The sequence below is a fragment of the Taurulus bubalis genome (genome assembly GCF_910589615.1).
Source record: "Taurulus bubalis genome assembly, chromosome: 1".
Classification (NCBI taxonomy): Eukaryota; Metazoa; Chordata; class Actinopteri; order Perciformes; family Cottidae; genus Taurulus; species Taurulus bubalis.
The window spans coordinates 21,793,357-21,865,445 of NC_136589.1; the positions used below are offsets into that span (position 1 = coordinate 21,793,357).

Below are 72,089 nucleotides of genomic sequence, written 5' to 3' on the forward strand. Positions count from 1 at the left end.
TCTCAGTTTAAACACCTGACATTAGTACCAGAGACTGGAATTTGACCAACAAAATGATCAAAATACAAACATATTTTGATCATTTTGTTGCTGCGTTACAAAACAATATTATTACTCCCAACATTGTATAGCTATGTAGGGTTCTTTCCACAGTGTTGTCAGACACTTATGATAACAATGGGAGGCTGTCCTTGGCAAAAACAACCACTTTTCGTGTCTGTACATTGATGGTGAGAAGTTGCTCGATATGATGACATTGCAGCCCGTGTAGAGGATCGCTGGCTGCAGCGGTCTTTCTCTACACGGGACCAGTTTCAAAGACATGTTCTCCATATTAGGTGCTTCGACACAATCACACGGGTCGGTAAGGCCCAGGTTGTGAAATACCGAAGTAGGCCTTGAACATTTTCTCTGGCACCATCATCAGGTCAAACTCTCAGGTTGTTTGGTTTATGATCAAACAACCTGAAAAACTAATGACAAGTTTGTGTTTAGCTGTAACAACATGCATATTAAAGCTGCTGAACGTTCGCATGTCACTGATATTATTGTGAGCACATCGACATGCTGATGTGAGACATTACATTTAGGCCGTGTCCACACTGCTAACTTTCTTTTTAAAACGCATATATTTTGCTATGTTCAAACTGAGCGTCCTCACTACGCCGGAGTTTTAGAGCACCGGAAACAGAGGAGTTTGGAACGATGACGTAGACGGATACGCTTGAAGACCCTGGGTTACGTCCTAGCATAGACAGGCGTAAACGGAGAAGTTTGGAAATGATGACGTAGAAGCCCGCGTCCGTTACTTGATTGGTCTTAGCAGTCTCTATGTGTCCTTCCCTGAGTCGTCACGCCCCGATCGCATGACTCTGAGCGACAGTTTGATAGCTTTGAGATCGTTTTTGTTTTAAAACGAAAGCGTATTAATGTGGATGTAGCCTTAGATAATACAATCTTTTATAAATGTGTGTGACTCACTGTAGATGCATAGGTGTGGTCAGTCACTGAGTGTGTGTGTGTGTGTGTGTGTGTGTGTGTGTGTGTGTGTGTGTGTGTGTGTGTGTGTGTTTGTGTGTGTGTGTAGAATGCCATCTCTGTCGGAGCAGCTGCAGGAGGTGCGGAGTCGGGCTGAAGTGTGTCTGTACTCCGGCGGCAGGGTGGTGGAGGTGCGGGTTGGAGTGATGGCTATGGCTAATCTGCCCTTGCCGCCCTGCTCCAAATACTGCCACATCACCGCAGAGACCATGGTGATAGAAAACAGCTTCGGCAGCAACAGGAAGGAGGTGAGAGAGAGAGCAGGTACACAGACAATATCCCAAACCTGGAAATACCGGTACAATGTCCATCCAGACGTAGAGACCAAGGGGATTGGGAGTGTGGGTAGGGATGGAACGATGAGTTGGTCGGACGATTAATGCCATTTTTAGATATAACATTAACAGTAACAGTAAAACATTTTTAGATATAACATTAACAGTAACAGTAAAAGGAGCTGAGAGTCTCAGCAGACCTGCAGCTTTCAGGGACCTTGTTCCAGATCTGTGGAGCAGAAAAGCTGAACGCTGCTTCTCCATGTTTAGTTCTGCCTCTTGGAACAGAAAGTAGACCAGTCCAAGACGACCTGAGGGGCCAGGATGGTTCATAAGGTAGCAGTAGATCACAAACATACTTAGGCCCTAAACCATTCAGTGCTTTATAAACCAGCAGCAGGATTTGAAAGTAAATTATTTGTTTGACAGGAAGCCAGTGCAAAGACCTCATAACTGGAGTGATGTGATCCCCTTTCCTGGTCTTAGTGAGGACTTGAAATAGCTGCAGCTTTCTGATTGACTTTTTACAGAGGCCTGTGAACACACTGTTACAGTAGTCAAGTCTACTGAAGATAAATGCATGGACAAGTTTCTCCAAATCCTGTTGAGATATAAGTCCTCTAACCCTTGATATATTCTTCAGGTGATAGTAGGCTGATTTTGTAATTGTCTTGATATGGCTGTTAAGGTTGAGGTCTGAATCCATAACTACACCTAGATTTCTGGCTTGGTTTGAGGTTTTTTACATCAGTGATTGAAGCTGAGCGCTGACTTTCAATCATTCGTCCTTGGGACCAAAAACAATTACTTCTGTTTTGTTGGCACATCCAGTTATTGATTTCTTCAATGCATGTAGCCAGCCCTTGTATGGGACTGTAGTCCCCTGATGATATAGTTATGTAGATTTGTGTGTCATCTGCATAATTATGATAACAAACTTTTTTTTTTTTTTTTATAATCTGTGCCAGTGGAAGCATGTAGATGTTGAACAGAAGAGGCCCCAGTATTGAGCCTTGGGGAACCCCACATGTCATCCTAGTCAGCTCTGATGTGTAATTAGCTACCGACACAAAGTATTGTCGGTCCTTCAAGTAGGATTCAAACCAGTTAAGTGCTGCGCCAGAGAGTCCTACCCAGACTTTCAGTCTGTCTCGTAGTATGTCATGATCGACCGTGTCAAACTGAGATCCAGTAATACTAGGACTGAAGTTCTGCCACTGTGTGTGTTTAAGTGGATGTCATTGAAAACCTTAACAAAACAGTTTCAGTACTGTAGAGCGTAGCAGTTACTGACACCGGAGGGTTTGTTAGCCTGTCGACGGTAGCAAATAAGGTATTGTTATTGTTTTTGGTTATGATGTCAGAGAATAAGGACTGTCTTGCATTTCTAAGTTCCAAATTATAGTTGTGAAGTCTCTCTTGATAGATACCACAGTGAACCTGGAGATTAGTTTTTCGCCACCTGCGCTCTGCTTTCCGACACTCTCTTTTCTCTATTCTGACCAGCGTGGCATTTCTCCAAGGGGATCGTTTCTTACCCGAGATAACCTTCACCTTAGTGGGTGCAATGGCATCAATAACATTTTTAACTTTAGAATTGAAGCCATCCACAAGCTCATTGACTGAGATGCAAGAGAGGCCTGGTGTGGAGGAGAACTTTTGTATAAATAGTTCACTGGTGTTTTCAGTGATGCTTTGACACAACCTCGGTTTGGACATTTGTGTGTAGGGAGATTGCACTCTCAAAGAAAACACAGAAATGATCAGAGAGTGCAACATCGGCCACAGCAGCCTTGGAAATGTCCAGACCTTTGGTGATGATTAGGTCTAGAGTGTGCCCCTTGTTGTGGGTGGGACCTGTTACATGCTGAGTCAGATCATAGTTATCAAGGACACCACATAGCTCTATAGACATAGCTCTGTCCTGGGGATTATCAACATGGATATTAAAATCACCAACAATGACAACACAATCAAAATCAATACAGATTATAGACAGCAGTTCAGTAAACTCATCAAAGAAGGTGGCACAGTATTTAGGTGGTCTGTAAATGTTGAGGAATAAAACTTGAGTGGAATTGAGAGCCACATATTCAAAGGAAGTAAAATGACCAAAAGACATCTGCTTGCATTGAAGAGACTCATTATATAAAATAGCAACTCCACCTCCTTTCTTATGCACTCTTGTTTCACTCATGAAACTGAAGTTGGGAGGTGTTGCTTCAATAAGAACAGCTGCACTGTTATCTTGGTCTAACCAGGTTTCGGTTAAAAACAAAAGATCAAGTTTGTGCCTAATAATGAAATTATTGATTAAAAATGTTTTTCCTGACAGAAAACTGACATTTAATAAAGCTAAGTTGAATGTGTTTAAAACTATATTTGCCCTATTTCTTTGGACAGGCTGACGAGGAATGAATGTTAAATTGGATACATTTTCAGATTTACTAATGTTTCTTCACAGCCTCACCTTTCCTTTTCTAGAAGTCAGGAAAGGAATTAAGAAGGTTAACTTCATACAGGGTCCCGACTGTTCCTGGAGATAATCAGTGGTGTCATTAACCTTGTAGTCCGGACCCAAAAGATATCAATTCATCTTCTTTATCAGGTAGGGGAGATAGAGGATGGTTGTGGAGATGTTGTGGAGGCGGGAGAGGGGCACGGCGCTTTAACTTCGGTGTTTGCGTCAAAGCACTTAGAACCAGTGACGGAGGTCTAGCTGGAGGGGTTTCAGCACGGGAAGTGGGAGTGCGGAGGGGAGTGAATTTGGTTCCAGCAATGACCAGCTCTTTCATGTGGTCAGTGAACTCCAGGTGGGGGGAGGATGGGGAGGAGGGAGAGAATAGAGAGGAGAGGGACCTGGATGAAGTGTGGGGGCTGGAAGTAGGTGCTGGTGAGGGAAGTAAAGACTCGTCCTCTCCGAGAGGGATATCAATCCTTGATGATGAGGGTGGAGACTCCTCCTCTTCGAAGGGGGTATCAATCCTTGATGAGGGTGGAGACTCCTCCTCTTCGAAGGGGGTATCAATCCTTGATGAGGGTGGAGACTCCTCCTCTTGGCTCTCCTTTTGCATCCTTCCCTTGAGGTCTCCACGGCGATGCTGTGTGGTTATCTCTTGTTTAGATTCCTCTTGTCTCCTGTCCTTGGCAGTGGGAACAGACGAGTGAGGCAGGAAGAAAAATAAGTTAGAGGTAAAGAGTTTTACCCCTGACTTGTTCAGGCAAACTCCATCTGCCTTAAAAAGATGTATACGCTCCCAGAAAATGTAAAAATTGTCGATAAAATGTACTGTATGGTCAGTACATGCAGTTGACAGCCATCTGTTCAGTTCAAACAACCTGCTGAATCTTTCATCTCCTCTCCTGGCTGGTGGAAGAGGGCCACTGATAAACACCTCAGCATTGACAGAGCTGACTTGTGTTTAACAAGTCAATAAAGTCTCGCTTCAGAACTTCAGACTCTTGTTTCACAATATCACAGCTTCCCCTATGCACAATGAGGTTTTTCACCGTGGGATGGTCAGCCATGATGTTCAGGATTTTGGCTCTCGTGTTAGACACCATATCTGTCGGAAAGCAGAGTATTTTGGTATTCTTGCTGCACATCGTTCTGACATCTTTTACAGCATAGTCTCCAACAATCAGAGTCTCGGGCCCAGTTAGTAGCTTTTCCTGCGGCCTTTTACGTTCACATTCACTCTCAGTTCTTACCCTGCTTTGAGAAGATAGCTGCTTATCCAGATCATCAGATTTAGGATCCTGCGACAATGGAGCAAATCTGTTTTTAAGTTGTAGGCTTGGTTGTTATGGAGTTTCTTTGCTGGTTTTACTTTTCCCAGCTGTTTTCTGCTGTGTCCAGCTGCGTACCGGTGTTACACCCCAACTGGTTTTCAAACCTACTGGTTTCCCTACGCGTGCGTGCGTTGTCTTCACTTCACAGCTGCAGAGGTTTTCTGTCTGGTCACCAGATTCGTCACACATTCACAAACATATTGCTGGAGATCTTCAAGCCACATTTCATCTCCATTGCAGCGATCGTGATTGTATAAGTGAGCGCTGCATCACAACCACGTATGAAGAAATACGTTAAAGAAAATATATTTATAAAAAGATCGCAACGACCTGGATTCGATCCCTGTCGAGCAAAATGCAAATCTACTGAAAGACGGTGGCTCAACCTACAGAGCCACTTATTATTAAAACAACTCAAGTCATTTCAGGTATCACTCATTTATGTCACATCTCCTCTGTGTCCAGGGAACCTCTTGGTCTAGGTGGGCTGAAACAACTGGTTACCTCGGGCGGATATTAAACCACTGTCGTGGAACTCCACAAACATGTTGTCGCCTCTTCTGCTGTCAGCACTACTTGACTACAAGTTCTTCATTGTTTTGTGGGTAGAACATTACTAGTATTCCACTCTTCCTGTGTCTCAGTGTTCGCAATGTTTTTAGTGTCTTTTCACAATACGATCGTCACAAAAGTAGAATTGTTTTTGTCAAAATGCGTCAGTGGTGTCTGGCCGTAGCCTCGCGAAAAAGCATCGCTAAATATGTTGAGACATGGTTTAATATCCGCCCGAGGTAACCAGTTGTTTCAGCTCACCTAGACCAAGAGGTTCCCTGGACACAGAGGAGATGTGACATAAATGAGTAATACCTGAAATGACCTGAGTATTTCTAATATTAGGTGGCTCTGTAGGTTGAGTCACCGTCTTTCAGTAGATTTGCATTTTGCTCGACAGGGGTCGAATCCAGGTCGTTGTGATCTTTTTATAAATATATTTTCTTTAATGTATTTCTTCATACAAGGTTGTGATGCTGCGCTCACTTATACAATCACGATCGCTGCAATGGAGATGAAATGTGGCTTGAAGATCTCCAGCAATATGGCCGTTTCTCAATACCAAGTACACAAGTCTTGGCCTGTGAACTTCTGGAGTCTGGTCTTGAGAGTCTGGACTTGGGAGTTCAGACTCTCAAGGACAGGAGGACGCAGGATGGTCTTTCTGCAATTGGAACAGCAGCTGACTTGATGACGTCACCACCTCAGCTGTTGTCATGGTTACTCTGATTCTTCACTGTAAAGTATTTTTACATTCAAACAAAATATGACAACCCTGCTCTTTTTGTACTGGTTTCACAGACATACACATATCATTGTGTGTATATATATATATATATATATATATATATATATATATATATATTGTGTGTATATATATATATATTGTGTGTATATATATTATTGTGTTTATAAATATGTATTTTATATAAATACTTATATAGATACACATATAAATGTAGATATAATATGTTTATAAATGTGTTTTATATATACCATCCATCCATCCATCCATTATCAGCCGCTTATCCGGGGTCGGGTCGCGGTGGCAGCAGGTTCAGCAGGCCGACCCAGGCTTCCCTCTCACCCGCAACACTTTCCAGCTCATTCTGGGGGATCCCGAGGCGTTCCAAGGCCAGCCGGGAGATATAATCCCTCCAGCGTGTCCTCGGTTTTCCCCGGGGTCTCCTACCAGTTGGACGTGCCTGGAAAACCTCTAATGGGAGGCGTCCAGGAGGCATCCTGACTAGATGCCCGAACCACCTCAGCTGACTCCTTTCGACACGAAGGAGCAGCGACTCGACTCCAAGCTCCCTCCTGATGTCCGAGCTCCTTACCCTATCTCTAAGGGTGAGCCCGGCCACCCTGCGGAGGAAGCTCATTTCGGCCGCTTGTATTCGAGATCTCGTTCTTTCGGTCACGACCCATAGTTCGTGACCATAGGTGAGGGTTGGAACATAGACCGACCAGTAAATGGAGAGCTTCGCCTTCCGGCTCAGCTCCCTCTTCACCAGGACGGACCGGTACAGCGCCTGTTTTATTGCTGCAGCCGCACCGATCCGTCTGTCGATCTCCCGCTCCACCTTACCCTCACCTTACCCTCGTGAGGGTAAGGTGTTGTGACTCGTTTTATATATACTTATATATTTATATAGATACACATATAATTGTATGTATTATATGTTTATAAATATGTATTTATATATATATATATATATATATATATATATATATATATATATATATATATATATATATATATATATATACATATATATATATATATATATATATATATATATATATACATATATACATATAATTGCAAACAATTCGGTCAAAAGTACTAAGACACCGCTGTAGTTCAAAGTAAAAGTTACATTAAAATCTTAAGTTATAAACCTTAACCTTTCCCTCAGTCAAACTGATTTAATGTGACTGAATAAATAATAATGATTGCTTGTTAAATCCTCGAAACAGAATTATATCTCATGTTTAATCGATACGGAGACATCGGAGCCAGCGGATCATTTCAAAAAGTCCAGCCGAGATCAGGCTGCTCTCGGCGGGCAGCAGAGCGCTGACGGCCCGGTGCTGCGGGGCTCACGGTCCCGCGAGCAGGACCTCAACCCGTCGGCGTATTTTTTTAAGTCGGCCGATTCTTGAGAAAGCGACCACAGATTTGATGCTTAAACAACTAACTTCTCGCCTGAAAACATCATAAAATTACATTTTGTGACTCAACAACGGTAGTATTCAGAGAATGTCAACTTTCAGTTATGAGTTTTCTCATCCGTCATTGTTCCCCGTTTGCTGGTCCGAAATGCATTCTGGGATATTGGCTCTCTCAAGAACGCTCAAGTCTGCTCTGATGCATCCCCGGTAAAATGGGCGGATCAAGTCACATCCGGGCATTTTCACCGTTCTTGGCGAGAAGCGGACTTTTGAATTGGAACAGTACTTGGGCCGCGACTGATGACGTTTCACGAGTCCACGAGAACACAAGTACAGAGAAGAACGCTGATTGAGAAACGGCCTATGTTTGTGAATGTGAGACGAATCTGGTGACCAGACAGAAACCGCTGCAGCTGGGAAGTGGAGACAGCGCACGCACGCGTAGGGAAACCATAGGTTTGAAAACCAGTTGGGGTGTAACACCGGGGTTGAGGAGTGTTGTGTATTGTTATTCAATTGTGTTTGTTCCCTCGGGGGCATCCGTAGTGCCCCACTGTTAACCCGTGTAGAATGCTGGGTATTTTGTCATGTGAACGATACAGTAAAGAAATGCACGTTATTTGAAACCACCGTGTCATGTCATCTTATTATTAGTTATATGAGTATAGAGTGTGCTCTATAACAAAACTGGCGACGAGGAAGAAACGTTCTTACATCGTGTTATTATTTTCGGTGAAAATTCCGAGTTTAATACTTTTTTTTTTTTTCGCGGTAAAAAGACGCGAAGGAAACGAGGAGCTAGCTAGCTTCCAACGGCACGTCGGCGAATGAGGGGAAGTTCGCCGCGGGAGGAAAATAAATCTCCGCGAGTGTTGAGAGAAAAAGGGCAGTGAGTAAAACTGAGACAATGGCGGCACTGGTTGGAAATATAGGACCATTTGATGAATCGGTGGAACAATGGAGTTCTTACGCGGAACGTTTTGAGTACTTTGTGTTAGCTAATGACATCAAAACAGATGTGGTTGTGCCAACCTTTTTGACTGTCATCGGAGGAAAAACGTTCAATCTCCTGCGCAGCCTAGTAACACCTGAAAAGCCTGGTGACAGATGTTATGATGAAATAGTGGCTATTTTAAAAGCACATTATTCTCCAAAACCACTGATCATTGCTGAGAGATTCAGATTCCACAAGAGAAATCAAGAGGAGGGAGAGTCAATCTCACAGTTTGTAGCTGTACTGAAACAGTTATCACAACACTGTGAATTTGGACGTTCTCTAAATGACACTGTACGGGATAGGTTAGTGTGTGGCATGCGCAGTGGGACAATTCAGAAACGCCTGTTGACAGAGAGTGACTTAACATTGCAGAAAGCAATAGAAGTGAGTACTTCAATGGAAATGGCAAACAGAGATGCACAGCAGCTAAGTACAGCAACCCAAGTGCATAAGGTGTCTACAGATCTCAGGTACACAACTGTAGGTGGCAAACCATGCTATCGCTGTGGGAAACCAGGGCACCAAGCAGAGGAGTGTTGGTGCAAAGACTTAGACTGTTGTGGCAAAAAGGGTCACATTGAGCGTGCATGTAAAAGCAAAAAGGGACAGTCAACCAAAAATACTGAACAAAGGAAAAGTGACTTCAGGAAGTACAAAAAGAAAGTGCACAAACTGGAATACACAGAGGAAGACCAAAGTGACACCCCATCTGAAGGGGAAGAGTCTGTGCATTCTGTGCATATTTTGTCTTTTTCAGATGAAAAGCATGGATACTGGGTGACACCGCTACTGGATGGGAAGGCAGTACGGATGCAAGTGGACTAGGGCTGCAACTAACGATTATTTTAATAATCGATGAATCGGTTGATTATTGTTTCGATTAATCGATGAATCGGATAAAAAAATGTTTTTATCAAAAAAGCGTTCATTTCCAACCCTTTATTCAAAAACAGAAGTGACAGTGCAAAACATCTTCAGAAAGTGCACAAACAGGTTGCTCCTTGAACATCACTGAGCTGTTAATTAAAACAACAAAATGGACTAACACTAAAAACATACACATCTATGCTTTACATCTGCCAAATGTGAGCCCTTTTTACTGTAATTGATCCCTCCAGAGGCTGCATTTACATACCCTGCTTTATCAATATGTATGAAATACAGAGGGAAGCTGTACTGCTCCATATAGAGTGTCCTATCCTTAAACTCTTTCATTCTGGGTCTCTTATGACCACGACGTCACGTTGTTGGCTAAGCCCAACGACGTGATTTGCTTCATTCTACTTTGAGTAAAAAAAAACAAAAAAAACCTGCAGCCAGATCCGCCGGTGTGCCGGTTTAACGTTAACGAGTGACAACGTGAACTGAACCAGACCGGGGGGTGACGGCATGTTTCATCACGTTGCGTTTTTTTACAAGCAAGACTGAACTGTAACGGAACATAACGGAACTTTAACGACAATACACAACCCAAACACGTTAGCTAACGCGATAGCAAGCTGACTAGCTTCCATTAACAACAAGTTTGAGGAACATGAAGACGCTGATTGGCCAAGACTCGACTTGTCAAAGATCTTCTATTTTTGAGAACATCACAACCTCAGCTTTTCTCGTGTCTCACTCCAATCTCAGAAACGCTGGCCGGCAAGTTGCTCTGCTCCGCTCTTTTTTTTCTTCTCCGCGACTTATTGCCCGGCATAATAATCGCGCGACACAACGAATCGATAATGAAATTCGTTGCCAACACTTTTGATAATCGATTTTTATCGATTTTATCGATTCGTTGTTGCAGCCCTAAAGTGGACACAGGAGCAGCTGTATCCTTGGTGTCTGAGGTTGTATACAAGGAGAAACTAAGTCACCTCACACCACAGCCAACGAAGATCACGCTGAAAACGTACACTGGTGAGCCTGTACCAGTAAGAGGAATCGTGACTGTAACAGTGAAGCTCAACAAACAGGAGGTAAAGCTACCACTCTACATTGTGAAGGGCAGTCACCCAGCGTTATTAGGACGCACGTGGCTGAAAAAGATCAAATTAAACTGGCAGGAAATCCATATGATGGCAAGAGTTGAGGGCATGAACCTACAAGGAATATTGAAGAAACATGCTGAAGTGTTCAAGGGAGAACTTGGTAGTATGAAGGACATTACCGTTAAATTGACTGTGAAACCAAACAGCAAGCCCAAATGCTTCAAAGCCAGGCCTGTCCCATACGCCATAAAACCAAAAGTTGAAGCTGAACTGGACAAACTAGTCAAGAGTGGAGTACTAGAACCAGTAAGTGTTAGTGAATGGGCTACACCAGTTGTTCCAGTCCTGAAGAAAGACAAATCCATCAGACTTTGTGGAGACTTCAAAGTCACTGTGAACCCGGTCTTGACAGCTGAACAATATCCATTGCCCCTCATTGACGATCTGTTTGCTGGTTTAGCTGAAGGACAGAAATTCAGTAAGATAGACTTATGTCAGGCTTATCTTCAGATGCATGTTGACGAAGACTCACAAGAACTGTTGACCATAGTGACTCACAAAGGACTGTTTAGGTACAAGAGGCTTCCCTTTGGCATCACCTCAGCCCCGGCCTTGTTCCAGAGAGCTATGGACCAGATACTGAGTGGACTCACCGGTGTCCAGTGTTACCTCGATGACCTTCTCATCACAGGTAAAGACGACCAGGAGCACCTGAGAAACCTTGACGCCGCACTACAGAGACTGGAGGAGTACGGACTGCGGGTCCGGACGGACAAATGTGAGTTTTTCCAGTCTTCAGTTGAGTACCTGGGCCACATTATCGACGGTGCTGGGCTGCACAAGGCACCATCTAAGGTGAAAGCGGTTGAGGAAGCTCCATCCCCACAAAACGTGAGTCAGCTGCGATCATTCTTGGGACTACTGACGTACTACGCAAAGTTTGTGCCGAACCTATCAAACATACTAAAACCACTGTATGAACTTTTGAACAAAACCATACAGTGGAGATGGTCAGACAGATGTGAGGAAGCTTTTAAGAAAGCTAAAAGAGCCTTAGTCCATTCAGAAGCCCTCACCCACTTCAACCCCGACTTGCCATTACAGTTAGCGTGTGACGCATCGCGTTATGGTGTTGGTGCTGTGATCTCACACATAATGCCATCAGGTGAAGAAAGGGCAATTGCTTTCGCATCACGAACTTTGAGCAAAGCAGAGAGCAATTATGCACAGATAGAGCGTAAAGCACTCCCTATAATCTTCGGAGTAAAGAAATTCCATCAGTTTCTGTTCGGAAAACGATTCACGCTGCTAACAGACCATAGACCACACACCTCCATCTTTGGTCCCCACACTGGAATTCCATCGCTCGCAGCCAGCTGCATGCAGCAATGGGCATTACTGTTGTCTGCTCACCGGTATGATATCAAGTAAAGAAGAGCTTAGCGGCACGGGAATGCAGACGGCCTCTCAAGGCTTCCCTTACCTGTCACGCACAAGAAGCACTCCGAGGCTAAAATCTTCTACTTCAAGGAAGTGAGCAACGCCCCAGTTACCTCAGCCCATGTGAAGGCGTTGACCCACACTGACCCAGTGATGTCTAAGGTCATGGACATTGTCACTCATGGGAGAGGAAGAGAGCTGTCAGACAGCCTAAAGCCTTACCTGGTGAGGAGGAACGAGCTCACAGTTCAGGCTGGATGCTTGTTATGGGGTTTTCGAGTCATCATTCCGCCGCCACTGAGAAAGCAGGTACTTGAGGATCTCCATTCAGGGCACTGTGGCATGGTGCGAATGAAAGAGATTGCGCGCAGCTACTTTTGGTGGCCAGGCTTAGACGCAGCTATCGAAGACAAGGCCAAGTCATGTTCTGCATGTCAAAAGACGAGAAACATGCCTCCGCTAGCGCCACTGCACCCATGGGACTTTCCAGAAGAGCCTTGGCAGAGAGTCCACATAGACTTTGCAGGTCCACTGTAGGATCGCATGTTCTTAGTCGTAGCTGATGCACACAGCAAATGGCCAGAGGTCGCCATAATGAAAAGCACTTCATCAGAGAGAACCATCGAAGAGCTACGGTCCATCTTCAGTCGCTTTGGATTGCCCACGCAACTCATTAGTGATAACGGGCCGCAACTGGTGTCTGAAGAGTTCCAGTCATTCATGGAAGCAAACGGAATCCAGCACATCAAGTCAGCTCCCTATAATCCCGCTACTAACGACCTAGCGGAAAGATTTGTGCAGACTATGAAGCAAGCTCTAAAATCATCACAAGGAAACGGATCGCTCAACAAGCGCCTAAGCGCCTTCCTGTTGACCTACAGAAACACCCCCCATGCTACAACCAAAGTGGCCCCCGCGTCAGCCATGATGAAAAGACAGTTGCGCACACGACTCGACCTTCTCAGACCACTGAAGACTAAGCAGGTCGTACAGACACAACAAAGAGCACAGGTGGAGAGACGGAGAACGGCAAAAGACAGAAGCTTCAGAACTGGAGAGAGAGTTCTTGCTCGGAACTACTGTAAAGGTCCAAAGTGGATACAAGCAACAGTTGTCGCACAAACAGGACCTGTGTCCTACACAGTTCTGACACCAGAGAACATCGTCTGGAGAAGACACGTGGATCAACTGTTGCCAGGGACCACCCTCTGTGAGGACTCAGGTCGAATGGCAAACCCAGAACAGCTATTGGAGCCATTCCATGGTTTTGAGCCATCATCACTGCAGCAACCTGAGAACATGGAAGGGGTTCCCTACTCACCTGAACCAGTGGGTGTGCCTACTCAAGGTAATGGGGCACCCCAGTCGGGGCATACACCATCACCACTCAGACTCAGAGACAGTGGAACGGTAGACTTGTCAGTAGGTCGTCATTACCCCACAAGAGAACGACGACCCCCTGACAGGTTGAACCTGTAGTCTATAGGCTAACCTCCAACATTGGGGCAGAATACACCCCAGGGTTAAGTCTGGGAATTGAGGCAGTCTACCCTCAAGTGTCCAGGAGCTCCTGCTCAAAGATTCTCACAGAAGAAAAACAAGAATATCAGAAGGTATTAGTAGAAAAATGCAAACAGAGGCGAGAAAAAGCAGAAAAGCCTCTGCACAGTAAGAAAGCAGGAAGCAGGGTCTAAACGGCTATTAGCAAAAGTATGGCTGCTGTGGAACGACAAAGACAGACCACTGAAATAACAAATGTTGTTGTTAGGTGCAAAAACGTTTTCTTTTTTTCAAAGTTTATTTTCTCAGGACATTTAGTTTATATTTTAATTCAAACTCAGAGTGCAGCTCTACTAAAGCAAACAGAGGACTGTGCAGACAACAACGTTCAATTGGGTTTCTCAATTTTTCCATATGTTATGCAATTTTTGTATATCATCAGATGCAAAAGGAAAACATGATGTTGGCATTATACATGGGCCATCGGCTATTTTGCTTCTCTCAATATTGCTATCGGACATTGAACATCCCATATTGCTCAACCTCTAATTGTAGGTTAATTGTAGGTTACAATTACAGTCAGTCTCTGTCAATCATTTGTGCTTTTGTGGACTGGAGGAATCCTAAGCGTAATAGTAATACACTGTACAGTATGTCTTTTAGAAGACACTGGGGTTATTACTATGATCTTACATTTTTCATGTGGCACTTCAGGAGATGAATAAGGGGCCAAAACAACTGTGGGTGCGGCAGGGAGTTTTATCTGCATGTTTCTATTCTATGAACTTGAACTTGAACGATACAACTTTTTAACTTGTGGACAAATGTCCTTTGTTTCTTCCTCAGACCCTCACATCTCTCCAGCGCTTGTCTACAGCATTGAACATCCTAGAAAAGTATGGCTGTAATTTGACAAATCCCAACAGGCCAAAGTACTGGAGGACCGTGAAACACAACAACCCAGTGTTCAGGGCCACAGTTGACGCCATTCAGGTAACAATATAAAGTATAGTAGAGTAAGTGCTCCGTTGAAACGCATTTGCTTCACCCTTTCTGAGTTGGGCAGAGGAAGAAGAAACAAAATGCTTCCATAGCTTTGAAGCCTGGGGGGGGCGGTCAGACTGTAGCCATATTCGGCTGCTGAAGCTCAGCCGCCCTCACCAAAACTACTCTCGTATTTAGCCTAGCGTAGAAAGTAAACAAGATGTACGTGTACTACGTCTGCTGCGTTCAGGGGCAGCGGTAAAGAGCGGACAGCCCGGTGTCACAGAATTGTTACAGACGATCATTACGTTGAGAATTGAGTTTAAAATGTCAGATTATTGAGTTTCCTGCATGGAGTCATAATCGTTCAAGAGAGAATCGCGATGCATCTGAGACTCAATTTGTTTTCCCCACCACTACTGACTGACAGCACTTCTACATAAAGAACCTGGGGGTCTACCTTCATGCTCAACTGTTAGGGAAAGTGAAACCAAAAAGAAGTTGGGCTCACATTCCATCCTTTTTGTTCTTTCCGCACCCAGGGAGGACGAGCAGTGCTCTGTCTCTATGGCTACTCCAATCAGCAGCCAGATGGGCTCAGCTTCCCTGATGATGTCACGGACCCTGATGTGGGCTGCGTTGCTGCGGTAACGCTAGAAGTGATGAGTCTGAGGATGGAGCTTGAAATGCTTATTAAGGTGTGTGTCGATTGGTTTTCTTGGGGAAAAATTATTGCTCTGCATCTTTCTGTTGATTTTGTAGTCATCAGCTGTTTATTCCGAAGCGTATGCAAAGAGAAATGCTTTGGCTTGACTTTGAGTGCAGAGCATTCATGTTAACGTATTTGGTCTGATCCCAGGAGGCTCATCCCCACCCTGAGTTCTACGAGAGAATCATTCCCACTCTGAGACACAAGGTAGAGTCCTTCATATTACCATCATATCTATCTTCAGCAACATGTTTCACATTTGCATAGATTGGATTATGGGATGAATCAATATTGAATCACATGGGCAGAAAAATCAAACCAGGAATTGTGTACTTACACCTATCATAGATACAGTAAAACATTTCACAAAGAAAACCGAAGACCGGACATGTTTCTTCACACCAAATGATTTGTTTTTATTATCTTTAGTCATTATTTATTTATCTACCACTCATTTTCAGCTGTAGAACATATCGCTGTCGATCGGAGGGGTCAGATTCCTTCCCAGTACCACAGGGCACACCCAATAATGTTATGTTACATTCATATTAAAGTAAAGGTGTATTGTTGTCTACATGCAGGTGACCAAGCTCTGTCTCCCAGCCTTGAAAATATAATTTCACGGTTAAAATTGTCAGTCAGGAAAAAAAAGCCAATGTGTCTGGTGAAATGTTGGTAATAGTGTTAAATCAATGAACAGAGCCGTCTCTTATTTTGAAGTTACAGGTGACACATAGTGCCGATTCTTTTGAAGTCAGCTTCCCCCCCTCTCTTCTCTCCTCTTAGGATGTGGGTCTCAACACTGACGCTGTGATCTGCCACTTCTCCCCCACTCCTCCATGCCACTCAGGAGGCCAGACCAAGTCTCTGGCCTTCCCCCTCCACCATTATGCTTCCAGGGACAGCGGTCGTGGCCAGTCCCTGTCCTCCAACCACCAAAGTCTCAGGTCCATTCAGGTCTTACCCACCTACTCAAACAAGCACCCAGGTGAGGAGAGAAAACACACTTCTACTGCATCGACTATCTTGGTTAGCTATGTATTATTGTTTATGTTTCTGTGCGTGGATGCGCAAGTGGTTCCACTGATGCTACAGTTGAGGGTCCACATCAGTCCAGCACTGCAGATCAGTCGAGAATCGCTCAATTACAAATCGCACCCAAATACATCTTGTTAGGCTTCAAATAAAGCACTTGCATCTGGCAATCCCAAATCAAAAAAGGAACAATTGACGTCCTGTGAGGAGCTTCAGGCAGCTGGGGGGTGTGGCTTATGACTGTGTGATGACGCCTAGAGGAAAATATTTGTTCTAAACAATAATGGTCGACTCCTGAACGGGTTAGCGTGGATGCTGCAATACGTCAGTTCTGTCTCCTTCTTAATCGGAAGGAGAGCAAAGAACGGTACTGACGGCTTTTCTCCGTGGAAAAGATGTTCGAGCTCCTCTTAGGCAAGAGTTTGATTGACAGACGGTTCATCCAATCCCCTGCCAAATATTTTTTTAAAGTGCCTGCCTTATTTAAAGCGCCATAACGTTGTTTTACCAGGAGTTTGCCGCCATTTTGGCTGACTTTGTAATCATTGAAAGATGAACTAAATAAGTGTACCGGCAGTCCTCCTCGCACACCCTCATCATCTGGAACTCACTCACCGTTCCAACAACACCATCCAGTAGCTAGGCCTGTTATACGCTGGCCAACGACTACATCCTGTAGATAAACAGGAGCAACTGGAGAGTATTGAAATATCAATATCCAGGAACACTGGAGTTATCAATATTTCCTCCCTTTTTGTGTGTTTTTTCAGTGTTTCTCTTCCTCCATATTATGTTTCTCAAACACATTGTCTTCAGAAAATGCACTTCTTCAGTTAGTGATACACTTAGACTTACTGCAGACATAGAGTTGGCACATTGTACTCTGCACAGTGTATTAGAAAAATATCCTTATTCTGTGATAATATAATCTGTGATTTGGCGCAAACTTCATAATGATGCAACAGTGTTTGGTTCCGCAAATTGTTCTCTCTGTTGCAGAGAACTGCGCTATCTGTGGGATCTTCCGAATCGCTGCCCACTGCCTCACCTGCCTCCAGGGGCTCTGCTCAGAATGTGACAGGCTGTACCACTCCTACCCTGAGAGGGCCAACCATCGGCGAACAGCTGTCTCGTCGTCGTCGTCGTCGTCAACATCATCCCAGAACAAGAGGAGTCAAAGGTATGAAATATAAAATGGGAACACTCTGATCCCACTGGTCCACAGCCAGTGATGGGTCTGAATACTTGACCTGAACTAAAGGTTCTCCGCAGGTGTAGGTCAGCATTGCTGCTCAGCCGCCCTCTTTCACAATCTGTGGTTTGGTGCAGATCCGACAGGAAGTTAATCATTAAATTCTACTTATTTAGGCTAGAATAGATGAAAATTAAATTGCTGATTTACATTTTTCTTTTAAATAACGGTTGGCTAACCGAGCTGCTTCCTTTCAGGGCTCTCGGATACGAGCGGTGTTTCCATTTAATTGACCCTTTTCCTAAGCACCGCCCCCTGCTGCTACTCTGTCAAGCTGTCAGAGCTACCATAGAGCCACACTGTCACTAACTGCACTCCGAATATTATCACATTTTTGAAAAAATGCTAAGTGATTTAGAGAGACGCAGACAGACAGGTCTATAATATGCATTTGAAGGATATATCCAGGATGTCAAACTAGCATAGCATAGAAGTGCTAACGTTAGTTTATCATATACTAACATACTCTGCTAATGCTAGCTCCACAGGTTTTTAATGTAGAAACAAATATCTCCTTCCAACCTCTCAGGGTAACAAACATCACTATCACACAACGTTTAACTACAACGAGTTCCAAATCCACAAACCACTCTGAAGATGAAGAAACTCTGGAACCACTGATGAGTAGGGATGGGTATCGTTTGGGTTTTTTCCGATACCAGTGCTAAACCGATATTTTTAAAACGATATCGGTGCCTGAACCGATTTTTTATTGCCAAGGCAACTTTTTTTTTCTTCAAATTGAACACTATATTAACTGTTTAAAGTATACTATAATATAAATAAATACATACAAAATACTTGACTTCAAACTACAGCTTCAAACCTTTTAACTTAAAAAAGAACAGACACAAGCATCAGGTGCCCTGATTTTGACTGGTGCAACAGAACTCAGACACTGATGGATTCTACAAACTGCTGCTTTACTGGACTACACGCCATCATTAATATAAACTGGGAGAGATTTGTTCCAGAAAGCCGAGGATGGACGTTCAAAAGCTCGTGCTCGTGTCTCCAGCGATCTCTGCGCGCGCTGTGTGAGCGAGCGCTGGAAGCCCCGCGCCCCTGCATGCAGGCAGACAGAGCGCCGCAGCGAATGCACTCTGATCCGCGCTATTTTAATAATCGTTTTTAGCGTGCGGGTACCGCGCTACCTTTTTAGTATCTATATACCGTGCAACTTTACAGAGTAGTGTAAAAAAAAAAGTATTTAAATCGGCTCAGGCACCGGAAGGAAGCACCGAAATCTGCGTTGCATTTTTGTCCAGTAGGTACCGGACGTGTTGGAACCGGTGCCATATTGGCGGGTACCCAACCCTACTGATGAGTCTATGGAGCACAGCTGACAGAAGCTATGCTACGATTTGCCAGTCTGTGTTCGAGGGCGGGACTTTCGAAGGGCATCAATTGTCATGCGAAATTTAAGTGAACTTTTTAAATGCGCAAAAAAATACCTCAATCAAGCGCTATTGAGGAAGTAATTTGAAATATGTAATATATATATATATATAGCAATGTAATATATTAAAACGGCTAGTCAGAAATATGGTCGATTTTAAAGCTGATCCCAGCAAAGTCTAGTCATAGTTGCGATGCCGTTTAAGTCAAAGTGTTGGAACTGAGTGTGTGTGTGTGTGTGTGTGTGTGTGTGTGTGTGTGTGCGTGTGCGTGTGTGTGAACAAAACAGTTGCTTATGGATATGCAGTATATTCAGTCTTGTATAACTGCCCCCTCTTCCCCTGTATCAGTTCTTCCACCTGGCGTTGCCTCCACTGCACAAAAGTCAACTCCCTCCAGGATGTGCTGTGTGAGGAGTGTGAGCGGCCTCGGCTGGAGCTGATCAGCTCTAAAGCAGATGAATCTCAGCCCGCCACCATCACTGGTCTGTGTTGTGTCATGGTGCTTCCCACAGCTTTCCCAACCAGTCCAGCATCCAAACCCACCTCCTTTATTCTACTACTTACTAGTTTCATCAGTAGCACGCAAACTGCAATAAAAGCAAATAAATACAACTATTACTAGATTAAGTGAGATACAAATACAGTTTATGAATATATATATATATATATATATATATATATATATATATATATATATATATATATATATATATATACCACTTGACACTGTACTTTTAAGTTGAGGACATGATTGTAAGTGATGATAATGTGAATAGAATGAACTTGTGTGTGTGTGTGTGTGTTCTCAGAGTGGAAGTGTAAGAGCTGCACCATGGTGAACGCAGCCAGCAGTATTCTGTGCAACGTGTGTGATAGACCTCGTCTGGCCACACGACCTCCAGTGACCCCGTCACACCCACCCATCACCCCCCCCAGACCACCAGCACCGGTACTGGGCATGCCCGGTGACCCTGACAGCCAGGTCAGTTTGTGTGTGTGTGTGTGTGTGTGTGTGTGTGTGTGTGTGTGTGTGTGTGTGTGTGTGTGTGTGTGTGTGTGTGTGTGTGTGTGTGTGTGTGTGTTGGTCATCGAGCTTGGTCTTAGTTAGGCACAGGGTTTGTGTTTTAGATTTCCTCCACCGGCCAAGTCCGACGAGTGTTTAGAATTTCTACCTCACTGCAAGCATGAGAACAAACAAGACACATTATATTCAACCAGGGGCCGGTTTTATTGTGGATTATTTAGGCTTTGTCGTACACTAATGAACAGAAAAATAATCTTAATCATCAGTGTGAAAACAATTGAATCTGTATTAACCACAAATCATTGTTATATAAAGCCAGCCTGTATTGCAGAAAGGGAAATTCAATGTAAGTTTTTTCTCATCCAAGATGGGAAATGGACTTGCATGGGGTTGTATCGCCGATCTTCCGATTGGAAGACGACCCGATCACAGATGGAGACAAATCTTGTCATGCAGATTGTTTTTTGTATTCTTCAGCTACCACTGACCGATTATCACGGTCATCTCCGTAACATCTGCTACAAGAAAAGTAGATCCACAATTTTGCCTTGCGTAGGTGTTTGAAGAACTAAGCACTCATTTAGGTGACTTAAGTTTTGAAGGTGTGCGGTTAACATAAAATACTGTTCCATATACTGAGTGTCTGTCTCTCTGTATCTCTCTGCCTTTCTGTGTCTCTTTCTCTTCTTTTCTCTGTCTCCCTGTCTCTCTGTGTGTCTCTCTCTGTGTCTCTCTGCCTCTCTCTGTCTCTCTCTCTCTAGTGGGTGTGTCAGTTCTGCACCTATCTGAACTACTCTCCTGCGACGGTGTGTGAGATGTGTGACCTGGCTCGTCCGGAGCCCACTCCCCTGCCTGCGAGGCTCCGTCCTCCCTCTCCGGTCAGACGGGTCCCTGCGCTGCCGATCAAACCCAAAGAGCCCGCCCCCGAAGACCTGGACTCCTGGAGGGAGAGGCTGATGAAGGAGGAGGGACTGAAGCTCATTCAGCTGATCAGAGCAAGTCACCTTCATCACCTGTCCATCGCCCTGGGATCTAGACTCCATGTAGTGTCTGTATTCTACTGCGTCTGTACTTTTTGTCTGTCTGTGTCAGGACGGGGAGAAGAAAGGAGTGAGTCCAGAGGAGGTGTACACAAGCAGGGCGGTAGCAGGGGACAGCATCATCCTGCCCTGCAAGTGGTTAAAGACGGAGCTTCCTCTGCTGTTGGACCAGATCAGTACGTTGGTGGCAGCCTCTCCCCTTCAGTCCGTCTGTGACCAGAACACAGTCAGTATGCTTCTCTTCGTACAATCACAGGCTTCTGTTCCTCTGTTAGCGATTGACCTCCCTCTAACACAGAGCAGGTCGTGTGAAGCTCCTGCCGCGGATGCCGGGAAAAAGGCGGCAACCGTGAGTGCGGTCCAGCTGTCCAGGGCAGAGGCCAAGCAGGCCTGGCTGGCAGCAGGGGGCGCCACCCAGCGAGCTGCCAGGCAAGCTCTGAGAGACAGACTCGCCAAGGTCTCTGCGGCGTCTCCAGATTCACGACAACATTCCGTCCGTCTCCCTTTCGTTCTAGAGATGGTGTGATTGTTTTTTTTCTTTTCTGCTCCTCTCAGGTGAAGGAGCTGTGTGCGCTGGGCTTCAGCGACGAGGCCCGCTGCCATGAGGTGTTGAGGCAGAGCGGCGGTGAGGTGAGAGGGGCCCTGGCCCTGCTGCAGCGACCACTGCTGGAGCCCTTCCACAAGCACATTTGGAGTGACAAGCCCGAGCCTGCCGTGGACATCCATCATCCCGACAAACAGGTGAGACCATGCCGGCATATTCACCAGGCCCGGGTCCAGTCATCATCATTAGTTGATCATCTTTCCCTCTTATGTAATGGTAACTACTCCACATTAATCTCCGGTACCTAAAAAAACTACTGGCTGGATTTAAAAGCATGTTTCTTTCAAGGATGGCCAAAATGACACCTTTTTTACAAGCTAAAAGCTGTGAAAACCACCATTAACATCAGATTTCCATCTTTCCGACGGTGTTTTAAATTGTGATATTTCATTTATTACATTTTATTCTGCACTCCATGATTGACTCGGCTAAGACCAACAGTACCATGACAAAAACTCAGTGAAACTTGAACGGCAGGCTGCTAAACACAGAGCACTAATGAGAGGATAGACAGGCTGTTAGTAGAGGTTTTAAAAATGTAGATAGAAAAAAAGGACTAACATTAGTAACACTTGCGGACACCTGTGGGTTATACTGTAGAGTCCATTGATTTCCAATTTTTTAAGAAATTAAAAACTTGACTTGTATTATGTATGTTGTTGAGTTGTGTACCTACATAACCCAATTGTTTCCAACTTTTAAAATCCAGAGAAAAACGTGTTCATTAAATGGCAACACAATGCCATGCTTCTGTGTGATTATTCAGTCATCCAGTTTATAGTCCCGATCTTCTACTGCCCCAAGTGGCCACGGCTGGGATAGCTGATTTGATATGTGATGTCTGGCCTCGTTGTCTTCTCCTCCATAACTCCTTCCTTCTCCTCCAGCGCATATGCCGGAGGTTACTCGCGGTGTACGATCTCCCCAGCTGGGGTCGCTGTGAGCTGGCACTGTCGCTACTCCTGGAGCACAGCGCCCCCTACTCACTGGAGGACGTGGTGCAGGCTGTGCGAGAGTCCCATGACAGGGAGTTCATCAAGCGAGTGCTGGCTAAGGAGTGTCCCATCTGCCTCTCTGTCTTCCCCCACAGCAAGGTACCGAGGCGGCAACAATATTTCTATGAGGTCTGCAGCGGTGAAGCATCTCTCTCTCACGTCACGCCCTGCTCTCTCGCCCCCCTTCTCTCTCGCTCTCTCTCCTGTCTCTTTCAGATGCAGTCTCTGACGTCATGTCAGTGCTCCGTGTGCTGCGGTTGCTTCCAGCAGCACTTCACCATTGCGGTTAGGGACAAACACATCAGAGACATGGTGTGTCCAGTCTGCTGGGAACCGGACATCAACGACCCTGAACACCTCAACAGCTACTTTTCCACCCTGGATATCCAGGTAGGAAGGCAGACGCACCAAGGAATGTATGAGGGAGGCTAAGAGAAAGACCACCGGGTGCCATGTCACACCAGGAAGTGGCTTGACAAAAGACTCTGTTTCCACAAAAAGTCCACTAAGTTCACAAAAAGGATGCGTGGCTTTTGCGGACGATGAACCTGCACTATAATCCATGTCATTCTCAAATCACCTCGCAGATGCATCTCAATTTTCCTGTGCTATTTACATATATTTCAGTTTAGTAATGGGCAAACGTTTTGGTGCAAAATCTTCCCCATTCCATGCAAATGAGCCTCATTGCAAAAGTCCAATTCACAAAGATCAGCGTTAATAGCCACAGGCAGTCACTGCGAAATTGTCAGCTTCTTCAGAAAGTAACTGAAGAGTATTTATGCTGAGAGAAAGGCATTTTAAATCCCACATACATTTTCTCTGCCTGAAGTTTGGAGGAATGCCTCTGCACCTCGTCGCTCAGGACCTGTAGCTCGTTGTCATTTTTCCTTTTGCGCTCTCAATTGTTCTGCCTGCATTCTTTGCCCAAAGGCAACATTCATATTTTGCCACATGAACCATTGCACTCAGCTGCAACCCCTTCTGGGCTTGTTTGTGCTGTAATGTTATTAACCCCCGTGTCTTTAGTGAATCGGACATTGAGACGGTGCAGATGGTTGTTGCATGTAATGCCCAATTCCTGTTGCTTTCATCGGCCGCAATTCCACTGGTGATTTTCAGTCCTTATTTGTTTGTTTTTGCAGGAGCAGCAAATGCTTTGCACAGTACATCAAATGGTATTATTGCTACATATAGATCAGGAAGAACTGTGTCACATAAGAGATTTTAAAATAGCAGAATGTTATTTTATGTTCTTCAGCTGCGAGAGTGTCTGGAGCCAGAAGTCTATGAGCTGTTCCACAAGAAGCTGACCGAGCAGGCTCTGATAAAGGACCCCAAGTTCCTCTGGTGCTGCCATGTAAGTACCCAAGGAGTTGCTCTTAGCTCTGGAAACAGTGTCACATTTTTAAGACTTTGAAAGCTTCAATGACATTACAATCTCTAGACTGCACACACTCAAGCAGTGCTCAAAGAGATTGGTATTTTTATACCTATATTATTTTAATATATAACTTTCTTCCCAGTATATGCGTTTAAACTGTCGTCAGAATGTTTTGTTTAATGTATTTAAAGCAGCAATGCGAGGTTAAGTACCCTCAGTAGACTCAGTGACTCTCTGATTTTACCAGTGTGTAATCAGTTTACGGGAGTCAAGTGTACATTTATAGTATGATAATTAGCTTGTAATTCATGTAATAATAACTGTTCATCCATTACATTTTCTCTATTGTTCTAAATCACCAAACTCAATGAAATACAGGAAACAATTACCTGGGCCTGAAGTTGTTCATATTACTTCAAAAAAGATATTAGGTTTATTCTCTATTGTTAGTGTTTGCAAATTTGATGGAGCTAACAATAACACTTGTAACAATGTTGTGTATTCATATTGGATAATAATTCTACTTTCCACTGTCTCCTCTCTTCCTGTTTCCTCTCATCCTCTCCCTCCCCTCTCCTCTCCTCCTGTTACATCTCCTCTCGTACTGTTTCCTCTCTTCTCCTCTCGTACTGTTTCCTCTCCTCTCCTCCTGTTTCCTCTCCTCGTACTGGTTCCTCTCATCTTGTACTATTTCCTCTCACCCCCCCTTCCTCTCGTACTGTTTCCTCTCCTCCTGTTTCCTCTTCTCTTGTACTGTTTCCTCTCACCCCCTCTCCTCTCAAACTGTTTCCTCTCCTCGTACTGTTTCATTCCCTCTCTTACTGTTTCCTCCCCTCTCCTCTCGTACTGTTTCCTTTCCTCTCTTACTGTTTCCTTTCGTCTCCTGCTGTTTCCTCTCCTCTCCTCAGTGTTCATATGGGTTCATCTATGATGGAGACCAGCTTAAAGTCACCTGTTTTCAGTGTCGCAACAGTTTCTGTGCTCAGTGTAAAAAGCCTGTAAGTATAATGTGTCTCTCAGTTGTGTTGATTTGGATCATCATGGACAACAGTGTCAACAAATCTAAAGTTCTTTCATGTTAATAACATTTTGAAAATCAAAAAGTTGGCTCAACTGCACTGAATGGTTTTAGTATTGTTGCTATTTTCAACACAGTGAACCAATTGAACTGAGTTATCTTTGGAGCTTTGACTTCCCCAGGAGGAGGACAATTGGTGACCATGTTTGTGTGTCTGCAGTGGGAGTGTCAGCATGCAGGTCTGTCCTGTGAACAGTACCAGTCCTGGAAGAGGGAGAACGATCCAGAGTATCAGAGACAGGGCCTGGCCGGATACCTCAGAGACAACGGCATCAGTAAGCACACTCATCTCTGCAGGATTATTGTTATCTAGCAGCAGGTCGGTGGCGGTAATATGCTGCTCTGTTTTCACTCGGGGGGCACCTTTCAATAGATTTGTGAGCCATGTGAAACAAAATAGTAGACAATAGTACTTCCTTCAGCCCACCTCTCACTAAGTCAGAATGCAGGGTTTTTACGATGTCTTGGAAGTTTGAAAAATGGCAGCTGGCCCTCAATTTGACCTGCACACAGGGGTTCATATGGAAGCCCATTTCCTGTAGGAAATGGGCTTCCATAGTTAAAAACAGTAATTCAGTGAATAAATAATCCCTCTGCCTGTAGTATTTGTACACTACTGCCTCCCTCCTCTCTGTTTTCCCTCTTCCTCTTTCTCACCCTTCACATCCTCCTCTCCTCCCTCCAGCCTGTCCAAACTGTCGCTTTCAGTATGCGCTGTCCAAAGGAGGCTGCATGCACTTCTGCTGCTCTCAGTGTCGTTACCAGTTCTGCAGTGGCTGCAACAACCCCTTCCACACTGTAAGTCTGACACATGCTGCAATTATCAACATAGTGATGGATAAAGTATTGTGTTTCATGAGACGTCACCGTGGTCCACATGGAACTGTTCATTACTACCCAGTAAATATTATTGTCTGTTTCAGTCAATTAATAACCAGCATAAGAATATGCCTAAATCCCCCCATATAGAGGCCGTTATCCCAATTTGTTTGACTAACAACTTTCTGCCTGCAGGGAGTATCAAAAAATATCAAATAGAATACATTTATTAAATTATTAAAGTCTCAAATAATAGTCAAATCTCCAAAACTATTCTACGGAAGCCCAGAGAGGCAAGTGAGAAAATAAAAAAAGAGATTTCCTAAGTCTGATCTTTGGCACGTGTATGACTTGAAGGCAGGGTTGTTCATCCTCCTCAACATGTTGTGATACTTTAAATTCTCGTTACATCCTGAAAGCAATCAATGAAAAAAAAACTCATACCTGTCGACCTACCTGCAACCTTTTTTTACTAGAGCTGCTTTTAGTGTAAAACACTGGGCTGGGTTGTGTTTTTGGTTTGTTGATTAATAGACTAGCGTACTCCTGCGTGAGGGGTTGGTAATCTTGAGAAACTCCGTTGCCACCTGGAGTGACCTACTAAAAGGTCTAAACAGACTTTGAGGCTTTGGGTCAAGGCAAGAGGTTGACACATACAGTATATATATATTGTATTATTATAATTATTTATAAAGACAGTGAACCTTTTCTCGGTTGGTTTAAATTCTTCAAACACATTTGCTGTAGATGCAACTCGAGGTTACCATAGCGATGATTGATCTGACTTCCGTCAATTCCTGTCGTCCTACCAGACGTGTGCAGTGGACGAGTGCAGTGTGACTGGATTACACGCCCATCATCCCAGAGACTGCCTCTTCTATTTGAGAGACTGGGAACCTTCCAGACTGCAGGCTTTACTGCAGGTACACACACACACACACACACACCAGCAGAATTGATGGCAGAGAACTTGCCTGCAGAGAAAGGGACATAGTGTCCTAACAGGCGTATATTGTGATATTAACATGATAACATGTGTATTGTGATATTAACGAGAAAGGACAACAATATTGACACCAGCAAGTAGGAAACGTTGAGGGCGATCTCCCTCCAGCCAGCTGCCAACTCCTTCTGGGGTTCATAGTGATGCGAGAAGAGAACTCTTCATTTCAACTTCCCCTATCAGCTGTTCCTCGTCAAAAGGGAGCTCCAGGAATAAATGGTAACGGTGCAGTGCCGCCTCACTCGCACTGTCATGGACGTAAGGGGCAGAGATAAAAATCTGAATAACCGATTTTGACGGCCTTCACTGAGGGTTATTATGGGTTTGATTGAATGAATACTTCTTGCTAGTAGAACAAAGTAGTTGGAAACTGTTTCAGACTTTGCAGTGTTCCACTTTGTGTAGCTGCAACACAACACAACGGCGTTTAAGAAAATGCATTGACAAATTAGAAAAGGACAAAACACATTTAAAAAAATGTCACAATAACAAAACAGAAAAACATATTTAAATCAGGAGAGACAGTGAGTGATTGGTAGTTAACGTTTATTATGCCAGATGATGCGTTCATGGGTTACACAGAATTTATTTGGCGCTTGAACCTCCACGAGGAGATTGAGATCACGCTGTGTTTGCCCTGAGCGGCAGCAATCTGTAGATCCCCCCCCGAGGAGTCCAGACACTGGTGGTTCTGCTGGAGTTGCTGAATCTGAGAAGTTGGATAGTGCTGGGGAGGCGGCGGGTCGCATGAGACAGCAGCAGGACGCTAGAGGCGGGGATAGAGTACATTTAAAGGAGACGAAAACAAGCTGATAGGCTAGCAAAGAAGGCGTGACTCTGCGCTATTGGCTGAACAGCTGATAGAGTCTGACACTTCTGATGGGACATCCGGTATGGAATGTGTGCTGCTGGTGAGTGACAGTATGAGTGAGAGGCCTACGAGCCTAGCGTGAGGGGATTGTCTTCCTGTCTGAACTTAAGCTAGAGCTTCATTTCAAGTAACACTTCTTTTGTTGTGTTTTCTGTTTTGTTAGGTTTTCCAAAATGTGGTTGTTTTTGGTTTGAATGTCTTTGCAAAATGTTATTCTGCTTTATATGTTGTTGTGTTTTCTGTAATATATTTGTGAAAAGAAATGTTTTCTATGTTGCTCTTGTTTTGTTGTCATATGTTGATGTTTTGCACCTCAGAGCCACCATAGTAAACTGTGTAAAACACACAAACGTGAGCTTCCTGTGTTCTCCGCTTCTTTGTCTCACAGAATAATGGAGTGGCCTTCAACACTGAACCACCTCCTGGAACACAGACAGGTGGGTGTACTACCATGCAAGTTGGACATAGCCAGGCTTTCTTTGCGTCAGCTGGCTTGACAAAACCTAACTTTGTCACGGGGCAGCAGGGTGGGTGGTGCGCAGAGACCCAGGTGCAGGAGGGAGAGACTGGAGGCAGGTTTCAGTGGTAAAAATCCAGAACGGGCTTTAATTAGCAAAAGGTCCAAAACAAAACAAAGTATTTGATCAGGGGTGGCACACGACATGAAACACCACAGAAACAAAGACAAACCGACAGGGGACAAGGGAAGGTGGGGGAGTATATATAGGGGAGGAGGGAAACACAGGTGAAGGGAATGACAATCAGGAGACACACAAACACACCCACACACAATCAACCAGGTGTTACAAACTTAACTTTCTCAGCTAATCAGGTTTCTTTATTCTTTATTCTTCATTTGACTCTTCCTACCTCACGATGTGGGATGATCACATTTCGCCTCCTTCAGTCAAGAGGAACAGGTCCTTCTAATAGATAGCTTTTGTGAATGCAAATCTATCTATTAAAAGGACCTGTTTGTGAATGCAAATTCATCCCTCTCTCTGTCTGTAGGTCTGTGTGGAGTGGTTGAGCAGAAGGATGAGGGAGGCCAGCAGCCAGATTCTGCCTGTGGTGCTCAGACCCAACCCGGACACGCTGGACTCTGCGAGTAAGACGACTTTATTCACTATTATTTGTATCGTATCTCCCAACAAGGCGAGGCAAGTTGTGCATGCTCCAGTACAGTGTGTATCTGAAGCCCATGAGTCGCCCCAAGGCCCAACTTTCATCTCACGATGCCAGCTTTCTGTAGACTTTTAGAAGCTGCTCCGCTTGCTTGTGTGATTTTTTTTTATTTTTTTATTTTTTATTTTTTATTTTTTTATTTTATTTTTTCTTTGTAAATATTACTTCCAGCAGGTTTGCTCCGTCAGTGTTGCAGCTGATCCCTATGTGTACCAACACACTAGGTTCCACCAAGCCTGGTTATAATTTAGCTGTTTCCATGATGAACACACTGCTCACTCAAAGCATTGCAGCAAGTACATTAGTTCTCACACAGAGATGAGTTGTTCCTAAATATTGACACACAGTAACTGGGAAACACTGAAAATGTTCGCTCCCAAAATCCAAACATCAAACCCAACATCCAACAGAATTGGAAAGTCTGCCATACTGTTGAATGGGCCAGTTTCAGGCAGTTTGAGTGAAATGGTGTGTGACCCTCTGTACCCATGCGGTTTCTTTTTTTTTGCTCCGGTCACATTTTTCACTGCAATATAAAAGTTCTGCACCTCTATGGAAACAGACCCATCATGACTAGAAGTGGAGAGAATTTAACAATGTATTTTGAGTATAGCACAGTTATCGTGCGGAAGCATCCATCACTCATGCTGTGTTCAAGGGCCGTTGGAAAATCTGACTAAAAAGCAGTTTTTTTCAGCTTCTGGCTGTGATAAGACGTTGATTGTTTGAGGAAAACATGCTTTTCAATCCCCTCTTACTAATGGGTATGCAACATATGCATCTCCAGTCCATAGATATTAATGTACATCTGTCTGTTCAGCACTTATTTTAGGAATATCATTTTGTATGTCATTGTTTTTTCTTTTTCAATATCGTCAGTAAGGGATTCAACAGCATAAGTGTCATGTCTTATGGGTTCATGTATTTACAACCAGTGTTCTGAGAAATTGGCTGACGAGTTTCAGTTTAATAACAATGTTAACTGGCAATATTTAAAATGACAAAACAATACAATATACCTCTAATTGTCAATAAGTATTTTTGTTAAAGGTACAATACAAAGAATGGCAGAAACTACAAAAAATAAGACAAGAGGTTGTAAAAAAAATACAAGGAAACACTGAATCTCGTACTGATGGAGTTGTAACATCAGCACCAGCAGGAAGCTGCGTGATCGCACTGAAGCCTAGTTTATGGTTCTCCGTCACGTCGACGGCGTAGCGACGCCGTCGACGTGACGGCGTCGTTGAGCATTCGAAGTTCTGCGTCGAGGGAACGCGTTGCCTGCAATTAACCGCCATGCCGCCATGGGGGGTGTGGCTGTGTAGTTTCAGGGGTTATAGCCGAATTCCGGTCACAGTAAACAATGGCGACCAAGTTGGAGTGGATGCATTAAAGTTGGAGCTCATCAATATTGAAGAGCAAATGCTTATATTGCAAATGTTGAAGCGCAGACGACAGAAGACGTTTGCGGAGGTGGTCTGTACGACCACTAAACCGGTCGAGGCTGGGAAAAGCAACTGCCGGAAATGACGTTCTGAGCGGACCAATCACAGCGCTTGTGGTCCGCGTCAACGCGACGCGTAGTTAGGATTTTTTGGAGGTACACGTCAGGCTACGGCGTAGGGGTCTGCGTCGACGGCGTAGCTACGGCGTAGGTACGCCGTCGACCTAACGGAGAACCATAAACTAGGCTTAACACGTGTTGTTCTGGTGTCCAGGAAGCACTACCGGGAGTACCTGGTGAGCCTGATCAACAGCCATTCCATCGACCCCGCTCGCCTCTTCAGCTCCAACGAGCTGCTGCTGGCCTGCAAGAGGTACAAGGTGGACGACGGCCGCCGGGACGGAGAGGAAGGCTTTGCCTACTTCAGCCGGCTGCTCCAGGTCAGTGTGGGGTTGTTGCGGTTTTTGGGCCATGCCAGCGTCACTTGGTCCACCACTTTGGTTTAGACATAAATATCTTAACAGATACCCAGAGGAAGAATCCTAAAAACTGGGAAACCCCTGTTCTTTTCGAGTAGAATGTCTGGACAATGACTGTTGGATGGGTTGTCGGGGTCAGACATTCATGTTGCTCTCAGAATAAATTGTAAGCACTTCGGTGATCGGCTATTGTCTGACTACCATTTAGCTTTTTATTAGCTTAAATATAAACTACTAACTGAGTTTAAACTGGCAACTTGTGAGACAATCCGGTCGTAACCACAGGCGGTATATAAGAAGTAGACGTAGTCATCGTGATGTCACCCGTTTGTGGACTGATGTCATGAAGCCTCAAGTTCAACGATTTCACCAGATGAAACTACCATTGTTGTGGATTTCTATATATATATATATATATATATATATATATATATATATATATATATATATATATATATATATTTAGGGCTGGGCACGTTAACGCCGCAAGCCATCAACGCAGACAATTATTTTATCATGCATGTTGTTGTTTTTTGCGTTGGGAGGGCTTAACGTTACACAGCATTGATGCAGCCACCAGCGTCCTTAAAATCGCAACAACCGAGAACCTTTTGAACGTCCGTCCTCGGCTGGCTGCAACAAATCTCTCCCAGTTGATATTAATGATGACGTGTAGTCCAGTAAAGCTGCAGTTTGTAAAATCCAACAGTTTCTCAGGCCACCTGATGCTTGTGTCTGTTCTTTTTTTAAATATATATTGTTTATAGTTTGAGGTTCAAATGTTTGAAACTGTAGTTTGAAGACAAGTGTTTTGTATGTATTTATTTATTTATAGATAGTATACTTTAATCAGTTAATATATTGTTTATAATAATTTGAAGAAAAAAAAACTGCCTTGGCAATAAAAAAGTAGCGGTTTAGGCACCGGTATCGTCTTAAAAGTATCGGTTTAGCACCGGTATCGAAAAAAAAAACGAGACCCATCCCTACAGACGCAGCGTATGAGCCTCCAGACGCTCCCTCGTCAGGAGAATACACAAGTTGTATAAAACGGAGCGCACTACCAAAGTGACGGCGTTACAACGTGCACCACCTGTTGCTCTCACTGAGACTACTGGTCATTACTGATGTGTCGGTCGCGAACGAAACGGCTCTGAGAGCCGGCTCTTTGACGTGAACGACGGGAGCCGGCTCCTGATTGGGAGCTGCTTTTTCTCTCTCTCGCTCGCTCTCTCGCCGCATTTAATTGGTCAATCATGTGATGCACGGAGACTGTGCATTGTAGCAACTTCAGTCCCCTCAGAGAGAATCTTCTCCAAAACAGGGCAGATCATTACGGAGAGAAGAAACAGGATCAGCCCCTCAAAGCTGAGGCACTTGGTCTTTCTCAATGTAAATCTTCAATAAAGGACAAAACTCTGGATGCTGATTTATTTTTTTTTTTTTTTTTCACATTTTAATTTATATTTTGTTGTGTGATTCTATAAGCTTCTGTATGTTGTTTCACTTTAAATTTGTTAAGTATTAAAAAGTTTAAAATGGTTAAAAGTTAGTTAAGTTCATTTGAAAATAGTTAAATGTTTGTTTTTGCACTTTCTAATTTTTTTTTCTTTTTTTTTCTGTAGAGTGTATTTATATAATACACATTTGATATAGTACATGTTTTTTTTACATTAGTAATTTATATTGCGCATAATTTTACATTAGTGTCGGTAATAAATTAATTTTAGTTTTTTCACCTTCAAAATAAAAGCACCTTATCTCAAAACAGGAAACCAGATACATTTTGCTTATGGCAGACAAAAAACATGCAACAACAAAATTGATTGACAAGCCGTTTTTATATGGAGTTACTTACACAGTTCATTATATTGATACTGTGGGTGCTGCTTCACTTTTTTTTTTTTTTTAAATTACTGTTTGAACATGGACAAAAAAAGGAGTCGCTTGTCCCTCTAATAAGGACCCTTACTACTAAACAGACTGTTTATGCTGTTCCCTGATCAAATAAAATGTTTCTTCCGGTACCAGTTCAGAAAGGAAAAAAAACGATTTATATACTGTTGTTAACTTGCTGTTGCTTCCAGAGTGCCTGTTTTATTGTTCTGATAACATTACTTTAAAATAAAAGTGTGCAATACATTAGTTTTTCATTCATTATTGAATTTGGTGCATAATGCAATTAATCACAGAAAAACCCTGCGATTAATCAGTTACATTTTTTAAACTTTGCCCAGCCCTAAAATATATATATATTACACACCGTACAAACTACATTCTGTTCAATCTATGATATTTAGTTTTGATACAGTGACACTGACATCCCTTCGTGTTCCTCTGCAGAAACTGATGGATGAAGTACCGCTCGGCGACAAGGTGCCACGCAAGAAGTAACAGATCACTTCCTGTTTCCTGCATGCTGACCTTTCAACTCAGCTAAAAGACACTGAAATGGCAACAGTTTCCTTTGAGTTTTGGATCTGTAAATGTTAACTCCAATGACCTCTGAAGATCTGAGTGCTTGAATGCTGTTGGTTTCCTCTGAGAGATTTCATCTTAACCCAGTTTTTAGCACCTTCACATTAATGAGGCAGCTTTCTTAATTACAAGCCAATCACAGCAGATCAACAGAAAAGGGGAGATTATTTCATAAAGGACAAGAAGAAACCCCAGGATTTATGCAGTTTAAATTACATAAAAAAAAACAGTTAACATTAAAATAAACCGCAAACGATAGAGATGAAAAACAAATGTTTTACAAAAATACTCTTAACGTCAATAGGTCAAATATCCTCTAAAACAAAGATGACGCATTACAATCTCTGTCGAGGGTTCGAGAAAGTGTACACTTGCTGTCTGGAAGTGTACACCATTGTGGGCGTGGTCTTGGCTAGCCATGCCCCCCAAATTGAACCAGCGTCCCAACCCACCGATCTCACTCCATGATACAAGCCTCAGGTCTCCAGCCACGAGCCTGTGCTCACTGCACATTGGTTTTATTTAATGTGTCGATCTAAATACTATTTATTGTGCATGTTTTGACTTGACATGTGTTGTATCGTAATGGGCTAGAAGATATTCACTGTATTTACAGATGATGCTTGTCTTTGCATTCATTGTTGCAAAGCAGATCATTTGATTGGGTGCAGGTAATATGAAGCAGTGTGTTTAACTCGGATGAAGTTGAACTTGTGTTGAACGGGTTAGTTACTTGCTGAAGATGTAAAAAAAAGAACGAATGCTTGCTTTGTTTCGGATTATTCTTTTTGAATATTCTGAGAGGTAGACGTGAGAGATGAGCCAGAAGTGTAAGCCCCCTCCTCTTGCATGAGGTGGTCTGTACTGTACTCAGAATAAATGCTCTTTGGGGCCACACCACATGTGTTTGACTTGATACGTCTCTAATGGTGATTTGTGACGGCGTGCTGCATTTAATTAAATAGTGTTATATGGTCAACCTCTGTCCAGGAGGCAAGTGAAGGATATAATGGAGCCACCGACATGGTGTTGGTCAAAAAGTCCACATTTGCATTGTTTATGGCTTCTTTTTTTATTTTTTTCGTGAAATGATGATACAAAAGCTTCCAGGTAAAAGGCAGCCAGTCCCAGCTGAAGTAGCCGAGGACCCACAGGTTCACACGTCATCAGTGTGATCTCAACCGGTCTATTGAAGGCTCACAGGGGTTTCCGGAAGTTCAGAACCAGGGGGATCCAGGCTGGGGACTATCCTGAGACGGGAGGTGGCCTAAGGCCTCAAGGCACGGCCGAAGACTTGCTAATTGGAGTGCAGGTAAAAGCCATAAAAGGCCTGGGATGGTTTATGATACATAAAATGTAACCTTCCAGTTATTCATAACCTTTCAATGACACCGTAGGAGCTGTAATCACTTTGTCACATGTTTAATACTAATCTAATATAAATGAGAGTTAAAGGACTGTGTCAATCTTTTCCTTTCCACGTCAATAAATCAACCAGAATGTACACCAGCGGTTTCATATTAGATTAAATATTATACGTTGGTTACAATTATCAGAACAATACAAACATTCATGGCTTACATTTATATAAAAGACGACCCTAATAAAATCTCCTTTGACCCACCAGTGGGTCCCGACCCAGTGTTTGGGAATGGTTTAGGTGCATGGTGATAGTGATGATGATGATGATGATATAGTAGTGAAGGGGAAAAATAAAGGGAACCACTGGTGGTGCTATTGTTGCTGGGTGGTAACTAAATCAAGGTCCACTAAAGGGTGTTTAATAAGAATAAATGCCTCTTTATTTTTCGATTGTCATATGCATGGCCTCATGATGAACACACATATAGGTATATTTGGTTCTGATATTACATAATAAAAATTAAAAAAGTATACAGATGATGTGTATAACCAGGTTGCATATGAAGCGTAGTTCTCCAACAGCTTGCAAAGGGAAGTGTGAGCGGAGGGTGTTCAGTTGGCTGTAATCTGCAACTCACCACTAGGTGCCACTAAAGCTCACACACTGGGCCTTTAAACGTCGCTTGAATTATGAAGTATTAAGACTCCTACTGTAGCTTTAAGGGATTATTGACTGTTCCACGGCCTCTCTCTCTCTCTCTCTCGCTCTCTCTCTTTCTCTCGCTCTCTCGTTCTCTCTCTCTCTCGCTCGCTCGCTCGCTCTCTCTCTCGCTCTCTCTCTTTCTCTCGCTCTCTCGCTCTCTCTCTCGCTCTCTCTCAGGAGGGAACGCAGCCAGTCCTGGTTTGGACCGGGTCCGTGTGGAGGTCAATGTCCCGTCTCACCTCGCGACACGTCGCATGGAACCAAATAGATCTCTCTATCTATCTCTCGTCTCCGGTGTTTTATACTTCGCAACTCTCTCATTTTTCATTCATTCTTCCACTGACAGACTCCATCGAAATAAACTGAACTGAGCCATCTGTGTTAAATTAGTTTTTTGTATCCAGGCTCAACTTGCAGCAGCGATGTTAAGACGCGTTTGAGGACCTTTGGACAATTGTTCTCTGGTAAAGCCTAACGCGACCTGAAGGGACGGGTTGCTTTGTTCTGTCGGACTTATTTTTTTAAACCACTACCTCATCATTTCTTGAGACACGGAGCCCTCTGTTCACTGCCTGCTGCTTGTGTGGCGAGATGTGGCGCAGACTGTCCCTGCTGATCGTCTGCTGTGCTGTGGGCGGACTTGGTGCTCTGGAGGCGGCCAGAGCCTCGCAGCCCTCTCGGGAGACGAAGCCGGGGAGCGGAGCGGCGGAGCGGGGCGAGCCAGACAAGGAGGCCCCCCGCGCGGCTAAAGAGTCCCTGGCGAGGGCCGCTCCTGCTGTGGGTGCGGAGGCCAGAGCGCCGCAGCCCACCGCAAAGCATCTGGAAGAGGAGCTGGATAACCAGGAGAATATCATTAGCCAGGTCGGTGTGACGCATGTGGGACCAAGTTTCCTTTATCGCCAAACTGCATACTCAAAATCAAAATGACAGTGCGTAAATCAGACGCACGGAACTCTCAGAGGAAAGAGTTCACATGTGTTATACATTACAAAAGAGGCCTCCTTTGATTCAGTTTAAACGTGTTATTCACTTTAGTTGAAGAGTTGTATATGGGCGAAAGAAAAAACGATAATCCTGATAAGGGTGGGCAATAATACATTGGCAGAGCCTCCACCCCAGCCCATAATTCCCCTCTCAGTGTGTCAGATCACATCTCAGTGGTTACTCAGTGAGCTCAGGAAAAGTTTCCATCCAGTGAAAACCACATGAGAACACAAAGCACTTGTTTGGACACGTGTTGCCTTTGAACTGTAAACATTACGCTTTCTCATTTCCACCAAAATGATGACCAGGCCCGTACTTTATTTTACTTTGAACCCCTGTGTGTGTGTGTGTGTGTGTGTGTGTGTGTGTGTGTGTGTGTGTGTGTGTGTGTGTGTGTGTGTGTGTGTGTTATGTATCCGAACTGTAAGTGCTCCAAACCCCAAAGTGTCTGTTATAGACCTGGATCTTCCTCTCAGGCAGCTCACCACTGCTGCAGCTGCACACCATCACCCATGCTGCAACGGTTTTTAGTTAGTTAGTCAATCACAAATGATCAAATATACATTTATATCAGAGGTGAGTAAAACGTTAAAGTTTGTGTATCAAAGTTTTCTGAGCGGCCTATAAGAACATCAAACGGTCCTCTCCTCCAGCTGCTGGGCGACTACGACAAAGTGAAGACCGTGTCTTCGGGGTCCGACTGCGTGTGCCGCTGTATCGTCCGGCCAATCAAACGCTCCGACTGCAGCCGCATCCACGACAGCGACCCGTTGTCTGACCCGTCCCAGGATTCCTACACCGTGGAGACGGTAACCAAGGGAACGGACTGCAAGTCGTGTGTGTGCATGGCTCCGCCTTCCGCTGTCAACCCTTGTGAGGGAGAGTACCGGTTCAAGAAGCTCCAGGAGGCCGGCAAAGATGACATTAAGGTAGGCATGTCGTTTTAAATAGTTTTTCTGTTGGCTACTGAGGACAAAAGATGCTCTTGCAGAGTTTGAACTTTGGGTAAAGACGATTCCCAGAGGAACAATCAATGTTGTTCACTTCCTGTCCTTTGGTCTGTGTGACTCCTCTGGTTCTGCCCCTTCAGCTGGCGACTATCATCGACCTGTTGGAGGGCTCTCTGTACGGAATGGACTTGTTAAAGCTCCACTCGGTCACCACGAAGCTGCTCACCAGGGTGGACACCATGGAGAAGGTGAGCAAACACACACACACACACATGCACACACACGCACACACAACAAACGCATGCGCAGGAGACAATCATCCGCTGTAATTGTTTTAGATTAATTTCTTGGAGATTGTCTCCAAGAAATTAACCTAAACTCACTTTAGAACAAATTTGCTTTTTTGAGGAAGAATGACAGCAGGACTGGAATGGAGGCCAAAGACTGAAGCTCCAATCATAATTAATTAATTAATGGATTATAATCGCCATAACTAGCATGATCGCACTCAGCAATCATACTAATCAATTAGTCTGAAATTGTTTGTTTATTCTACCATTGCACACCTTGTTGTTATGAGAGAGAGAGAGAGAGAGAGAGAGAGAGAGAGAGAGAGAGAGAGAGAGAGATGACCTTTATTTGCCACTCAGTTTAAAACACGGCCTCCATACAGTGTCCCTCCCGGTCAGTTTGTCTTTGTTTAAAAGTTTCACACACAGCACGTACACGGACTTCCCCGTGGCAGTACAGAAGTCCACTCGATGACTGTCCGCCCCGCTCAGCAGTGTTCCTGGGACCCCACTCAGGTCCGGAACGGATCTCAGCTCCGGAAAGGAGTCTGGGGGGTCCGGTGCCTCCTCACCTCCGCTATACTCCTGAAGCATCTTCCCCTCTTCCCTCGTTAGCCTCCCGGCCCAACTGCTCAGGATGCCCCTGCTCTGCCGAAGGGACTTCAGCCCGAGCAGAGAGGCCAGCGCAGGTGCGTCTGCTAGACCCGGACCAGCTACATCCACCATCTTTCTCAGGGTGGTGATCCCCAACGTTGTTGAGCCCTTGTGTCGCGCTGTCCTGCACGTCCAGAGGCCCCTCCAGCAGCCAATGCAGTGATGCCGCTGGCTCCAGTCTCCTCCATTTAAAAGGAGTTTCATACTTTAAAAACGTCAGCAGCCTGCCCTCCACCACCTGCTCCACCTCCATAGACTCTGGTGTAAAGCTCTCTGAGAAGAGGATCCCCACCCTCCCACTCGTTGTGCTCTTGAGTCTCTTGCAGAAACATCACGTCAGTCCTTTTTCCCGTTTTATCAGCTGGTACACCGGAGACCTCTTTACCGGATCCCTGGCCCCATTCACATTCAGCGTGCTGATATTCAGAAGACTCATCATTAAATAAATAAAAAGTAACAAACAAAACATCATACTGTAGGGGATCTAGGCTATCGAATACGCGGGGCCCCTTTAAGAGCCTCGCCTCGTTGTTCGTTTCCACGCTCCTACATTTGTGACCCTGATCTCTCTTGGACGATTCCGGACGCGGTTTCACTCAAACTGCCGGAGTTTTGGGAGACGCAATCATCTGTGTGGTTTTCCCAAACGGAAGCGCAGTTCGCCCTAAAAGACATTACAGCGGACGCTACAAAGTATTGCTATGTTGTGGCGGCCCTCAGCAGTTCAACGGCAGGCAGGGTGGTGAGCATTCTGGAAGATCCACCAGAAAGGGACAAGTAGGTTGTTTTGAAAACCCAGCTGTTGAAAAGGTTCGGGCTGTCTGACCCTGAGCGGGCTCGACGGTTCCTTTCGCTGAACGGCCTCGGCGACAGCAAGCCGTCGGAGCTAATGGACAAAATGCTAGCTCTGCTAGGAAGACACAAGCCAGACTTTCTGTTCATGGAACTCTTTTTGCAGCAGCTACCGCTGCAGGTGCGGGCCGCTTTGGCCAACACCGCGATCACCGACTGTCGGGAGTTGGCCGAGGAGGGGGATAAGTTTTTTCTGGCTGGCCAACAGAGCTTCACGGCGGCGCTGAGTCCGGCTCAAGCCACGGCATGGCTGCCGGGGGAGACGACAGTCGTCGCCGCAGCAGCGAGCCAGCAGCAGGGATCTACCGGCCTGTGTTACTACCATCAGTGGTGTATTAAGTACCCAAAAGTTGTACTTGAGTAAAAGTAAAGATACCTTACTGGAAAATTACTCCAGTAAAAGTAAAAGTCAAAAGTTAAAATACTACTTGAGTAAAAGTCTTAAAGTATCTGATATTTTCTGTACTTAAGTATCAAAAGTATTTTTCTGATATAAAATGTACTTAAGTATTGAAAGTAAAAGTACAAGTACATGCTTTTAATAAAAAAGCAAAGGGTCAGAACTTTGAGAATTATGAAGACTGGACATAACGAGCGCATGTCGGGTGTCGTTGTCTCCCTTCTCCCCGAGGTCGGACCCGGTCCACGACAATATTGTCTTCATGTAACTGGTCCGTGACGCAATAAAGGTTTGGGAGCGCTGGACTAGAGGATGTAGAGGGAAAATGCATAATATTGTGATTCGCAAAACCTGCTTGGTGGAGTCTGTGTTCCACCACTGTCCCGGATGTATTTTTTTTTTTTATAAAGATAGATTTGATTTTGTAGCGAGTAACGAAGAGAGGAGGTTTGATCACGTGAATGTGGACTTAGTCGGACCCTTGCCCCCATCCCGGAGTTTCACACATCTCCTCACAATGGTAGACCGAACCACTCGCTGACCAGAAGCTGTTCCGTCGTTGTTCCGTCAACAACGGCGGACGAGGTGGCTCGGGCTTTCATTTCGACCTGGGTCGCCCGGTTCGGAGCCCCAGCTGACATCTCCTCGGACCGAGGCCCACAGTTATGTCAGAGCTGTGGAATGCAGTGGCAGGAAGCCTGGGGGTGAAGCTCCATCGCACTACTGCCTACCACCCGCAGGCTAATGGTTTATGCGAGCGGTTCCATTGCTCCATGAAATCTGCTCTCCGGGCCAGCCTCAAAGACAGTGGTTGGGTTGACAGACTTCTGTGGGTCATTTTGGGCCTGAGGACAGCCCCCATGGACGATCTGCAGGCTTCGTCAGCCGAGCTGGTTTATGGACAGCCCCTGCGGGTCCCAGGGGAGTTTATCCCCGAAGTCACCGACCCTTGGTCGGCAATCAAGCAGCGGGAAACACTCAGAAGATCAACACAGCACGGCCTGCCACAGTCGTATGTCCCGTCCAGCCTCAAGTGTTTGTTCACCAGGACTGCCACCGGGGAACCTTCCAACCCCCCTACGTCGGGCCGTTTCGCGTGCTGGAGACCGGAGAGAAAACCTGTAAGATTGACATGGGCGGCCGGCTGGAGTACGTTTCAGTGGACCGCCTTAAACCGGCGCATCTGGACCTGGACCAGCCAGTAGGGTTGGCTGAACGTGGGCGGCCTCGTGCCCTCCCAACAACAAGACTCGGAGGGGTCCTTCAACAGGGGTCCCGCCTGCGGCCCCAGAGACCCGGAGTCGGGCTGGTCAAATTGGTTCGGGCCCCGAGAAATTTTGGGGATTAGGTGAATTCTGGGGGGAGGCATGTAGGGGATCTAGGCTATCGAATACACAGGGGGGATTAAAGGGTACCAGGAAGGGAATGTTGTTAGGATTTTGTTGGGATGGAAATAAACGGCCAGAAGCTACGGCCAAAGAGAATACTGGTCTCTTCCCCGCCCCGCCACACGCCCTGGCCTGGTGTCCCTCCCTCCTGAAACCAAAGCATCTTGTGACCCCTGAGGTTGCAAACATTGTGTAATCAAACTCCTCCACCCTGACTTTGACCACAACGTCGAGGTCTTTGCTCCTGTCAGTTAAAATCATGAGGAGCTGCTTCCTATGCAACACCACATGCTTTAATAACAGTGATTTGAACCCCGAGGAGATCTTCTTCACCTGTGAAATAACTTTCCCGTGCCTTCCCAGCACGGGAAAAACCTTTATCGAACACCGACGTAACTCTCTGCAACACGCCGCTCAGCTCTCCACCATGCTGCTTCCTCTCAGAGAGAGAGAGAGAGAGAGAGAGAGAGAGAGAGAGAGAGAATATGATTGGTCCACCGTGGTGACGAAGAGTTGGGGTCGGACCAACTCCTGTTCTGCTGCTTTGTCACCAGCACACACCTCAAGAGGGTCAGAAGAAATGCATGTTTTCTTCTATACTTTTACCTTCACAGCATTTACGACTAAAGCTATTCCTCACGCCCTCATGTCGTAAATCGGACAATCGGTGTACTTTGGAGATGTCTGGTAAACTCAGGAGAAACCTACTGTTGGGTTTTACAATACAATATACTGTGTATACTAGAAAAGAAACTGATTAATATTGGTAAAGTCAAAAGTTGTTTTGCTATATTTGTTTGTATTTTGGCAACTGGTGTCATTGTACGTGGAATAGAAAAAACAGCAGAAAACGTCTCGTAAAGTTCTGGATTTGTTGTATTTCTGCACTCATTTGCTTATGTTTGTGTGTGTGTGTGCGCGCTCCAGGCTTCCCGTAACTTTACTGAGAGAACAAGAGAGAAAGAACGCGTGAAGGAAAGAGCAAAAGAAAAGGAGAAGGAGAGGAAGGCCCAGCAGAAGAAAAAGAAAGGGAATGATTTAGAGCGAGGAGGACAGAAAAGTGGAGCTGCTGCTTACGGCAACAAGCAGGTATGGACCGTCTGAAAATCTGAGGTCTAACATATCAGAAGCAGAGATATGATCTCACCTGCAAATCCTGTATTCTTTATAAATGAGACAGTAATGTGCTGGTTCTGTTGCAGAAGAGTTCCGATGGTCCGCCAAAGAAGGACCAGCAGCGAGATGGACTGGAGCAGCCGACCAGGAACAAGACAGGGACTCAAAAGCCAATCAAAGACAAGACCGAGACAAAGCAGCCTATCACAGACAAGAATGGCGTGGTCATCAGGGGCGTGACCTTTTACAAGGCCGGGGGAGAGAGCTACAAAGAGGAGGACAATAAAGGGAGAGTAAAAAGTAGTAAGTCGAGCATACCGTCCTACTGGAAGGCTTTAGTTCTTGGCAATCTCATTCAACAAAATGATCTTCTGAAAAATACAGTTCATTGCAAAACTTTTAACATTAACATGGCAATATCTGGAACAGAAAGAAGATGTGACCGCCGCACAATTTAAATTAAAAAGCCTTTATAGTGTTCAGCTCTAGCTGGCAGATGGAAATAAATAATAATTCAACACAAAATGTCCTCACTTCTATTTTTCTTTTTACTTCTTTTACAGCAACTCAAACTGCAAATGCTTCAGTAGATTTACTGATTCATGAGTCACTCCCACCTACCAAGACTTCCCCCATCAAGAGTCCAGAACCTTCAACCAACGTTAGCCCACAGCTAGCCTTTGAGGAACTATCAAAGAGACGGAGCAGACCTGCAACCACCCAGCAACCAACTGCTCCCCTGACCACCACCCAACAAACCACAACTACGACCAAACCAGTTCCCACCACCATCACTCCAAAGAATAAATCAACCACTGACTTACCACCAACAACGACCAAACTGACAACCACCACTCAACAAACCACAACTACAACCAAACCAGTTCCCACTACCATCAAACTAATGACTGATTTAACCACGAACAACCCACAAACATCTCAAAAACAAATGGCAACCAAACCGACAACTACTTCCCAACAGACTTCAATTACTCTTTGGGCTACCCCGCACGTCAATCAGCATACCACCTCACTCTCAGATGCCAGTACAGGTCCACCCATTGATAAGTCCCCCATGCCAGACTCTCAGTCGGGATCCAAAAGTCGACTCAGCTGGACGGAGAGCCCTGTTGACCAACCAAAGACCACAAAAAAGCCTGGTAGAGATACATGTAGTACTGTACTTTATCCGATAGAGAGAGCACATATTGTGACAAATACTAATCACATTAGAGCAGAGTCTGGATTCATAGTGTTACCTTTCGTGTGTGTTCTTCAGCAGTGTGTAAGGACACAGTAGCCAGCATCTCTGAACCGGTTCAGCAGAACTCTTATGGCTTGAGTGACGGAGCCTGGATGAGAGATGGGCGCGGCCATGGCAACGTCATCTACCTTACTAATGGACACTATGGCAACACCCTCTTAGAGTTTCGAGACCTGGACACCTTCAAATCAGGTATAGGAGTGTGTGTGTTACTATGTGTTTGGAAGGCAAGCGACAACGTCCGGGTCTGGAAAGTGAAGCCAAGGAAGTGCCTTTAATCTGCATTTTCTCTAATGTCCATCAGGGGGCGACTCCTCTGGTTGTATAGTCTATGAGAAAGTCTATGAGAAAATGACTCTACTCTCTTGATTTATTCCCTCAGTAAACTTTGTAAACATGAGTTTATGTCTCAATCTCTAGTTTGAAGTCTTATTCAATACAGCATGATGTTCATTTCGTAAATTATGGTCCATTTAGAGCCAAATAGACCATAAAGCAGCGTATGCTTTAGGGCGGGGTTACCTTATGATGGACAGGTCGCGACTACAGCATTTCTGGTCTGGGAGTTTTCCATGTTTTCGTTTTAGAAATATAACCCTTTCACATCGTGTTTTCAGTTCATGAAAGTTAAGCGTAACAGTTTTGCCACCTAAAAATGTTTAACTCTTGTTGTACTTTGCTCCACCTCTAGTGTCACTTCTGGCAAATGCAGAATTTAAGGCTTCAAAACGTCAGTCCACAAACCAATTAATGACGTCACCAGGACGTCCACTTGTAATACAGTCTAGATGTGACAGCTGTAAAAAGACAAAAGGACTTTTAATAGATGCTGGATGAGTGGATCACACCTTGATATGCAGTCATGGTTACACTTGTCCCAAAGGTCATGCTATGAATTGTGTTTCTGACCAGTTGCATGTATGTTTTCTGTGTGTGCCTCCTGCTCAGGTCAAGCAAGTAATTCATACAAGCTGCCCTACAGCTTCACTGGAACCGGCCACGTCGTGTTCAATGGAGCTTTCTACTACAACCGTGCCTTCAGCAGGGACGTCATCAGATATGACCTGAGACACAGATATGTCGCTGCCTGGACCACACTGCATGATGCTATACTGGAGGAGCAAGCTCAGAGGACACAAAGTGAAGTAAGACCCATGGTGTACTTTGTGTGGGTGTGGTAACTGGGATTTAACTGTACGAGAAACACTGCACGATGATTTACTAGTGGAATATACACTCGGGACACTTTAAAAGGGTCATAAAAGGTCAGCGAGGGGAACAAAAACACTACAAATCATGAGAGTTGAAAAGGTTAAATGGCGAGGAGTAGAAACAACTGCTGTAGTTCTCTTCCCTGTTCATGGCGTGCGTAGGTTACAGCTGGTGAGCGCAGGTTTTAGTTTAATTACTGTATAGCCCCAATGGTTCCAAATGTGGAAACCTCACTGTAACAATAAGACTATCAACACAAAAAAACTACATGCACCACATAACTAATCCTAAAATGAGGGCTTGGGTCACAATGGGTTATGAGATACAACAATACGACCCCCTGCTTCCAGTTTTTATGCAACGCTAGGAAAACAATGTCCAGATTCCAGTTCAGTGCACAGACATATTGATCTTCTCATCTGACTCACAGAAAAAAAGCAATTAAGCATATTTCCAAAAATATGGAACTTTTCGTGAAGAAAACATGCTAAAACAATAGTTTTTGGCCAGTTGGGGGTAGCAGAAACAAGCTGTGAACACAACACTGACATATCATACACTTTAAGTTGATAAGGAGAACCAAAGCAAATAACTTATTAACACATCCAGCTGTTTTAGAGTTCCATTATTATTCATTTATAGGCAAGGCAAGGCAAGTTTATTTATATAGCACATTTCAACAACAAGGCGATTCAAAGTGCTTTACATAAACTATTAAAAGCATCAAAACATAATGCAGAGAAGACAGGATTTAAAACAGTTAAGAAAACATTAAAACAGTCAAAAAGCAAAAAAGCTAAATAAAAATTTATAAAAGTTGCAGTTTAAGAAATAAAATGCAGTAGTGGGATGCAGGAATTGAATCTGGATCAATTAAAGGCAACAGCAAACAGAAAAGTCTTCGATGTGGATTTAAAGGAGCTGAGGGTCTCAGCAGACCTGCAGCTTTCAGGGGCCAGGGGTTCCAGATATGTGGAACAGAAAAGCTAAACGCTGCTTCTCCATGTTTAGTTCTGACTCTTGGAACAGAAAGTAGACTAGTCCCAGACGACTTGAGGGGTCGGGATGGTTCATAAGGTAACAGCAGATCACAAACATACTTAGGCCCTAAACCATTCAGTGCTTTATAAACCAGCAGCAGGATTTTAAAGTGAATTGTTTGTTTGACAGGGAGCCAGTGCAAAGACCTCCGAACTGGAGTGATGTGATCCACTTTCCTGGTCTTAGTGAGGACTCGAGCTGCAGCGTTCTGAATCCGCTGCAGCTTCCTGATTGACTTTTTACAGAGGCCTGTGAACACACCGTTACAGTAGTCAAGTCTACTGAAGATAAATGCATGGACAAGTTTCTCCAAATCCTGTTGAGACATAAGTCCTCTAACCCTTGATATATTCTTCAGGTGATAGTAGGCTGATTTTGTAATTGTCTTGATATGGCTGTTCAGGTTGAGGTCTGAATCCATAACTACACCTAGATTTCTGGCTTGTTTGTGGTTTTTAACATCAGTGATTGAAGCTAGGGGAGTTTCTGTCCACCTGATGAACATATGCCCAATATCCCCTGTCCTTTAGCTCAGTTTTGGTCTCAACCTACTCCTTAGACTGAAATCAGTTGATAAATGCTGTTCTTTGTTTACCGGCTAGTTGCTAACTTTGTATTCTGTCATTTGGTGCTGAGCAGATTAAGTGTTATCCTTAGAAGTGGTTTCCGTAGAACCTCTCATTAGCTCTATGTTGTAATGGTTATTCCCAGAATGCTCTCAGGGGTTTATATTCATAAACTTTGCAACCTCGTGTTCACACCAAATGCAACGCAAATTCTTCGCGCCAGTATATAACATACAAAGTCAATGCAGAGAGGGGAAATTCGCCCAGAACTCTACAATACCTGATATTAGTAGAGACCGGATGAAACTATGTGTATAACTGTAGTGTATAAACCATATGGTACAATCAATTTAAACAAAACTGCCGTATTTACGACTATATGACGGTATTTTGAGTGTTGATTGAGCTGCTACAATGTAAGTAAAGCCTAGCACTAACAAATCAACCGATCCAAACTCTCCAAACATTCAGAAAACAAGCATTTTACACTTAGCATACATTTAGCACTTGTGGAGAGAACTGACAAAACATGAATTCAGACCTTTTACAAATCTGGATGAAATGGGTTCTGGTAGAACTTTAGCCCTTCTGGAAAAACTCTTTTGGGAGTGTACAGCTGTGGGGTACTGCAGAGTTGGGTGATACTTTATTTGTTGGTTCATCACCTTGAGCGCAACCTTTTACAAGTAGTTTACATCATTGGTCTAAAAATACTGATTATAGATGTTAAAAACATTAAATGATTGTATTTTATTTTCTAAAACTTACAGCAATGTCTATATTTTTCAGTTGGAGTTTGCGGTTGATGAGTCTGGCCTGTGGCTGCTTTACCCCGCTCTGGACACAGAGGGCTTCCATCAGGAAGTAACCCTGCTCATCCACCTCCGCCACCGGGACCTGCAGCCGATACAGAGCTTCCGCACAGGTCTTCGGCGCGGCCGCTACGGGAACAGCTTCCTGGTGTGCGGCGTGCTCTACGCAGTGAACAGCATGGAGCAGCACTACGCCAACGTGACCTACGCCTTTGACACACACACGCTCACGCACATCGTGCCGAGTCTAGCGTTCACCAACGTGCACGCGCACACCTCCCAGCTGGCTTACTGCCCGCTCGACAAGAAACTGTATGCATGGGACAATGGACATCAGATGACGTACGATGTCGTCTTCGCTTACTAGCGCAACGGATGGACACATCGCTGGAGGAGTGAACAGCAGATGGTTGTATCCAGCAAACAAAGCTAGAGACAGGAGGAATAGAGTAGTAAGTGAGAAAATGACTGTGGATCAGTCGAACTGAATGTGTTTTTAATGTTGACCTGCTGCTTTTTTATACACACCAAAGTCACTATCAAGCAGCAAGAGTAGCACTTAATGGAAAATATATTGATATTTGGAAAAAGACGAAACCCCATGGGTCATATGGATGTTTGTAAATAAATGTATTCACATATTTCTCTATTTCCGCAAATGGAAAGTTTGCTCTGGTTTAAAAACTATGCATAACTGACCCTCTGCATATTCAGACTGCCATGGAGAAATGACTGTGGAATGAGCATGCACGAGTTCCCAGCTGTCCACTTCCATATGAAACACGTTCAATAATCCCATTCTTCAAGAGCACGAGCTTCCAGCATTAGAGTTTGTGGACAAATACACACCATCTCACATCAAGTGTATTCTTCATGAATGGTGATCACTGTGGAGGAGCGGTATGTACGTGTATGTGTACACACTTTAATTTAACATATTACAAGACCCGCAATGCTAATCGAAGCTTTCTGCCTCGAAAGTCTGCACGAAAATATGTGACTTCCTTTTACCCTTCAGCTTGTCTGGAAGAATGAGGTTTATGATGTCATCAGGGTTATTGTCTCAGCTTCGGCTTTAGGATTATAATGTATGGGCATGTGTTGACATTTTGTTCACCTCAAGTTGAAAATAAAAAATAAAAATAAACAACTTCCATTCTCAAATGGAGGTGTGAAGTTAGACAGACTTGGGCATTGACCAGGAAGGATGAAAAGATGCATTGTGGGATATGTAGGATCCAGTGTTTCTGGGGCAAAAAGTAAGGGACTGAGTGTCACTTTCTGCTTGTTAGATGTAGTGTCTTTAAAAAAAAACTCCTGTTTTCACAGGAAACATATGGTTTCTATTTGTTAACGTTACCTGCATACAGTGTCTTTTCAAAATAAACTTCCATCGTAGGCTTACTTAATTTTTAGGTTTACTTACACAACAAAACTGCTGGTTAGGCATCGGAAAAGATTGTGGTTTGGGTTCAAATAAGTAAGTTTGTTACGTAAAATAAGTACATTGTTACGTAACTGGTGTTAGCAAAGTACGCAAGTGACGTGACAAAACTAAGGTAAATTTATTTTACTTTGTTTCACACGGGATACTGATAGCAGTCTCCTGGGTGAAAGTCATGTGGTTGTTTGGGGACTTTCTCTCTCTCTAAACTACATCTACATCTAATAATGAGGCAAATGGGTTTACACCGGAGTTGGTTGAAAGCCCTGTGGGTCTCATATGGACACTGAAGGGTGCCTCGAAGCCTCGGTATCAAGATGCGGAAGGGCACTGACCAAGCGTATTTAAGGAGTTGTGAGTGGGTTGTTTCAGACGGCCATAAAAGAACCCTGAACTCAGCAGTCAATTTTGTGTGTATGGTCAAAGTCTGTACTTTATGTTTTTGTATTGTATCTCTGCTCAGCGTGTTGCATGTTTACCCTCACTCCTGTCCAGTAATGTTGTTATCATAAGATTTGAGTACAGCTGGGAACAGGGATGGAAGCAGCTACAGTAAGTGCTTCATCTACCATTGAAGTTCATTCATTTAAAACCATTTTCAAACATTGCTTGTTCAAGGAAATCCCAAGACAAAGTGGATTTAAAGCGTCTGATACTGTGAGATGTATTTGAGTATTGTGAATAAACAATTCAATTGGTTTCCCCACTGCATTTGTTCAATAATATTGTTATATATTTGGTTCATTTGTGTCCAGTTTTAGTATGTGGAAAGAGATATTTATTTTTTATTATGGTCGGAGCACCGACCATAACTATTAATATGTCACTGATATTTTAGGGGTGTCGCATTTGGGTGTAAAGAAATGGCTCTCTAGCACCTCTCTGCTGGGTTTCATTTGTGCATTGCCATCAACTGCTCAAACCTTTTTTTGGTCATTTCCTCACCGACGCATTATGTTGCATTAAATCTCTCATTGAGTTGTTTCTCCACTTTTCTTCAGTTATCTTTTTTACTGAGTTTGTCCTTGTCTGCTTCAGAGATGTTGCGGTTGCGGGCTCGTAAAGCCGAGTGAGACATTTTATGTGCTATCGAGTCGTACAAATAAACTTGACTTGACTTCACAAGGCTTCTCCTCTGGGTGCTCTAGTTTCTGCATCATCTGAGTGTGCGAATGTGAAGGTGTGATAGGCTGCTAACCCTGTGCCAGATGTTTGTCCTGCCTTTCTCCTTCAACATGCAGCCACATTTTGAGCCTGAATAAAGAGTCAAATCAGGTATAGACAATGGAGGGATGACACTGATCATCGGTGTCATCCCCCTGTTGAAATCAGCCATGTTTCATGTAGCAGATGGTCAGACATAATGAATGAAGAATCTGTGAGCTGGAAAGCAAACAGATTCCTTTGGGTTACAATGAAATGACTGAACAAAGCAAAACCACCAGTGCAACCACACTACAGGATGCCACACAATGCTACACTCCTTTAATTATTTTATTATTTACTTTAATGTGACATTGGACCCTGGAGCCCAGACAGTTCATCTGCTACAGAATTTTCTTCAATTAAATCAAGATAAAACAGAAGTAATTGTTTTTGGTCCCAAGGATGAACGATTGAAAGTCAGCGCTCAGCTTCAATCACTGATGTTAAAAACCACAAACCAAGCCAGAAATCTAGGTGTAGTTATGGATTCAGACCTCAACCTGAACAGCCATATCAAGACAATTACAAAATCAGCCTACTATCACCTGAAGAATACATCAAGGGTTAGAGGACTTATGTCTCAACAGGATTTGGAGAAACTTGTCCATGCATTTATCTTCAGTAGACTTGACTACTGTAACAGTGTGTTCACAGGCCTCTGTAAAAAGTCAATCAGGAAGCTGCAGCTCGAGTCCTCACTAGGACCAGGAAAGTGGATCACATCACTCCAGTTCTGAGGTCTTTGCACTAGCTTCCTGTCAAACAAAGAATTGGCTATAAAATCCTGCTGCTGGTTTATAAAGCACTGAATGGTTTAGGGCCTAAGTATGTTTGTGATCTGCTGTTACCTTATGAACCATCCTCAGGTCGTCTGGGACGGGTCTACTTTCTGTTCCAAGAGTCAGAACTAAACATGGAGCAAAAAGCGTTCAGCTTTTCTGCGCCACACATCTGGAACAAGGTGCCTAAAAGCTGCAGGTCTGCTGAGACCCTCAGCTCCTTTAAATCCAGATGTAAGACTTTTCTGTTTGATGCTGCCTTTAACTGATCCAGATTCAATTGCTGCATCTCACTACTGCATTTTATTTCTTAAACTGCACTGCAACTTTTATCCAACTTGTATTTTGCTTTTTGACTGTTTTTAAATCTGCATTATGTTTTGATGCTTTTAATGGTTTTATGTGAAGCACTTTGAATCGCCTTGTTGTTGAAATGTGCTATACAAATAAACTTGCCTTGCCTTGTTGCAATCATGGGTCAATTCATCTGAGAGTTACCTTATTTTTATATTTTATTTTCTTAATATCTGTTTTGTGCATTGATGCTGAAATACAGAGGTGTTTGTTAAAGGCTTAATTGATCTCTGTGAATCAACAGGCAGCATCTCGTCTTGCATAACATTAGCATCAAAGTGTGTGAACAGTAATTATGGGGCAACACACTTTTACTGGCACCAAATTCTAACTTTCAACACTTCTCAAACAATTTTTTCATTGTAATGTGTTCCCTTTATTATGTTACGCTGTCTTGCTAATGTATAAATGCTCTGTTGTTTGCCTGCTGGTGTTTTGTGACTGCAGATCTTTCATGTTCCAGCATGGAATTGTTGAATTTCATTTATTGTCAGCAGCCTCAGAATAAAATGAAGTTGTGAATTTGTAAACACAATTTGCTAAAACAATAAAAGAAAAACAGTGCAGTTATTTATTTAAAACACAAGTAAAAGTGACAGTTGGAATTTTCAAAGCATGACTCCCATATGTACTTCCAGCTTTGAAAACAACACAGTTTAGAGGATTATGTACAGGTCATGAAGCCTGAACACTGGGCATGAATAATAACAACCAACACCATCTGAGGAACTTCAAAGTTTTACATTAGCCAGTAATGTACACATGCCATCTATTGCTTCTGTCCATCCTGATAGAGGGATCCTTCTCTGTTGCTCTCCTGGAGGTTTCTTCCCTTTTTTCCCCTGTGAAAGGGTTCTTACTATCTTTATTTTGGAGAGTTTTTCCTGACCCGATGTGAGGTCCTGGGACAGGATGTTATGTGTACAGATTGTAAAGCCCTCCAAGGCAAATTTGTGATTTTGGGCTATACAAAATAAACTGAATTGAATTGAAGGTCACTGAGCAAATCTAACTCACACAGAATGTTCCTTCATTCAATGCACCCTTTGAGAAAGCAGCAAATGCTGCAATAAACCAGTGAGTGAGAATCAACTTTATAGCATGTGGATGAAACCACATCCATTATGAACCTTGTGGCTGCGGCTCTCTTCCCTGAGCTTAAACTGCTGTGACTAAAACATCCAGACGAATGTTTAAGCTCTCTGCACAACACAGACGTACACAACCTGACAGGGTAAATAGAGACTCATCCTTTGCTCTGATAGTTGTTCGTGATAAACAAAACCTGATATGTATGTTGGGATGTTGCAGATGAAGAGAGGGTTGGCCAGGAGGGGCACATGCTGCTGAACAGCAAAGAGAGACATAAATGTACTCCACAAAGACCACACAGAAGCCCAGAGTGACAACAAAGAGATGCAAATCTATGACAAAAAGATACAAAGAGATACAAAACAACTATATCCTTGTCCAGGGGAATGCTTTCTCATAATCTGTTAATGTCTGTAGTATATATTCTTATGTTACAAATGAATATTTGTGTATAGTGTTACATATTCTCACATTCTCACTAATTAATCAATATAAGTATTAATAATATAGTTTATCATTTCAGGGAACAAGGGCTTTAAAAAACACGAGTCATTTTGTATTTTCCAAATGTGCCCAACCTCCTGGTTAGACACGGGCAATAGGCCATTAACACTCTGGGGTCTGGGTTCATTTTCTTGATTTTACATCATTTTTAAATGTCTCTTTTTAAAGTCACTTGCATATGATACATACATACAAAAATTACAGAAGAATCTCAGCTATCTATATAATGAGGCACCATTGTCCCAAGGCACAAGTGTAAAGAGAAAATATGACTAAAGCTGAAAAATGTAATCTTGATTTTGGAAATTGTTCATATTTGTTGTGAAAACATAACTTTACTCATGTGGTATAGCGGTTTTGGTGATGGAAATTGGTTTACCAAAGGTCTTAGGTTCACAAAAGCAGTGGAATATATGAATACAATGGTAGACACATGTAGATAAATGTCAAAAACCAAATTTATTATTATATGGTGGGGGGGGATGATGAGCTGTGGCTGGCTTTGAGGCCTGCTATGGTGATGTGTTGGCAGGCAGACGGACAGGAGACGATGCTGCAGCGATGCTGCATGTTGTCCTCTGGACCCTCACAGCTCTGAATCCACTCTGGAAAATACATTAATACAAGTCAGTATGAGTTCACTGAAATAAAGTTAACGGTGATAGAGACAACAGTTGATTACCAACCATTCATAGCTGTAGTCAGCTATCTCCGTTAGCTCGCGCCGTGTTAGCAGCACCTAACGTGACATTAACACACCTGTAGTAACGATTAACGGAGATCCAACACTACTGGTCGTACTAAGTTCACTGTAAGAAAGTTAACGGTGATCGGTACAACAGTTGAGTATGCACCGCTCAGTCGTAGACACGTAAGGAAACATCCAACACGACGCTATCTAGTGACGTGCTAACGCTACAAAGCTATCGTCAACAAACACACGTTAGTTAGGGTCTTACAAACACATAATGGAGGTCCAACACGACTAGTCGTACTAAGTTCACTGTAAGAAAGTTAACGGTGACAGGGGCAACAATTGGTTACTCACCGTTCAGTCTCACAGAAACGCTGTAGCGAGCTATCTGGCCCGTTAACTCCGTTAGCTCCTTGTTAGCGAATCCTTCAGGCACTGGAGCTGCGCCGTCTGTCCCCTCCAATATATTTGCTCAGGACTCTTTGCTTGGCATCTTCTGACTCACATTGAAGCTTTGCACACGTCGTAAGACACGTCCATGTTTAGATGCTCAGACGCGGAAGTGGAAACCATATCCGCCAGATTTTAAACCATATCTCTGTGACGTATTATTGTGATGATAGAATTTTATTAAAAACTTTAACACCTGCCCGGCCGCGTCGACGCGGGCTCCGCCCTCAAAGGGTTAAGGCTAACTGATGGCATGTTTCTGTTTCATGTATGTATTTTATTTATGTTTTGTCACACTGACAAACGCTGACACTGAAGGAGTATTGATTCAGACGAAGAAGCTGCACATCCAGGCCCTCAAAGTGTGAAACAGGAAGAGCCTCCGCTCGTGAATACCTTGCTGCGTATTTGGACACCATTCGTCGTACTGTACCGAAGAGAGAGTTGTGCTTGAACTTGTTTGGTATCATAACTTTGACATCTAATATGTCACGTTTGTTCTCATCTCCTCTCGCTGAGTGCTCTGTAATAACCAAAAACAATGCATTATTTATTTAATTCAGTTTTTTTTCTATAGCCCAAAATCTTAAATTACAAATTTGTCACGGAGGGCTTTACAATCTGTACACATACGACATCCCTGTCCCAGGACCTCACATCGGATCAGGAAAAACTATCCTAAAAAATAGAAAAAAAACTTTCACAGGGAAGAAAGGGAAGAAACCTTCAGAGAGCAACAGAGGAGGATCCCTCTCCCCGGATGGACAGAAGCAATAGATGTCATGTGACCAGAATGAACAACGTAACAGAGTTACAGCACATTCAATGAATATGACAGAAATTATTCATATAATGAGTAGTAGGCATGGACCAAGATCCAGATAACCACGATCAATGTCAGCAGAAGGAGGTAGAGAGGAGGGGCATCAGCAGGGCCATGGCAGGAGGTAGGACACAGGAGGCAGGAGGCAGGAGACAGGAGGCAGGGCCGGCTCCAGACAGCCACGATCCATGGCATTTATGTGTATGTGATTTCCCCCCCTCTACCTCTCGATAAGGAAAGGTGACTTCATGTACAAATGTGTGAAGGTCACTCCATGTATTTTAACACCGTCTCCTCACACATGCAGAGGGTAGAAATGTAATGAAAGTAGAGATGTGGGTTTCAGAAATAATGTTGCAAATGAGGCAAAACATATCTATAACTGAGGGAATTGTGAATTGTTGCTACCTGCTCATAAAAAAAGTGATTTTATAGTGATTATGCCTCAGAAAACTGGAAATCTAAAACCTCAAGATTCACATCATCGAGGGGGAGATGAGCCTCAGCAAAACAGCTCTCCGCTGTTGAAGATGCAAATTGTGTTTTCACTGATTTCATCCATCACCCAATGCCTGCTTGGACTGCAACCTGAAGGGTACAGGATCCATCATGATGACTAGTTTTGATGTAAGACCCACTAAGAAGATCCAGGCTGCAAGGTGAGTTAAAGACCTGGATTTGTCTGCGAAAATCCTGCTGTTGATTGAAAATGAGAACAAAATAAAGCTGCATTTTGTGTTCATTCTTATGGTCATGTGTGGAGCCGAGGCCCTCCAGAGCACATAGAAATATTGTGGAAAGTATATGGCATTCAGCTAAATGTGTTGAGCCACAACTGTGCAGCAGCAATCGTATGATGCCGATGTCATCCAGATGGACAGAAAGCAGTAGTTCCCCTGACAACTGGTCCAGGAGGAAGTAGCAGCAGTGCAAGAGTCGCACCCCAACACCGGACGGGAGCAGGCAATGGACCATTGGATCTCCTGGTCTTGGCTCTGATAGGCCTCATTGTGGTAACTTCATAATTCAGTCAGTTTTTACCGTCTTCCCCTGCCTCTCCAACTTCTTCTGCTGAGCCAATAGTGTGCCCTCTGCGTCTCAAAAGGGGGACTGCGAGACAGCTTAAGCTCTAATCGCTGGGATGAGAGAGAGTCATCACTGGTGTGACAGCCAGGTGCTGAAGGCGAGATACTCCCACCAGTATAGTGTGGCTGTACTTTCATCACAAAGGGGGGAAAGCCACAGCCGAGAGGGCCAACTGAGCAGTTTAAACTGCTTTACCACACGTTTGCCTCTTCGTTTTGTTAATTTATAATAAACTATTTAAAAAAAAGATGAATGTAAACAACCTCCGGTCTCTTGCTCCGTTTCTTTTCCTTTCGTTCTCCTCCGTCTGTGCCGTGCTTGTCCAACCTAATGTCGGCATTATTTCCGGGGTTGATCCACTTTTCCTGGAAGCAGTCCTTCAGCCACTGGAAGGATCCCAGGGTGGAAAATAAGCCCCAGCCAGATGCTGGTGAACCTCAGGACACAGACCAGACCTACATGCTGGAGAGCCCCACATAGACTCATCAAACCGTTAACTGGTGTTTAATAACACTTTACAGATAGACGTTTTCCTCCAGTCTGGTCTGTTCTCAGATCAGTGAATATTCACTCAAAACAGACGGAAAATGCCATAAAATAATGAACACGTCTAACAACAACACGTTTTCAAAGCAGAAAAGCACAGGAGGAGTTAAAAGCTCTGCTTCATGTACTAGTTTATGGGCCTTCTGCTCCAGTCTCGCAGCTCTGGACACATGATTGCTAACAAACTGAGTCTGACGCACACGCCAATTTTCAAGGGGAAATAATCGCAACAACTAACTCCTGGCTCCCGATAGAAACGGTACAGTATTTCCTGAACTGGGTGTTTTGCAGCAGCAGCACACAATACGATCCAGTCCACATAAAGTAAGACATAAGTTAGAAATGAGTGTCAAACAAAACAAAATATATACAACATAAAACACATATTGATTACAAATGGATTATTTGTGTTTCAGTAAAGCTGATTGTATCCTCTGGAGATGACATCAAAAGTTACATAACATGTTTATGTGGTGGCGTCTGTGTGTGTGTGTGTGTGTGTGTGTGTGTGTGTGTGTGTGTGTGTGTGTGTGTGTGTGTGTGTGTGTGTGTGTGTGTGTGTACAGTAAGTGACCACCTAGCAGGATACAGAAGAAAGGCGACTATTCACTTCAACTGCATACTCAGGAAGACTCACCAAGCTGAGTGTGTGTGTGTGTGTGTGTGTGTGTGTGTGTGTGTGAGTGTGTGTGTGTGTGTGTGTGTGTGTGTGTGTGTGTGTGTGTGTGTGTGTGTGTGAGTGTGTGTGTGTGTTGTGCGTGTGTGTTCTGTACGATTGTCTTTGAACCCCTTGGTCTGAATGTCTGAAAGCATGAAGACCACACACACACACACACACACACACACACACACACACACACACACACACACACACACACACACACACACACACACACACACACACATCCCTGTACCTCTATCTTAGTGAGGACCCTCATTGAAATGCTGCATTTCCTAGTCCCTTACCTCGTAACTTAACCATCACAACCAATAACCTAACCCAAAACCCCAAATGTCTTCACTTTCGAAAATGTCCTCACTGTGTAGGTCCTTGCAATGATTGGTAGACACACAAACACTAAAAAACACAGTGCTATCAAGTTTACAGAGCAGAATGAAATACACATTCCTGACCACCACTGAGCTAAAAATATGCACAAAGAAAGAAAAATACAGGGAGAGAGAAAGAGAGGGGAGAGGGTTATCATGAAAATCAACAAGATAATTCACTAGGAGTCTGTGGAAAGGGAGAAATGAAGAGAAAAAGTAAAATGGTGGCTGGAAAGGCCAGGTTAAGAGTGAAAAGAGTGAGGAAGTAGTGTAGAGGAATGAAAAGATAGCGAGGTATGAGAAAGAACCAAAGAGAGTGTGACGGGGATGCATGTTGAGGTTTAGCGCCAAAGGTCACAAGAAAGGAGGAGGAAGAAGAACAAACAAGGTCATAAAACTAACTAATAATAACAAACTAATAAAACTCACACAAAGTGAGACCACAAGAAGCTTGAGGGGCTCAGAGAGGTCAACTGAACCTTTAGATCAGACCTGGGCATCTTACGGCCCGCGGGCTCTCCCAGTCTGGCCCGCGTGAGGTCAATCAAAAATGAAAAATACATAAATAAGGTGCATGCCATGAATGCAATACAAACGGCACTGCTTTTACTTTGAAGGCGATTTATTTATGTGTGCGCACACACACGCGCTTAAGCAGCCTCACTACGGGCAGTGTTGCCGACTTGGAGACTGAAGTGAAAGCGTATTGTTATGCAGTTTCTGTCGCGAGACCCCCGCCTCCCAAGGAGCCTCGTGCTGCAGTCTCCGCCTCCAGATTGAAAATTAATCGCGCAAAGCTGCCGCGGATCTGACCTGTGGTCTGATCCACTATGGCAGAGCACTTTAAGTCAGTACCACTTCTGGATTTTTACTCTTTTCTCAAAGAGGAGAACTTTCCTCACATGAGGAGACTCAGAAGATGTTGGTTCTCTTTGGATCTACCTACATGAGAACAAACATTCTAGTGATGAAGTTCAACAGATCAGATCCTCTCTCACTGATACCTGTCAGCTGCTGTCACATCTCCACCTCATTCAACCAGACTTCATGCTCTTGTTCAAGCAACACAGACGACTTTTCTCACCGAGTAACAACAACTGAACTGGAAAACATCAAAAGCACTTATTGCTTTTGTTTGAAGTTAATAAATTGCTGGTCTTTAACATACATATTTAAGGTAAGGTTTAAAAAAATCTTAAAAAATTACATTACATGTTTTACTTATTTTCATATCCTTATGTATTATTACCAGTAGCAGCTCAAAACCATATAATTTACAGTTTTTTAATAAAGTAATAACATTAATATTGAGTTAATTGAATTAAGTTCAGAATTGTTTCGGCCCTCCACAACGGTCCAAATTTCTCATGTGGCCCCTTGGGAAAATTAATTGCCAACCCCTGGTTTAGATGATACTTTGGGGGGAATCCCTCACAATCTGACGCAACACCTTCATGAAGTTCAGCATCAAAAGTGAAGTGAAGCATGTACAGTACTCCCTTGCCAAGCTGATGTGTGAAATGACACAGCTGGTGTTCTCTGATCTTCTTATTGTCAACAAATCTCAGGAAAAGACCTAAGCCAAGGTCAGTCTCTCCATACTTTACAGCTTCCCTACTCTGTCTATCGTCTCCTACTAAGATGTACATCTTGAAGGGCGCTAATAAGCCAATATTAAGTCCATTTTGACTTAATTTGGCCTAGCTTTGGTGTAGTGCAACCCAAGGTGTGGTTCCTCTGGGCAGTTGTGACTGCAGTAATTACGGTGAGAACATTCTGTAATTTAAGTGTTGAAACAGGTGGGATTTGGTCAAAAGTCCTGGGCTGCAGTCGAATAGTCAAATAATTACCTCCTAACGTCTAACCCTGGAAACGTCACAGGGTTAAGGAAAGATGGGAAGGAGAATTCATGAGGAGTTAGGAGAAGACAACCACGGAGTTTAGCAAATCCGACTCCACTTTCACTAGGCGACGTAGTTATGATGCGACAGCTAGTGCATGTCAGTGACGTCAGTCTGCACCGGTGAAACTACAATAAAGCGCATCTTAAATACTTCGTCCGTGTATTTTTATAGTGTTGCGTCATGCAGATGACATAAACAGTCCGGTTCATAGTTTTACTTTATTAACAACATAAACAACCCGGTTCATAGTATTACTTTATTAACGAGGTTGGAATAGAAATTAATGAAGGAGTATGAATGTGAAACCAAGGTATTTTTTCACAGAGTACAAAGCTACTAAACTGTCTCTTTGTTTAGTTTCAAACATGTTGAATTAAATACGTTATCCCACAAATGATGTGTGTCATATATGTGTGTCTCATATCCCTTTATGTTGTTATGGTTTATATGCAGATTATAATCTCATCATAAAAATATGCAGACAGCAATATATGCAGCAATATGCAGACAGTTTATGAAACACCACACGACTCGTATTGACTTGATAGTGTTTTATTGTAATGTAACAAAATAGTTGATTAAAAAGATGATAATCAGAAACATGACTCAGAATGAAGAGCTCGCCCAGTTTAACTGTTTCATTAAAGCTTCTGTAACTGAAGTCAAATAAAAGAATTAGTTCAACACCAGAGAGAGAGAAAATCAAATACGTCAGTTTGATCACTTTACAGCAGTTTGGTCACTTTACAGCAGTTTAATCACTTTACAGCAGTTTTCAGAAACGTAACGTTCGTAGTTTTCCAGCCGGTTTAACAGATTATTGAAAGTATTTCCAAGTTATAGCAACGGTTATTTACATGATCTGCGTTTCTCGGTCATCATCGTTTGTTCTCGTGAACGTCGAATGATACGTCACTTTAAAAGTTGCCGCCACAAGGAATAGTGGGTCGGCATTATCTCCTTTCATTTCGTAAAGGCAGTTCCAGTGGTTCCTATGCTAAAGGAGATAAGTGAGGAAGCATGAAGCTCCTCTCCTTTGCGTTTAGACAATTTGACCGGCACTTAAGTACTTCCGGGTCATTTCACTCAGTTAGGAAGGTTCCTAACCAAAAAGGACTATTCGACTGCAGCCCTGGTCTGACCGGCAACCAGTCAACTTTGCTGCAGACTTTTGGAGTTGGGTGGGCTGGTAAAAAATTGTTTTATTTGTGAGCTTTAAAAGTTCTTGCTCCTCCGACTTTGTTTGTTCTTCAAACATGCGGCGAATGTTTTTCACATTAAGAGCAGGCCATACCATAAATGAAATGTAATGTAATACCAACCCAACCCAAGGCTCTCATCGTCGTCATAACGCCGCTCAGAGCAGCAGAGACATCCTGCACCATCGACATCTTTCTGATCAACATGTTGGATGTTCCACACATTCTTCTTCCTTGTCAAAACCTAGTGCTCACCTTATCCACAATACATTTTGAGTGGAGGGTATGTTGGGCTAGCGGCAGCTAATGCAGCCAGAAGTCTCTGCCCTCAAGTCAAGATCAAGAGCTCTGATGAAGGCGGAGAAACACATTATTGTTGAGCCGACGGTGAATACGATCTGGATTGCGACAACTGAAAGGACCAAGATGGACCGGGTCTGTTCCAGTCTGGGTCAGACTGTCGACAAACACAATAATATAATGTGTACTATGTAATGGTACTAATCTTCTTTTTTAAAACAGGTCTGATATTTGTGGCCGACGGAGGAAAAGGGGTTGAAAATAAGGTAAAGTGAAAAAAAGAAAAACATTTAGACACGTTTCTGCAAACCACGGATACGACGAATGTTGTTTTTGCATTCTCTCAGACCAAGTGACGCGGTATATCGAGAGATCAGTATCGAAAGCTACGATGCATAACAAACCAGAGAGAGTGGGTGGAGCAAACAAACACAGGGCTTTCACCCAGGAGACTGCTGTAAATTGTGCATTGTTACAGTTGTGCTACATTGTTCCGCTACGTTGTTCCGCTATGTTGTTCCGCTATGTTGTTCCGCTACGTTGTTCCGCTACGTTGTTCCGCTACATTATTATTTTATTATTTAACACAATGATCTTTTTTCTAACCTGAACCGAGTACTTTTGTTGCCAGAACCTAACCAATTGTTAACAACGTTTGTTTGACACTTATTTTTTCAACATATTTTTCGTTATGAAGCTTTAACATTCATTGTTTCCCGTGGTTTGCAGGAACATACAATGCCAGCATATTTTCTGGCGACTGGGTTTGAATAGTTCGTAAGTGTGATGTAGCTTCAATGAAGTGCTGATACAAAATGATACATTCTATATTGTTGGTAATCACGCTTTGTTTCACAGACTCATAGCGAGACATTCAGGGGGAAATGAAGAGGTCAAGAGGTTATGAGGTTATATTTTGGTTGCACATGATATGAACTACATAGACAGTGCTTTAGCCTCCAGCCGGACCGTCTATGCTGGTAAAGAGGGAACATTAGAAAGCAGAGCGAAGTGATGAAAAGAGAGCAAGCTGGGGTGACGGGAGGAATAAAATAATAGGACAGGAGAGAAAGCTAATGTGTCTCCCAGACATTAGATTGCAACATCTGTTTTGTTACTACGAGCGACTCAGACGGACAGAAAGAAAAAAACAGGGCAGAAAAGAAATGTCATGGTCTAGACAAAATGATGTAAGTAACACAAAATGAGAAGCATCAAGTTAGTACATAGAGACATAACACTAAATAATTGGGTGAAAAAGTATACGATTGTTGGAGACCACACAATAGAAAACCTATTTGTTTCCATGTCTGTCTGCAGCCACACTTTGAGAATAGAAAGACAAAAATAGCTCATTCTGGAAAGTTGAAAAAGCATGAATCTGCAAATTTTGCACTTTTGACAGACTGCACAGTTTACTGCCAAAAAAACGTTTGCATTCTTCTGAATAATGACTGAGACCACGGCTGGTGAAAAACACTTTTCCTGTAAGTCCAATCAGAGCGGCAGATCTTTTGAAGCAGCTCTCCCATGAGAGCCCAGACCAAAACCGCAGAGTCACATGGCCGGGGGTTTGAATGTGACTCACATCCTCCGTCATGTCACTACTTTGCTCTCCTGCTGTTGGTCCTGTAACTCTTCATCGGGTCGGGTTACAGGAAGCAGGTTAAAGAAAGTCATCTCTGGTTCGGAGGCAAAATGCAAAGCCAGAGTGTCAGACATCTGGATGAAAGCTCTGGTTCGTTATGGTGCAACTAACTAGACCCGACTGCAGTGGGACACATCTGCTGTATTAATCCCAGCCGGGTCTTCTCCAACCCAAACTCCCTGTTCTCACAGGAAAATGTGAGCAGCAACTGGCTCAGTGTGCAGAAGTTTATCACCTGACAATGATAAGACTATTTTAAAGCACACTACGCAGAGTGACACAAATGTGCTTTAAAGTGGTTCAAGTCATCAGGCATCTTAAAAGATTCATAGCTGTGCTTTTTTCAGTAGAAACCATTATTCTATCAACACTGTGAGCAGTTGTCAAGTCTTTAGTTCATTTGTAGATGTTCAGGGTTTATGTGTTTCTTGCTACATTGACTTTTCCGTGGCAATCAGAGTGGGCTACATGGCCTCGCTAATGGGTTTTTTAAGTGCATTTATACAGAATGCTCATTTAAACAAATATGTTCAGTAACCTGGCACTGTCATATTGCAACATATGGTATCAGTGCTCCTGGGCAGGCCCCTGTAGTGCCGACCCTGTCCAGGCAACAAAACTACTTATTAAGTTTAGGAAAGATGGTGATTTTGGTTTAAATATTATATATATATATATATATATAGATATATATATATATATATATATAGATATATATATATATATATCTATATATATATATATATCTATATATATATATATATAGATATATATATATATAGATATATATATATATATATATCTATATATATATATTAACATATATATATTAACATATATATATGTTAATTTGTTACTTAAGTTAAATAAGTCAAAGTTGACTCTTGAATTAGGGACACGAACAGCAGTCTCCTGGGTGAAAGTTTTGTTTGTTTGTATAGCTCATGTTGTATGGTGCCGCTTTGTTGTTTTAAAACTCAAGAATGTTAGTAATTAAAGTAGATATAAATAGAATAGCTGAACCGTTAAATTAGGCTCCACTTCTTCATCCTCATATGCAGGTAGTACAACAAGACAGGACGGGCCGGGGCTAGCTGGTTAGCATGTTAATATCAGTAGCTATCTCTGTATCACAATACATAAACGTCTTTGTCATAACATCAACACTTTAACCTCCTCTTTGTTAATTTTTTTAATGTTTTAAACAAACATTCTCTCCAGATATTACACATTGTCCCTTAAAAATCAGCCATTGTGACAACAACAAAAAATCACATATCTGGCCTCTGCATCACTGTACTTACTTTTATTACTGCAATCAATCAATGTCAGCTTTATTAGCAGAGATATCTCTACAGGCCTTCTGGGGCATTAACGTGACCTTTGTCCTGGGACTCAACCTGTCTCTGCTCACCTGATCAGTAACTGCAAACACAATCATTTATTTGAATAAATAAAAAAACATGTCATGTACAATGTGTTTGTTATATTTAAAGCACTTAAACCAGGATCATTCTTTTAATTGTGCACAATGTAATGCTCTTAGAGGACATAAAGTTAAGTGAAACCATCTGATGAGAAAGGAGGATGATGCTTTTATGGACAGTTGAGCAAAGTACAGCCTGCAAAGGGGAGTTCAGGTTGTATTTTAAAGTGTGGGTTGCCAGCCTTGGGCTGATACAGCCATGTGCAGACGGGCTATGAAAGTGTATTATCTCCACACAGCAGGATTTATTAAAGTTTATTCATAAAGGTTGTTACTGTTTATTGACAGAATTCTGCTGATGCTTCAAAACAGCCACCAGAACAAAAAGGTTCCTGCACACACATATGGGTTGAATGTGAGCGTTTCATAACAGTCGCATTTTATACTACGTGTACATCACTAATGGAATACGATGCAATACATTCATCAACATCAGAAAACAAAGCGTGGGGATTGGATTCAGTGCAGCGGACGTTGAAACGATCGCCGCCCACGGCCGAAAAACCAGACAGACCTGCCGGACCAGCTGGTGCTCAAACACCAGTCAGAGGTGATGGCCGGTGTTTTCATCATGTTGGATTTTGAATGTTCAGATGTTGGCAATGTTAAATTGAAATACAAATAGTTTTTGTTGCTGCTGTTCATATTCCTTATGACGCAAACAAAATAAATGCACTACAGGAATGAGTTTGTCATGTGTTTGTTGTGTAACAAATGGGCTACAACTGCCTTTTGTTGTTTCTTTTTTTATATATATATATATATATCTTTATTTAAAAGGGACCATGTACAGTTAAAAAAAAAATGTCACCATGTGATGCACTGTACCAGATGTGCATTCCTGTGCTGCATAATGACAATAAATGATCCAAGAATCCATCACTTGCTCTGGCAGAATGCAAAATGTCCACATTCTTCAGTTTGCAGAAACGTTGCAGAAACCTTTACTGACGACTGAGAGCTACCACAGAAGTGGTTTTGAGTACTTTGCCAGGTGTAAATATTTCTGTCTGTACGTCTGCTGGAGGTATGGGGTAGGGAGTGGAGAAGGGACCGTTGACCCCCACCACTCTACACCCCTGACCTAATTCAGTGATCCCATCACAAGATAATCTCTAGTTATTTGTGCGTAGGACTTTATAATACTGTAGCCACTTGAGATCCCGTCTAAGATGATGTGACTTTCATACAGCCTCTTGGAGCCCGTTGGAAGTGGACTCTCATGAGCAGTCTTTCAGTTCATTTAGTTTTCTTCACTTCCTATAAATAGAGATTGTGGTCAATCACAATCTCTCGGGATCTCAGCTGTAGATGTGAGTGTTACATTTTCTGCACATATGTTATGCGCTCATGTCTCTACCTGACGCACACACACACACACACACACACACACACACACACACACACACACACACACACACACACACACAGTGGGAAGTCCCCTTTGATTGATACCTAATTCCAGTGCTTATGAGCGCATGGAAAACTCAGACCACATTTCTCTTTCCTCATTTCTCTTTTCTTTTCATTTTCACACATTACCTTATTTAAACCCCTTTTTCCACAACTCTCTTGTGGTTGGCGGTCACCGTTTTGTGCTCCTCCTCCTCTCTGCAGCAGGTTTCCAGGCGTCTGGACAGGACAGCTGATTTACAGTCCAGCGCTGGTGGAACGATCTCACTCATTCCGCTTACTCATAACAATCCTCATACTGTATTTCATAGACTTGGCCTTGAGATCTGCATACAGTAGCTTTGTGCTCAATCATGTTTTGCACAAAATACTGAGGTGATGTAAGATCTTACGGGAGTGGACGAAGTTCATAGACACTAGAAGAGAATGAAAATGGACCTAGCTAACAGTCTGAGCTGATATTTGATGGTTTATCCAGAATAAGGACTTTATTCATGGGTCAGCTACAGCTTCCGATACATTTTTTTTTTCTTCCTATTTATTTTTATAAACAACGCAAAAGCCCCTAAAAGAATCATGTTCGACAGACTGAACTGGACACCGGCAATTTATCAGCAGTGGTTTGGTTCATGCATTGCCTTTTTTGTGTGATAAATGCGTGTTTGAATAACAAAATGACAACATACCATTATGTAAAATAACAGTGATCAACAATGATTCTGAATGGACCATTCTGCAGGATGAGTACTTTTACTTATGGTATTTTAAGTGTACACAGAGTATTTATTTTAGTATTTTTACACTGGATTGGTCTGTGTGTGTGTGTGTGTGTGTGTGTGTGTCTGTGTGCTCCCAACTGATTACTACTCATTCACCCCACCTGTCCAGTCCACCCAGCTGCCTTCCATCAACTCATCTACTCAACAGTACATCTCCCCCGGTTTTACATCCACACTTCAGTTAGGATCATCCCCTCCAGGCCCGGTCCGGTCCGGCCCGGCCCGACCCGACCCGACTCGACTCGACTCGACTCGACTCGACTCGGTCCCGTCCCGGTGCCTCTGCCTCTTGTCTTCGGCCCCCGGCCCCATATCGTCCCCCGGGACATAAACCTTTTCACTTTAATACTCCCTGGTTTGAGTCTGCATTTGGGTCCTCCGTCAGACCTCGTGACAAGAGCTCCACGTTCATCTCCAGATTTTGCTTTTTTTTTATTTTTCAACTCCCATATTGTGATTCTCTGCCTGACAAGGTTTGCTCTGTGGCACCCTCAGGTGGTGGATGACTGCCATGACATTGTGATGGAGCACAGCCTTATAGCAATGCATTCAGCATTGCTATAATGGCTTATGAAGCAAAGTGTCGTAATACTTCATAATTGCTGGTCAATCACTGGCTCTGTTTTGCAAAGAATAATATTGTATTATCATTCCCATAGAACTCTCATTTATCCAAAGTGTTAGTCAAATTAATTAATTAATTAGTCAAATTAATGGAGCAGTTGAGCAATCACACTAGATTGAGGGATTCAGGATAAGCAACTTATTTTACATTCAGCCTTTTAACTTCCACATTAAACGATATTGTTCGAGCTTAAGTTTATTGGTCATTTCGACCGTAAAAAGCTTAATAGAACGTCAGTGTTGCTCACAGACCCAGGGAATAAAAACAACAGAGCATAACAACTCAAACATATGAGCGCTTTGAAATGTACAGGGTCTCAGGATTCAGATGTTCCTAGATGCGCCAGAGTATGGATTCCTCGCCCCTCTTATCTATGTGCCCCTCACAGGAGGTGACAGGCTGTGGAGCTCCCGCTTTCACCGTAATTTGTTGATTTGGGTGTCCGTCGACATTTTGTGTGACACAAACCAATAAACACTCAGCAAATCCCTAAGGACCTACCCACCTACCTACCCTGCAAAAAGACACTGGTTTTCATTTAGATCAGGGGTGTCAAACATACGGCCCGCCAGGGAGTCGAGTCCGGCCTGCGGGATAATTATTAAAATTGCACAAAAAAATAAATTTAAAAAAACTACCCAAATTGGGACTTAAACCACGAATCCTCTAATTGTAAGACAAGGATACGAACCAATGAGCCATAGTCACAATTAATTGCAGCTCTGACATTACTAAAAATATTTCTCAACTGTGAGGGAATCTGCAGAGGAGAGCCCAGGCAGGTAAACAGTGGGCTGATGTCTAACTTTTTGGTCTAGTTTATTGAAGAAATACCTTAAAATAGGGTTTATCATCCAAAAACCTTCACCAATGATTTAAACATAGAGAAATATTATTGTTATGTATGCGTTATTATGCTGTGATTTTACTGGTCTGGTCCACTTGATGGGCAGTATGTGGCCCCTTAACTAAAATTTGTTTGACACCCCTGCTTTGGAGCATCTGGAGGAGAAAAAACACAAGATGTTTACAAGATGAGGAACACTTTTTCACTGCAGAAATTTATGCACATGAGCAGCAGCTTGCGTAAAGTTTCCCAAATTGATACCTTTGGGTAAAAACGACAGTAAGCGCGTTCGCCTGTAAAGTATCAGGGGGTGAAGTCTGACAGTGTCTAGCTGCCCTCAAAGAATATACAGGAAGTCAAAGAAACAATTACATCCTGTTGGATCCGATTTGTAGGCTAGTTGTAGTTTGCAGAACTTGTACGGACAGTTTATAAATCCGCAAAAATGTGTCTCATTGTTTTCTATCCTTTGTTCTCTACCTTGAAAAGCACTTTGTAACTGCTAATTGTATAAGACGTGCTGTATAAATACACCTTTATTACTATAATCAACCCCCAAAAAATATGTTTATTAATGGATTAAACCTTTATTCCAATCATGTAGCTAATAGCCAACAATCTAGTGTTTTACAATTACACGTATAATTAACTACAAAATGTCGCGTTGAGTCCATAGACTGTATATAAGACGTTTTTACATATATATATATATATATATATATATATATATATATATATATATATAAACGTATATACTGCTATACAACCAGAGGAGTCGCCCCCTGCTGGTCAGTAGAGAGAATGTAGCTGTATCACATGAAGCATAGAATTCTATACAACCAGAGGAGTCGCCCCCTTGTGGTCAGTAGAGAGAATGGACGTTTTAAAACACCTCCGCATCGGCTTCCCTCGGCAGAACCAAAGGTTGCAGCTTGGTTGAGCCTGGCTCTAAAAACTGAGGCCGACTCGATCTCGCGAGGTTGTGCTATTGCCCACGTGTGCATGACATCAGTCGCGATCAAGTCGGACGCAAATCTAACCGCATACATCGCACGCCGATTAAGTCGATGATCGATTCTGCCAAGGCCTGGCTCGTCTGGAACGATCCTGTCGGTACTCACAGAGCGAAGGAGAGCGAGAGCGGTGCTTGTACAACCGATCACTGATCAGATCGCACGAGACGCTATCTCCAGGTTTCAAATCGCCCGTCTAGAAAGGACTTTCTCCGTGAACTGCCTGTCCGTTCTTGTACCAGACGTAGGAAGGACCGCCACAGCTGTTGCTACAACTCAGCTCTGCCTTGGTGTGAGAGTTCTGTCAACGGTAGCCATTATGTTTTTAACATGCTCAAAACCATTAATAGACCTTTGTTTGTGTGTGTGTGTGGGGGGGGCGGGGGACCCTGCACCACTGTAACACAGAGCACATCAGAAACCACAATCATATCCACAAGAGGAGAGAATAAGTGCTACATTATGGAATCCTGGTGGAGAACCAAACTTAATTTAACAGAATGACTCAAGCTTCATGCATCACTCTGACCTGACCGGCCTCAAGTCTTCTTCACTACAGCATGATGTTCATTGCGTAAATGATGGTCCATTCAGAGTCAAACAGACCATAAAGCAGGGTATGCTTTAGGGCGGGGCTACAAGGTGATTGATAGGTCTCTAACCAGAGATATATACAGCGTCTCTACGTCACTCCTCCTCTGTCCAAATATGGTCACTTCTGTTCGGTTGTGGTCACTTCATCGGTTGTGGAAAACAACAACAACATGGTGAAGGGAAAATCTCCAGTCCACAAACCAACGGGTGACGTCTCGATGACTACCTCCACTTCTTATACACGGTTTGTGTGTCTGACAGGAATTCATGTTCGGCTCTGCTGACGCAAGACTGCACATTTTTCCTCAATTTCCAATTTTGTGCCTTGATTCCTTTCCTCGCCTCTCGAGGAAGAGACACGAGGAGAGAGTAGTCGAGGCAACAAGCGTGTAACAATGAGATGCCCTCGTCCCCCAAAGCCGTCATTTTAAAGCAGAGAGTCACACAGAGTCGCAGGGCACACATAGAGTGGTTTCATTGCATATTCGGGTTCTTTAGGCTCTGTTCTTTCTAACAAGGGCTGTATTAGTATGTGAGACCTTGGTAAGGGTCTGAAGCACACATTTTGAACATGTCGGAAACCGCTTGAAAAGCATTTTTCTGCCATTCTTAAATAGATCATCCTGGATGTTCATAGTTATGATATTGTTATGATATGTTATAAGAGAATATCAGAGAATAATGACCTGATGGTGGTATCAAGTTAAGACAAACAGAAGTGCAACAGTTAACAATCTAAAACGGTAGAAGAAGAGACCACTGAGCTGTTTGCATGTTCCCGTTAAAAATGGATCTAAAATAAAATAATAATCTAAAATAAAATAATAGCGGAATAGAGGATTTGTTCTTTTTGCAGCAGAAAGCCAAAGCTTCCCTCTTTCATGAGTGTACACCAATGATGTCATAATTTCATTCAACGCCTTTGCACTGCTCATAAAACATTTGCATGTATAAAAAACAGTTTAAGCTTAAGTTTAAGTTTAAGCTTAAGAACTGTAAAGATTTTGTACAGACATGAAGTATTTGAAATTACGCCACAATAAGCAAAATAACAAAAAGGGACCGGTGGCAAATGACTATTGCCAATCTCAACACTTTCATGGCACCCAGATGTTTTCCTGAACTGAATGTCCAGGAAGTGTGTCTGAATGACGGCCGCTTCCAGCGCTGTATGTTGTCCTGTGTGTCGAGCAACAGCTATGCGAGCAGCGACGCTACGAGTGACAGGAAGTCCAGACGTACGGCGCATTTCTAATTTCTTTCTCCGGTGTCTCCATTTTTGTTTCCTTCCTACCGATCACGCTGACCTGGGACCTCTGTTGATCTCACCAGAAAATGACATGGGGGGGGGGGGGCTAGGATGTGGAAAATGTTGCAAACATCTAGTGGTTGCAGAAGGAAAGTTCCTCAAAATTCTCCTTCTTCTTATATAAGTATTAAACCTTTTAAAAATCAAGCTTTTTTCAGAAAAATAAAAAGTGGTCACACCCATACTAAAACAAGTCTAGCTCCTCAACCACAAGGGCTAATTGGATAATGTAAAATGATATAATACAATATCCCTTGTGAGATTGTGTGTATATGGTTAACGAGTTAACGCTCGTGGATCATTTGTATTGTGAGAAGGAGGCAGGCGGTGACACTTTATTTGCCCAGCAGTGAAAAGCACAATCCCCTTGCCACACACAAGCTTTTCTGAGCCCCGGGATTACAAAAAGCCAAAGAGACAGAAGACAGAAGAACACACCAGTGCGACAAATAGATATTACTGGTCAATGTCCAGTTCTTATTATAGTGTTTAATGTTAATGTGGGCCCCACAGATGCATCATCGTCAGGACGACGATGAGGAAGAAGTAGACAATGACGACGAAGAAGATGATTGAATCGAAGCAGAAGAAGAAGAAGAAGAAGAAGAAGAAGAAGAAGAAGAAGAAGAAGAAGAAGACATACCTTCCTTCCTTCCAAAAAACAGAGAAATATCATGGTCCTCGACATCGTACAACCAAGGGGGATGCGCGGTGCGAAAGCCCGCGGCATACGCGACGTCCCGCGCCTGTGACATCGCCTCGACGTTCTACATGTTCGTCCGCCGGCCGTAGAATGAATCATTCTGGACATGACTAATCTGGAGGGCTCGCAAAAACGGCCTGAAAATCTTAAAATGTTCAGAATGTAGCTTTTTTTTAAAGATCTGGCAAGATATTGATTTGCCATTATTATATGTTATACATGCTTAAAAAAGTGTGTAATAACAAAAAAGTAAAGAAACATGTTTACATTTTCATCGGGTTTTTCATAAACAATTGTAAATGAACATGAAGAAAGCTTTTGAGATTACAAAAAATAGATTATACCTATTTTACATCTCAAACAGTTGTGTTTTCCTAGAACTGTCAGTGTCTATGTTACAGTCTGTTATACACTCACCTAAAGGATTATTAGGAACACCTGTTCAATTTCTCAGTAATGCAATTATCTAATCAACCAATCACATGGCAGTTGCTTCAATGCATTTAGGGGTGTGGTCCTGGTCAAGACAATCTACTGAACTCCAAACTGAATGTCAGAATGGGAAACAAAGGTGATTTAAGCAATTTTGAGCGTGGAATGGTTGTTGGTGCCAGACGGGCCGGTCTGAGTATTTCACAATCTGCTCAGTTACTGGGATTTTCACACACAACCATTTCTAGGGTTTACAAAGAATGGTGTGAAAAGGGAAAAACATCCAGTATGCGGCAGTCCTATGGGCGAAAATGCCTTGTTGATGCTAGAGGTCAGAGGAGAATGGGCCGACTGATTAAAGCTGATAGAAGAGCAACTTTGACTGAAATAACCACTTATTACAACCCAGGTATGCAGCAAAGCATTTGTGAAGCCACAACACGCACAACCTTGAGGCGGATGGGCTACAACAGCAGAAGACCCCACCGGGTAACACTCATCTCCACTACAAATAAGAAAAAGAGGCTACAATTTGCAAACAGAATGAGAACATGAATCCATCATGCCTTGTTACCACTGTGCAGGCTGGTGGTGGTGGTGTAATGGTGTGGGGGATGTTTTCTTGGCACACTTTAGGCCCCTTAGTGCCAATTGGGCATCGTTTAAATGCCACGGCCTACCTG

The 72,089-nt window shown here is 43.4% G+C and overlaps 2 protein-coding genes across 2 annotated transcripts; both read left to right on the forward strand.

Moving 5' to 3' along the window:
• Nucleotides 1–1,088: 1,088 nt before the first annotated feature.
• rnf31 (ring finger protein 31) lies at nucleotides 1,089–33,470 on the forward strand (the record flags this gene model as incomplete). The annotated part of the gene is made up of 23 exons (XM_079228108.1): nucleotides 1,089–1,286; nucleotides 14,592–14,738; nucleotides 15,272–15,427; nucleotides 15,589–15,645; nucleotides 16,225–16,426; nucleotides 17,473–17,653; nucleotides 19,474–19,607; nucleotides 19,935–20,107; nucleotides 20,911–21,144; nucleotides 21,242–21,397; nucleotides 21,488–21,646; nucleotides 21,745–21,930; nucleotides 22,681–22,887; nucleotides 23,005–23,178; nucleotides 24,050–24,148; nucleotides 25,081–25,170; nucleotides 25,411–25,525; nucleotides 25,936–26,048; nucleotides 26,882–26,992; nucleotides 28,332–28,380; nucleotides 28,955–29,051; nucleotides 30,850–31,015; nucleotides 33,398–33,470. 23 exons carry the CDS (start codon nucleotides 1,089–1,091, stop codon nucleotides 33,446–33,448), a joined length of 3,255 nt encoding a protein of 1,084 aa, XP_079084234.1. The 3' UTR covers nucleotides 33,449–33,470.
• A 2,718-nt stretch (nucleotides 33,471–36,188) lies between these two features.
• On the forward strand, nucleotides 36,189–47,493 carry LOC306745438 (olfactomedin-like protein 2B; the record flags this gene model as incomplete). Its single annotated transcript, XM_079228228.1, has 9 exons — nucleotides 36,189–36,458; nucleotides 37,235–37,510; nucleotides 37,672–37,779; nucleotides 42,043–42,204; nucleotides 42,318–42,534; nucleotides 42,795–43,391; nucleotides 43,511–43,687; nucleotides 44,444–44,640; nucleotides 47,104–47,493. The coding sequence occupies 9 exons, from the start codon at nucleotides 36,189–36,191 to the stop codon at nucleotides 47,491–47,493; spliced, it is 2,394 nt and encodes a 797-aa protein (XP_079084354.1).
• Nucleotides 47,494–72,089: the final 24,596 nt, after the last annotated feature.